At 40.8% G+C, this 72089-nt stretch overlaps 2 protein-coding genes and 1 long non-coding RNA gene across 3 annotated transcripts; all 3 read left to right on the forward strand.

Moving 5' to 3' along the window:
- The first annotated feature begins 4097 nt into the window (after positions 1-4097).
- LOC115181936 (uncharacterized) lies at positions 4098-17571 on the forward strand. Its single transcript, XR_003873562.1, has 2 exons — positions 4098-4135; positions 16464-17571. It is a non-coding gene; the product is annotated as an uncharacterized LOC115181936 (long non-coding RNA).
- Positions 17572-28376: 10805 nt separating this feature from the next.
- On the forward strand, positions 28377-45894 carry LOC115181911 (zinc finger protein OZF-like). The gene is made up of 3 exons (XM_029743600.1): positions 28377-28711; positions 38803-38941; positions 41678-45894. Exons 1-3 carry the CDS (start codon positions 28703-28705, stop codon positions 43249-43251), a joined length of 1722 nt encoding a protein of 573 aa, XP_029599460.1. The 5' UTR covers positions 28377-28702; the 3' UTR covers positions 43252-45894.
- An 8661-nt stretch (positions 45895-54555) lies between these two features.
- Positions 54556-70844, forward strand: LOC115181912 (zinc finger protein 883-like). Its single transcript, XM_029743601.1, has 3 exons — positions 54556-54709; positions 66815-66953; positions 67207-70844. Exons 1-3 carry the CDS (start codon positions 54701-54703, stop codon positions 69255-69257), a joined length of 2199 nt encoding a protein of 732 aa, XP_029599461.1. The 5' UTR covers positions 54556-54700; the 3' UTR covers positions 69258-70844.
- Positions 70845-72089: the final 1245 nt, after the last annotated feature.

Raw genomic sequence — 72089 nt, forward strand, 5'->3', positions numbered from 1 at the left:
CAGTGTTACATATTAATTTCTGGGGAACAATGTGTGCTTCAGAAGTAGCTGTATTATAATTCATATAGGCCCTATAAGCTATATCTCAATGGATTTAAAACTAGGCCCTATAGGCTATATCTCAATGGATTTAAAACTAATATTTGTTCCTGGTGCTCTTATATTTTATGTTGTCTTCACTTTTTTAAGTTGGGAGCACAAGTGTTAACAATGATACATTTTAATTTAGAGCTCTATTATTATAGAGCTTTGTTCAGCCTATAAACATGACATTATCTATTATTAGAGAGCTCTGCTCAGCCTATAAACATGACATTATCTATTATTATAGAGCTTTGTTCAGCCTATAAACATGACATTATCTATTATTAGAGAGCTCTGCTCAGCCTATAAACATGACATTATGATAGAGCTCTGCTCAGCCTATAAACATGACATTCCATAAGTGCAAGATTCGATTTGAAGCTCTATATTATTTGCTTTTAAAATCTCACCAAGTTTATTTTTAACAGCAATGTTACTGAGGGAACTAGTCTTGATTAAACCAAATAGGAAGACAGTGTTATCATGTGGAGCTTTCATTCAGGTCTCTGTTTATCTAAATACTCTGTTTGTTTTGGCAGGAGAGAGACCAGACTCTCACTCTGACAGCGGGAAGAGTCCTTCAGGGGAACCAGACCCAGAGATGCCTAAACCAGCTAGAAAACACCACTGTTCCCTCTGTGGAAAGAGTTTTACAAAGTTAGGCAACCTGAAAGCGCATGAGATAATACACACAGGAGAGAAACCTTACCACTGCTCCCAATGTGGAAAGCGTTTTACCTGGATAGGGAACTGGAAAACACATGAGAAAATACACACAGAAGGGAGGAAGACTTTCCACTGCTCCCAATGTGGAAAGAGTTTTACCAAGTCAGGGTCCCTGAAAATGCATGAGAGAATACACACAGGAGAGAAGCCTTACCACTGTTCCTATTGTGAAAAGAGTTTTAGGTGGTTAGTGACCCTGAAAACGCATGAGAATACCCACACAGGAGCGAAGCCCTACCAATGCTCCCTGTGTGGAAAGAGTTTTACCCAGTTAGGAGGCCTGAATAGACATGACAGGACACACTCAAGAGGAGATAAGACCTACCACTGCTCCCACTGTGGAAAGAGATTTAACCGGTTAAGACATCTGAATAAGCATGAAAGAATACATACACAGGAGGAGAAGACATACCACTGCTCTCATTGTGGAAAGACATTTTCCCAGTCAGAGGACCTGAAATCACATGAGAGAATAGAGAAGCTGTGTTCTGACTTGTGTTTTTGACTGAGAATTTGTGTTTTTGTTTATGGGCCATTCTACGGTATCAGAGTGATGCTGAGACTCACCTTCTCACTTTAAAATGTATGCCAAGCAAAAATCATTGATTGCAAAGTTTAACAAACAATACACCTACAGTACCAGTCAAAAGTTTGGACACACCTACTCATTCAAGGGTTTTTCTTTATTTTTTACTATTTTCTACATTGTAGAATAATAGTGAAGACATCAAAACTATGAAATAACACACATGGAATCATGTAATAACCAAAAAAAGTGTTAAACAAATGAAAATATATTTTAGATTCTTCAAAGTAACCCTTTGTGTTGATGACAGCTTTGCATTCTCTCAACCATCTTCACCTGGAATGATTTTCCAACAGTCTTGAAGGAGTTCCCACATATGCTGAGCACTTGTTGGCTGCTTTTCCTTCACTCTGCCGTCCAATTCATCCCAAACCATCTCAATTGGGTTGAGGTCGGGTGATTGTGGAGGCCAGGTCATCTGATGCAGCGCTCCATCACTCTCCTTCTTGGTCAAATAGCCCTTACACAGCCTGAAGGTGTGTTTTGGGCAATGTCCTGTTGAAAAACGAATGATAGTCCCACTAAATAAATCACTGACAGTGTCACCAGCAAAGCACTATCACACCTCCTCCATGCTTCATGGTGGGAACCACACATGCGGAGATCATCCATTCACCTACTCTGCGTCTCACAAAGACAACGGTTGGAACCAAAAATCTCAAACTTGGACTCATCAGACCAATATACAGATTTCCACCGGTCTAATGTCCATTGCTTGTGTTTCTTGGTCCAAGCAAGTCTCTTCTTCTTATTGGTGTCCTTTAGTTGTGGTTTCTTTGCAGCAATTCGACCATGAAGCCTGATTCGCATAGTCTCCTCTGAAGAATTGATGTTGAGATGTGTCTGTTCCTTGAACTCTGAAGCATTTATTTAGGCTGCAATTTCTGAGGCTGGTAACTCTAATGAATTTCTCCTCTGCAGCAGAGGTAACTCTGGGTCTTCCTTTTCTGTGGCGGTCCTCATGAGAGCCAGTTTCATCATAGCGCTTGATGGTTTTTGCGACTGCACTTGAAGAAACTTTCAAAGTTCTTTGGTCTTTTACCAAATATGACTTGGTCTTTTACCAAATATCTTCTGTATACCAACCCTGCCTTGTCACAACACAACCTAATTGACTCAAACAGATTAAGAAGGAAATAAATTCCACAAATTAACTTAACAAGGAACACCTGTTAATTGTAATGCATTCCAGGCGACTACCTCATGAAGCTGGTTGAGAGAATGCCAAGAGTGTGCAAAGCTGTCATCAAGGCAAAGGGTGGCTACTTTGAAGAATCTAAAATCTAAATATATTTTGATGTGTTTTAAACTTTTTGGGTTACTACATGATTCCATGTGTGTTATTTCATAGTTTGTTTTCACTATTATTCTACAATGTAGAAAATAGTAAAAAATAAAGAAAAACCCTTGAATTAGTAGGTGTGTCCAAACTTTTGATTGGTGCTGTACATTTATTTATTTTATAGACCTAGATGCTTATTTTGATATCATCTGTCTGTTTGACTGAATGAATCAGAAATTGCTTTAAATGTAGATGTTTAGTTTGTGTGAAGTTTGTTTTAAATTCTCACTCATTAAAATTCCAAACTAATAAATCAACACATGCTTCTTTTTATACATCTCAATATAACATTATTTAATTAAATACATTTAAAAAAATAAACGTACATAAAAAAATTAAAATATATATTTTCCTTAACTGCGTTGTCTACTCCAGTCAGCAGATGGCGATCTTTCAGGCGATGCTGCTGCGTGACGTATAATCTAGTGGACGGGACGCTTTCTCAACAACAGCAGCTAGTCAGCCACGTCGGTAGCTTGCTAGCCAACATTGCCGAAACATTTAAACTCTGTATACGCTTTCGATGTAAAATAGCCACTTTGTTGTAATTACACATTTGTTGTATAGGTAGTTACCCCCTTTACTTTCATATTTACGTTGCTGGTAACTATCTGAATAGCTAAAACAGCATTAGCCTAGTGCTAGGCTAACTAGCTAGCTAACATCCCCAACCATGAGCTCACTAAGCTACTTTCCCCCTGGTAAAGAAGAGGAGAAAGAAGAAGAGACTGTTAAAAGAGAAGTAGAGGGTGAGGCTGTAACTGTGAAAGAAGAAGAGACTGTTATAAGAGAAGTAGAGGGTGAGGCTGTAACTGTGAAAGAAGAAGAGACTGTTAAAAGAGAAGTAGAGGGTGAGGCTGTAACTGTGAAAGAAGAAGAGACTGTTAAAAGAGAAGTAGAGGGTGAGGCTGTAACTGTGAAAGAAGAAGAGACTGTTAAAAGAGAAGTAGAGGGTGAGGCTGTAACTGTGAAAGAAGAAGAGACTGTTAAAAGAGAAGTAGAGGGTGAGGCTGTTACTGTGAAAGAAGAAGAGACTGTTAAAAGAGAAGTAGAGGGTGAGGCTGTAACTGTGAAAGAAGAGACTGTTAAAAGAGAAGTAGAGGGTGAGGCTGTAACTGTGAAAGAAGAAGAGACTGTTAAAAGAGAAGTAGAGGGTGAGGCTGTAACTGTGAAAGAAGAAGAGACTGTTAAAAGAGAAGTAGAGGGTGAGGCTGTAACTGTGAAAGAAGAAGAGACTGTTAAAAGAGAAGTAGAGGGTGAGGCTGTTACTGTGAAAGAAGAAGAGACTGTTAAAAGAGAAGTAGAGGGTGAGGCTGTTACTGTGAAAGAAGAAGAGGATGCAGGTGAAAGAGTGAAAGAGGAGGAGGAGGAGACAGGAGATCGGATTAACACAATGAGTGAGTAATGTCTTAACAAAAGGACACAAACTATGCAATTGTTAAACCCATGTGTGGTTTTAAAGGGCCATTCTACAGAAGTTTTACACTGGAATATGTTGTTTAGTACTGTAGGAATTGTTAAAACTATGCTGTGAAACAGGGCTCTCCAACCCTGTTCCTGGAGAGTCACCCTCCTGTAGGTTGTTGGCTCCAACTCCGTCTCTAGTTTAGATCACTGTAATACCAGACCATAGAAATACAATGAATAGAACGGGCTTGGAAGGTCCAACCCTGGCAATTGACTGGTAAACGCATAGGTGCACTCACAATGTCTGCCTTGTATTGTGATGCAATCATTTCCATGGTGTTTTGGAATGTTCTATCAACTGATGCTGGATTGCCATGGTAATGTAGTATGTTCATTTAACTGATGTGGCTCATGCAATGGAATGTCATTTTTTGTAATGTCAGTTGAATTTACTCAACAAATCACAGCACAGATTGAAGGGTACACTTCCTAGTTTTACTTCCTGGCATGGGTACACTCAAAATGGCTGCCACTCCACCCATTCTGCCAGAGTTCCCCAAACTTGGGCCTTGGTACACGGGGTACACGTTTTGTTTTTTTTGCCCCTAACACTACACAGCTGATTCAATGTTTGCTGATTAGTTGATTTGAATTAGCTGTGTAGTGCTAGGGGGGAGAAAACAAAACGTGCACCACTTGGGGTTCTGAGGACAGTGTGGGAAACCCTGCATTATGCCATCATTGACTTGAATACAGACGTCTATTCATTCCTATTTCTGTCTTCCATACAGGGTTCTAGCTTAATGAGTCCAGAATAAGGTTCCACCACAACATCGAGTCACTATAAGTCCAGACTTGTAAAAATGTCAGTTCTTTAATTCCTTGTATCTATGTTTGTCCTTTGTAAATTGCGTGCCTTTCTTTGTTTTCTGAAATCCGTAGCTTTTAATAAAAGTACTATTTAAATGCGACCTCTGCCAAGGGGTCGTTGTTTCTTAACGGAGAAGGAGCAGCCCGTCATTGCACTGCAGATTTGTTTTGGCAAGGGATGCATAGAATAAAAAATCATGGATTCCAACTGCCAACTGTGTAACAATCAGGACAAGCACAGGTACACAGTAGAATCCAACTGCCAACTGTGTAACAATCAGGACAAGCACAGGTACACAGTAGGTGTTAAAGAATGGATATTTATAAAATATCGAGTGGTAGAGCACGCTTGAAGTCCTTACTTCCTACTTCATTGGACAACAATGGAAAGACGTCACATAAAATGTGTTTGATTAAAAACTATGGATTTTTAGCAAACAAAACACGCAATTAGACAGGAGAAACATTAGGTACGAGGAATGGAACAAATGCATTAAAGAAGTGACATTTTTACAAGTCTGGACTTATAGTGACTCAGTGTAGTGGAAGCACCCTCTCCTGAACGTATTGTGCTACAACCCTGTATGAAAGATATCCATATTACATAGATCTAACCTAGAGGTCGACCAAAAAAAGCCAATACCGATTTTTTATATATATATATATATATATATATATGTATATGTGTAATAATGACAATTACAACAATACTGAATGAACACTTAACTTAATATAATAAATAAATACAAATCTATATAGTCTCAAATAAATAATGAAACATGTTCAATTTGGTTTAAATAATGCAAAAACACAGTTTTGGAGAAGAAAGTAAAAGTGCAATATGTGCCATGTAAAAAAGCTAACGTTTAAGTTCCTTGCTCAGAACATGAGAACATATGAAAGCTGGTGGTTCCTTTTAACATGAGTCTTCAATATTCCCAGGTAAGAAGTTTTAGGTTGTAGTTATTATAGGAATTATAGGACTATTTCTCTCTATACCATTTGTATTTCATATACCTTTGACTATTGGATGTTCTTATAGGCACTATAGTATTGCCAGCCTAATCTCGGTAGTTGATAGGCTTGAAGTCACAAACAGCGCTGTGCTTCAAGCATTGCGAAGAGCTGCTGGCAAACGCAGGAAAGTGCTGGTTTGAATGAATGTTTACTAGCCTGCTGCTGCCTACCACCGCTCAGTCAGACTGCTCTATCAAATATCAAATCATAGACTTAATTATAATATAATAAACACAGAAATACGAGCCTTAGGTCATTAATATGGTCAAATCCGGAAACTATCATTTCAAAAACAAAACGTTTATTCTTTCAGTGAAATAAGGAACCGTTCCGTATTTTATCTAACGGGTGGCATCCATAAGTCTAAATATTGCTGTTACATTACACAACCTTCAATGTTATGTCATAATTATGTAAAGTTCTGGCAAATTAATTACGGTCTTTGTTAGGAAGAAATAATCTTCACAGTTCGCAACGAGCCAGGCGGTAAAAACTGCTGCATATACCCTGACTCTGCTTGCACTGAACGCAAGAGAAGTGACACAATTTCCCTAGTTAATATTGACTGCTAACATGAATTTCATTTCTTTTAACTTAATATGCAGGTTTTAAAAAATATACTTGTGTATTGATTTTAAGGCATTGATGTTTATGGTTAGGTACATTGGTGCAACGACAGTGCTTTTTTGTGAATGCGCTTGTTAAATCATCACCCGTTTGGCGAAGTAGGCTGTGATTTGATGATAAATTATCAGGCACCGCATTGATTATTTGCAACGCAGGACAAGCTAGTTAAACTAGTAATATCATCAACCATGTGTAGTTAACTAGTGATTATGTTACTGTCCCAGTTGTAACTAACCTGATCAACCAGCTAATTACAGTTACTACTGTCCCAGTTGTAACTAACCTGATCAACCAGCTAATTACAGTTACTACTGTCCCAGTTGTAACTAACCTGATCAACCAGCTAATTAGTTACTACTGTCCTAGTTGTAACTAACCTGATCAACCAGCTAATTACAGTTACTACTGTCCGAGTTGTAACTAACCTGATCAACCAGCTAATTACAGCTACTACTGTCCCAGTTGTAACTAACCTGATCAACCAGGTAATTGTTACAATCAGGTGAGCTAGATTAAGGTTGGAGTGAAAACCTACAGGACTGTAGTTCTCCAGTAACAGGGTTGGAGAGTCCTGCTATAAAATGTCTGTACCATGGGTAGGTAACCCGTTGTCATGGAGAGCCCTGCTGTAAAATGTCTAGACCAGGGGTAGGTAACCCGTTGTCATGGAGAGCCCTGCTGTAAAATGTCTAGACCAGGGGTAGGTAACCCGTTGTCATGGAGAGCCCTGCTGTAAAATGTCTAGACCATGTTTTTGATTTAACCGACCTGGAAGACCAGGTGTGTTGAATATAGGCATTCATTGAACTGATCAATTAGCTCATTTGGTCAGGTGTGGAAACAGGGTTGCATACCCCTGGTCTATTCCATCAAAGAGTGGACCACCAACAAATCACATTTTATTTGTCACATGCTTTGTAAACACAAAGCGTTAGGGGATAGGCGTCCCGTCAACGGGACAGTTGTAAATCATGCAGTGCCTTGTCACAATCGCAGATTTTAGAGAAACAACAAATGTTGGTACATATAAGTGTCTTATATTGGCTGAAAGCTTAAATTCTTGTTAATATAACTGCACCGCCCAATTTACAGTAGCTATTACTGCGAAAAATGCCATGCTATTATTTGAGAGCTCCTAACAACAAAACACTTTTTTCACCGCGATAGGTTTGATAAATTCACCTCTGAAGGTGAAATGTGTTCTTACATTCTGAAATCTTGCTCTGATTTATCATCCAAAGGGTCCCAGAGATAACATTAAGTGTCGTTTTGTTAGATAAAATCATTTTTCATATCCTAAAATGGTCCATATAGCATGCACGATTGATTTTGTATTTCCACTTGTTCAATTTGCAAAGAAAGGAATCTTGTGAAAATCTAACTCTAAACGTTGTTTCAACCAGTCAAATCACGTTCGTATGTATTCCTCAGAGATCCTAGAACGTAACCAGACTTCACTATTTCATTAGGGGTGTAGTATATCCCATAGAACACCAAATTTGGTCAGAGAGCAACACCTTCATGGCAAGCCGATGACACGGGCGGTCTTCACTTGATCGACTCTAACTTTGTCAAATAAGCACCAATCGGGGTCAAACAAGGTTAGCTAGATAGCCAATGAGATGGGCTTTACGGGAGTGTCCGGAAACCCTGTATCTGTCGCAAAATGTAGCTGCTAACCTTGTGCGACAGCATGCCTTTTCCTTTTGGGCAGGAATTCTAAGAATATTCAGAGTTTTTAAGTTATGAAAACTGGTTGTTTTGCAAATGTTGAACTTATAATATGGCTACTAATACTGAAAAAGCTAAATCAAAGTCCAAGTATACAGATTTGACGATATTCAGAAAAATGTAATATGAATGCAAATGTCTCCTTCACGATTTGCCCAAATGTACCTGGGTGACTTCACACTAAATGTCATTTAGTTTGCTCATACTTCAAGTTATCCGTTTGAAACTTTGCACATGCACTGCTGCCATCTCGCGGACACCATCTGAATTACAACCAGAGTGATGGCTTGATGTGGGACCTTTCTGTTGCATTTCAAAGATGGTGGTAGAAAAAAAGGTTGTTGTTTTCTTTGCATTTTCTTCTACCAGATCTATTGTGTTATATTCTCCTACATTCACATTTCCACAAACTTCAAAGTGTTTCCTTTCAAATGGTACCAAGAATATGCATATCCTTGTTTCAGGGCCTGAGCTACAGGCAGTTAGATTTGGGTATGTCATTCTAGGCGAAAATTGAAAAAAGGGGGCTATGCCTAAGAAGTTTTTAACTATGGATCCAATGAAACCTATGATGTTGACCGATAGTTATTCCTAACTATTAATATAGAGCTCTGCTCAGATTAAATACATGACATTATCTATTATTATAGAGCTCTGCTCAGCCTGTAACCATGACATTATCTATTATTATAGAGCTCTGATCAGCCTATAAACATGACATTATCTATTATTATAGAGCTCTGCTCAGCCTATAAACATGACATTATCTATTATTATAGAGCTCTGCTCAGCCTGTAACCATGACATTATCTATTATTATAGAGCTCTGCTCAGCCTATAAACATGACATTATCTATTATTATAGAGCTCTGCTCAGCCTATAAACATGACATTATCTATTATTATAGAGCTCTGCTCAGCCTATAAACATGACATTATCTATTATTATAGAGCTCTGATCAGCCTATAAACATGACATTATCTATTATTATAGAGCTCTGCTCAGCCTATAAACATGACATTATCTATTATTATAGAGCTCTGCTCAGCCTATAAACATGACATTATCTATTATTATAGAGCTCTGATCAGCCTATAAACATGACATTATCTATTATTATAGAGCTCTGCTCAGCCTATAAACATGACATTATCTATTATTATAGAGCTCTGCTCAGCCTATAAACATGACATTATCTATTATTATAGAGCTCTGATCAGCCTATAAACATGACATTATCTATTATTATAGAGCTCTGTTCAGCCTATAAACATGACATTATCTATTATTATAGAGCTCTGCTCAGCCTATAAACATGACATTATCTATTATTATAGAGCTCTGCTCAGCCTATAAACATGACATTATCTATTATTATAGAGCTCTGCTCAGCCTATAAACATGACATTATCTATTATTATAGAGCTCTGCTCAGCCTATAAACATGACATTATCTATTATTATAGAGCTCTGATCAGCCTATAAACATGACATTATCTATTATTATAGAGCTCTGCTCAGCCTATAAACATGACATTATCTATTATTATAGAGCTCTGCTCAGCCTATAAACATGACATTATCTATTATTATAGAGCTCTGCTCAGCCTATAAACATGACATTATCTATTATTATAGAGCTCTGCTCAGCCTATAAACATGACATTATCTATTATTATAGACCTCTGCTCAGCCTATAAACATGACATTATCTATTATTATAGAGCTCTGCTCAGCCTATAAACATGACATTATCTATTATTATAGAGCTCTGCTCAGCCTATAAACATGACATTATCTATTATTATAGAGCTCTGCTCAGCCTATAAACATGACATTATCTATTATTATAGAGCTCTGATCAGCCTATAAACATGACATTATCTATTATTATAGAGCTCTGCTCAGCCTATAAACATGACATTATCTATTAATATAGAGCTCTGATCAGCCTATAAACATGACATTATCTATTATTATAGAGCTCTGCTCAGCCTATAAACGTGACATTATCTATTATTATAGAGCTCTGCTCAGCCTATAAACGTGACATTATCTATTATTATAGAGCTCTGCTCAGCCTATAAACATGACATTATCTATTATTATAGAGCTCTGCTCAGCCTATAAACATGACATTATCTATTATTATAGAGCTCTGCTCAGCCTATAAACATGACATTATCTATTATTATAGAGCTCTGCTCAGCCTATAAACATGACATTATCTATTATTATAGAGCTCTGCTCAGCCTATAAACATGACATTATCTATTATTATAGAGCTCTGCTCAGCCTATAAACATGACATTATCTATTATTATAGAGCTCTGCTCAGCCTATAAACATGACATTATCTATTATTATAGAGCTCTGATCAGCCTATAAACATGACATTATCTATTATTATAGAGCTCTGATCAGCCTATAAACATGACATTATCTATTATTATAGAGCTCTGCTCAGCCTATAAACATGACATTATCTATTATTATAGAGCTCTGATCAGCCTATAAACATGACATTATCTATTATTATAGAGCTCTGCTCAGCCTATAAACATGACATTATCTATTATTATAGAGCTCTGATCAGCCTATAAACATGACATTATCTATTATTATAGAGCTCTGCTCAGCCTATAAACATGACATTATCTATTATTATAGAGCTCTGCTCAGCCTATAAACATGACATTATCTATTATTATAGAGCTCTGCTCAGCCTATAAACATGACATTATCTATTATTATAGAGCTCTGCTCAGCCTATAAACATGACATTATCTATTATTATAGAGCTCTGATCAGCCTATAAACATGACATTATCTATTATTATAGAGCTCTGATCAGCCTATAAACATGACATTATCTATTATTATAGAGCTCTGCTCAGCCTATAAACATGACATTATCTATTATTATAGAGCTCTGATCAGCCTATAAACATGACATTATCTATTATTATAGAGCTCTGCTCAGCCTATAAACATGACATTATCTATTATTATAGAGCTCTGCTCAGCCTATAAACATGACATTATCTATTATTATAGAGCTCTGCTCAGCCTATAAACATGACATTATCTATTATTATAGAGCTCTGCTCAGCCTATAAACATGACATTATCTATTATTATAGACCTCTGCTCAGCCTATAAACATGACATTATCTATTATTATAGAGCTCTGCTCAGCCTATAAACATGACATTATCTATTATTATAGAGCTCTGCTCAGCCTATAAACATGACATTATCTATTATTATAGAGCTCTGCTCAGCCTATAAACATGACATTATCTATTATTATAGAGCTCTGATCAGCCTATAAACATGACATTATCTATTATTATAGAGCTCTGCTCAGCCTATAAACATGACATTATCTATTAATATAGAGCTCTGATCAGCCTATAAACATGACATTATCTATTATTATAGAGCTCTGCTCAGCCTATAAACGTGACATTATCTATTATTATAGAGCTCTGCTCAGCCTATAAACGTGACATTATCTATTATTATAGAGCTCTGCTCAGCCTATAAACGCCTATAAACATGACATTATCTATTATTATAGAGCTCTGCTCAGCCTATAAACATGACATTATCTATTATTATAGAGCTCTGCTCAGCCTATAAACATGACATTATCTATTATTATAGAGCTCTGCTCAGCCTATAAACATGACATTATCTATTATTATAGAGCTCTGCTCAGCCTATAAACATGACATTATCTATTATTATAGAGCTCTGCTCAGCCTATAAACATGACATTATCTATTATTATAGAGCTCTGCTCAGCCTATAAACATGACATTATCTATTATTATAGAGCTCTGATCAGCCTATAAACATGACATTATCTATTATTATAGAGCTCTGATCAGCCTATAAACATGACATTATCTATTATTATAGAGCTCTGCTCAGCCTATAAACATGACATTATCTATTATTATAGAGCTCTGATCAGCCTATAAACATGACATTATCTATTATTATAGAGCTCTGCTCAGCCTATAAACATGACATTATCTATTATTATAGAGCTCTGATCAGCCTATAAACATGACATTATCTATTATTATAGAGCTCTGCTCAGCCTATAAACATGACATTATCTATTATTATAGAGCTCTGCTCAGCCTATAAACATGACATTATCTATTATTATAGAGCTCTGCTCAGCCTATAAACATGACATTATCTATTATTATAGAGCTCTGCTCAGCCTATAAACATGACATTATCTATTATTATAGAGCTCTGATCAGCCTATAAACATGACATTATCTATTATTATAGAGCTCTGATCAGCCTATAAACATGACATTATCTATTATTATAGAGCTCTGCTCAGCCTATAAACATGACATTATCTATTATTATAGAGCTCTGCTCAGCCTATAAACATGACATTATCTATTATTATAGAGCTCTGCTCAGCCTATAAACATGACATTATCTATTATTATAGAGCTCTGCTCAGCCTATAACCATGACATTATCTATTATTATAGAGCTCTGCTCAGCCTATAAACATGACATTATCTATTATTATAGAGCTCTGCTCAGCCTATAAACATGACATTATCTATTATTATAGAGCTCTGATCAGCCTATAAACATGACATTATCTATTATTATAGAGCTCTGCTCAGCCTATAAACATGACATTATCTATTATTATAGAGCTCTGATCAGCCTGTAACCATGACATTATCTATTATTATAGAGCTCTGCTCAGCCTATAAACATGACATTATCTATTATTATAGAGCTCTGCTCAGCCTATAAACATGACATTATCTATTATTATAGAGCTCTGCTCAGCCTATAAACATGACATTATCTATTATTATAGAGCTCTGATCAGCCTATAAACATGACATTATCTATTATTATAGAGCTCTGCTCAGCCTATAAACATGACATTATCTATTATTATAGAGCTCTGCTGAGCCTATAAACATGACATTATCTATTATTATAGAGCTCTGATCAGCCTATAAACATGACATTATCTATTATTATAGAGCTCTGCTCAGCCTATAAACATGACATTATCTATTATTATAGAGCTCTGCTCAGCCTATAAACATGACATTATCTATTATTATAGAGCTCTGCTCAGCCTATAAACATGACATTATCTATTATTATAGAGCTCTGCTCAGCCTATAAACATGACATTATCTATTATTATAGACCTCTGCTCAGCCTATAAACATGACATTATCTATTATTATAGAGCTCTGCTCAGCCTATAAACATGACATTATCTATTATTATAGAGCTCTGCTCAGCCTATAAACATGACATTATCTATTATTATAGAGCTCTGCTCAGCCTATAAACATGACATTATCTATTATTATAGAGCTCTGCTCAGCCTATAAACATGACATTATCTATTATTATAGAGCTCTGCTCAGCCTATAAACATGACATTATCTATTAATATAGAGCTCTGATCAGCTTATAAACATGACATTATCTATTATTATAGAGCTCTGCTCAGCCTATAAACATGACATTATCTATTATTATAGAGCTCTGCTCAGCCTATAAACATGACATTATCTATTATTATAGAGCTCTGCTCAGCCTATAAACATGACATTATCTATTATTATAGAGCTCTGCTCAGCCTATAAACATGACATTATCTATTATTATAGAGCTCTGCTCAGCCTATAAACATGACATTATCTATTATTATAGAGCTCTGCTCAGCCTATAAACATGACATTATCTATTATTATAGAGCTCTGCTCAGCCTATAAACATGACATTATCTATTATTATAGAGCTCTGCTCAGCCTATAAACATGACATTATCTATTATTATAGAGCTCTGCTCAGCCTATAAACATGACATTATCTATTATTATAGAGCTCTGATCAGCCTATAAACATGACATTATCTATTATTATAGAGCTCTGCTCAGCCTATAAACATGACATTATCTATTATTATAGAGCTCTGCTCAGCCTATAAACATGACATTATCTATTATTATAGAGCTCTGCTCAGCCTATAAACATGACATTATCTATTATTATAGAGCTCTGCTCAGCCTATAAACATGACATTATCTATTATTATAGAGCTCTGATCAGCCTATAAACATGACATTATCTATTATTATAGAGCTCTGATCAGCCTATAAACATGACATTATCTATTATTATAGAGCTCTGCTCAGCCTATAAACATGACATTATCTATTATTATAGAGCTCTGCTCAGCCTATAAACATGACATTATCTATTATTATAGAGCTCTGCTCAGCCTATAAACATGACATTATCTATTATTATAGAGCTCTGCTCAGCCTATAAACATGACATTATCTATTATTATAGAGCTCTGCTCAGCCTATAAACATGACATTATCTATTATTATAGAGCTCTGATCAGCCTATAAACATGACATTATCTATTATTATAGAGCTCTGCTCAGCCTATAAACATGACATTATCTATTATTATAGAGCTCTGCTCAGCCTATAAACATGACATTATCTATTATTATAGAGCTCTGCTCAGCCTGTAACCATGACATTATCTATTATTATAGAGCTCTGCTCAGCCTATAAACATGACATTATCTATTATTATAGAGCTCTGCTCAGCCTATAAACATGACATTATCTATTATTATAGAGCTCTGATCAGCCTATAAACATGACATTATCTATTATTATAGAGCTCTGCTCAGCCTATAAACATGACATTATCTATTATTATAGAGCTCTGATCAGCCTGTAACCATGACATTATCTATTATTATAGAGCTCTGCTCAGCCTATAAACATGACATTATCTATTATTATAGAGCTCTGCTCAGCCTATAAACATGACATTATCTATTATTATAGAGCTCTGCTCAGCCTATAAACATGACATTATCTATTATTATAGAGCTCTGATCAGCCTATAAACATGACATTATCTATTATTATAGAGCTCTGCTCAGCCTATAAACATGACATTATCTATTATTATAGAGCTCTGCTCAGCCTATAAACATGACATTATCTATTATTATAGAGCTCTGCTCAGCCTATAAACATGACATTATCTATTATTATAGAGCTCTGCTCAGCCTATAAACATGACATTATCTATTATTATAGAGCTCTGCTCAGCCTGTAACCATGACATTATCTATTATTATAGAGCTCTGCTCAGCCTATAAACATGACATTATCTATTATTATAGAGCTCTGCTCAGCCTGTAACCATGACATTATCTATTATTATAGAGCTCTGATCAGCCTATAAACATGACATTATCTATTATTATAGAGCTCTGCTCAGCCTATAAACATGACATTATCTATTATTATAGAGCTCTGCTCAGCCTGTAACCATGACATTATCTATTATTATAGAGCTCTGCTCAGCCTATAAACATGACATTATCTATTATTATAGAGCTCTGCTCAGCCTATAAACATGACATTATCTATTATTATAGAGCTCTGCTCAGCCTATAAACATGACATTATCTATTATTATAGAGCTCTGCTCAGCCTGTAACCATGACATTATCTATTATTATAGAGCTCTGCTCAGCCTATAAACATGACATTATCTATTATTATAGAGCTCTGCTCAGCCTATAAACATGACATTATCTATTATTATAGAGCTCTGCTCAGCCTATAAACATGACATTATCTATTATTATAGAGCTCTGCTCAGCCTGTAACCATGACATTATCTATTATTATAGAGCTCTGCTCAGCCTATAAACATGACATTATCTATTATTATAGAGCTCTGCTCAGCCTATAAACATGACATTATCTATTATTATAGAGCTCTGCTCAGCCTATAAACATGACTTTACAATATTAGATTTGAAGCCTTACAACATCTTTCCTTTTTTAAAATCTCACCAAGATATTTTTTAATGATGGAATGTTCTGTAAAACTGACCTCAGGTTAATGAGTAATTTAGTCTGCATTAAACCTCATAGGAAGACAGTTTGATAATGTGGAGGTTTCATTCAGGTCTTTCTGTTTCAATAAAAACTGTTTGTTTTGGCAGGACCAGACTCAGAGGAACCAGAGCCAGAGACGTCCAATCCAACAAGACTGCATCACTGTTCCCAGTGTGGAAAGAGTTTTAGATGGCTATGGTGCCTGAAAAGACATGAGAGAATACACACAGGAGAAAAGCCTTACCAATGCTCCCTGTGTGGAAAGAGTTTTACCCGGTCAGGTCAACTAAAATTACACCAGAGAACAAACACTGGAGAAAAGCTTTACCACTGCTCCCACTGCGGAAATAATTTTACCTGCTTAGCGAACCTGAAAGAACATGAGAGAATACATACAGGAAAAAACCTATACCGCTGCCTCCACTGTGGACAGAGTTTTACCCAATCAGGGGACCTAAAGGAACATGACAGAACACATATAGGAGAAAAGCCTCACCAATGCTCCCAATGTGGAAAGTTTTTTACGTTTTTACAGAGCCTGAAACATCATCAAAGAATACACACAGGAGAAAAACCTTCAAATACAGGAGAGGAGCCGTCACACACAGGAGAAAAATCTTCACATACAGGAGAGAAGCCTTACCACTGCTCTCAATGCGGAAAGACTTTTAACTGGGAAGGACACCTGAAATCACATGAGAGAACTCACACTGGACAGAAGATTTTCCATTGCTCTCATTGTTCAATGACATTTCCCCGGTTAGCGGCCTTGAAATCACATGAGAGAGTTGAGAGGCTAGTTTCTAAGTTAAAGCACTAAGCTAAATGCTAAGATAAATGCTAAGCTAAGAATGTGAGATTTTGTGTTTTTGTTTATGCCATGAAATGAACTTGGTTAAAGCTTATTATGGCTGAGGTTCTAATAGAAGCGAAGCGCGCTTGACAGCTGGCAATTAGACTTTTAAAAGTAATTTTCCCAGTACTTTGTTGTCACACTCTCCAGAATAATTTAGAGTGAAGAATATGTTATAAAAAAAATTATTTCTTCACCTTTAAACTCTGAATCATTGACAGTTTACAGCCAGACTACAGAAAGGAATAAGTCTAATAAGGCCTAGTTATGGGAGTGTTGGGAATTTAGGTTGTTCGACCTCACAGAAAGAACTGGCTTCCAGCAAACAGTTATGGCAAAGCTTTGTCCAATTTCAAATCAAATCAAAATGTGCCGAATACAACAGGTGAAATGCTTATTTACGAGCCCCTAACCAACAATGCACTTAAAAAAAATATGAATAAGAAATAAAAGTGACAAGTAATTAAAGAGCAGCAGTAAAATAATAATAGCGAGACTCTACACAGGGGGGTACCGGTACAGAGTCAATGTGGAGACTATATACAGGGTATTACGGTACAGAGTCAATGTGGAGGCTATATACAGGGTATTACGGTACAGAGTCAATGTGGAGACTATATACAGGGTGTTACGGTACAGAGTCAATGTGGAGGCTATATACAGGGGGAACCGGTACAGAGTCAATGTGCGGGGGGAACCGGTTAGTTGAGGTAGTTGAGGTAATATGTACATGTAGGTAGGGTTATTAAAATGACTATGCATAGATGATAACAACAGAGAATAGCAGCGGTGTAAAGGAGGATGGGGGGCAATGCAAATAGTCTGGGTAGCATTTTGATTAGATGTTCAGGAGTCATATGGCTTGGGGGTAGAAGCTGTTTAGAAGCCTCTTGGACCTAGACTTTGCACTCCAGTACCGCTTGCCGTGCGGTAGCAGAGAGAACAGTCTATGATTAGGGTGGCTGGAGTCTTTGACAATTTTTAGGGCCTTGTTCTGACACCGCCTGGTATAGAGGTCCTGGATGGCAGGAAGCTTGGCCCGGTGATGTACTGGGCCGTACGCACTACCCTCTGTAGTGCCTTGCGGTCAGATGCTGAGCAGTTGCCATACCAGGCGGTGATGCAACCAGTCAGGATGTTCTCGATGGTGCAGCTGTAGAACCTTTTTAGGATCTGAGAACCCATGCCAAATCTTTTCAGTCTCCTGAGGGGGAATAGGTTTTGTCGTGCCCTCTTCACGACTGTCTTTTTTGATATGCATACATTCATCCTAAAGGTAAAATAAAAAATCCTGTTCTCTGTTGTAGTCCATTTGATATGTATACATTCATCCTGTTCTATTTATTCCCTGTTGTAGTCCATTTGATATGTCTACAAATTAAATTAGATTTAAGTTAAATTTCCACCACAATACAAATCCAAGCTAAACAACAACAACTACTTACACTACATGACCAAAAGTATATGGACACCTGCTTGTTGAACCATCTCACTCCAAAATCATGGGTATTAATATGGAATTGGTACCCCCTTTGCTGCTATAACAGCCTCCACTCTTCTGGGAAGGCTTTCCACTAGATGTTGGAACATTGCTGCGGGGACTTGCTTCCATTCAGCCACAAGAGCATTAGTGAAGTCAGGCACTGATGTTGGGCGATTAGGCCTGGCATGCAGTCGGCGTTCCAATTCATCCCAAAGGTGTTCAATGGGGTTGAGGTCAGGGGTCTGTGCAGGCCAGTCAAGTTCTTCCACACCGATCTCGACAAACCATTCCTGGATGGACCTCGCTTTGTGCACAGGCATTGTCATGCTGAAACAGGAAAGGGCTTTCCCCAAACTGTTGCCACAAAGTTGGAAGCACAGAATCGTCTAGAATGTCATTGTATGCTGTAGCATTAACATTTCCCTTAACTGGAACTAAGGGACCTGAACCATGGAAAAACAGCCCCAGACCATTATTCCTCCTCCAAACTTTACAGATGGCATTATGCATTGGGGCAGGTAGTGTTCTCCTGGCATCTGCCAAAACCAGATTCTCCTGTCAGACTGCCAGATGGTGAAGCGTGATTCATCTCTCCAGAGAACTAATTTCCCCTGCTCCAGAGTCCAATGGTGGCGAGCTTTACACCACTCCAGCCGACGCTTGGCATTGCGCATGGTGATCTTAGGCTTGTGAGCAGCTGCTCAGCCATGGAAACCCATTTCATGAAGCTCCCTATGACCAGTTCTTGTGCTGACGTTGCTTCCAGAGGCAGTTTGGAACTCGGTAGTGAGTGTTGCAACCGAGGACAGACGATTTTTGCGCGCTATGCGGTTCAGCACTCAGTGGTCCTGTTCTGTGAGCTTGTGTGGCCTACCATTTCGCGGCTGAGCCGTTGTTGCTCCTAGAGGTTTCCACTTCACAATAACAGCACGTATAGTTGACCGGGGAAGCTCTAGAAGGGCAGAAATTTGACAAACTAACTTGTTGGCATCCTATGATGGTGCCACGTTGAAAGTCACTGACCTCTTCAATAAGGCCATTCTATTGCCAATGTTTGTCTATGGAAATATCATGGCTGTGTGCTCAATTTTATAAACCTGTCAGCAACGGGTATGGCTGAAATAGCTGAATCAACTAATTTGAAGGGGTTTACAAGTACTGTTGTATATATAGTGTACTTTGTATTCACGCATCCCATCCATATAACTCCACCCACGCGTCAGGTATTGCAGACATTGTAAGTTAATCAAATTAGTTTAAACTGTTTCTAGCGAATGTTGATTTTAGCAATCCGTCACCGACTGGCAGGTTCAAGTTGGCTAGCTATAGGTTATCTAGCTAGCTAACGTGACTTGTCAGTCAATTAGCCACCAACAGGATACATTGATCAGCTAATGCAGTGGTTACCAACCTTTTGGATCACGAGTAACGAGTTGGACGCTTTCACGTGCTTTGAACTCGTTGAGAAACGTTGATTGGCTAATGGCAAACAAGCCGCGTCAAACCATAATCTAAAAGTACAGCTATGATGCAAGCAAATTTATAGTGTTCAAAAACCACACTAATAGATTGCTTTTTGTAAAAAAATAAAAAAAAAAGAAGATATATATTGTTGTTGCATTAAACTTCCTGAAAATGCTGTTATCAAGGTCATTTCCTTAGCACAGTGGTCACCAACCTCACTTTCCTGAGTCAAAATGCAAGCCGAGACCTACCACTCAGATTTTGTTTTTAAACATGACTTTAAAAAAAACGTAAGCCTATGCAACATTAACCAATTAAAAACAGTTCTGTAACACTGAGGTTTGTGTAGTGGGATATATACCCAATACATTGACCCTGCGTATTGGCTCTGCTTGAATTGTCCTGCCAATGTTGTTCTTCTCAGACCATTTTGAAGTTATATTTTGAAATTTGAGGTATATGATCACACTGATCATTTGTTGTATTACTTGACAGCTTTTATCATTTTCTTTTTTTAAATTATTACTGGACTGATGGCATCTAAAGGTCAGTCTGAGGGGAGGAAGGGAGCAGCGGTGAGGCTGCATCTCACCCGACTCACCATCCCTCTGCCCTCCTTCCCTCTCCTGAGAAAAAGGGGACACAGTCTTCCAGCTGATGGAGAAACTCAAGTCACACTGCATTATTTCTGCCTCATGCACCAATTCATGTTGTTACTCCTATGACCAGAAAAAGTGAAATATTCCTTGATATTAAAAAAGACACAAGCCGATAATAACAACAATGCTTGTCGTTACACTTTGCTATACTCATTCATTGCAGCTGCAGTGCTGGTTTTAGCGTGAGTGGAAGTAGGGAGAACACACATTTTATGGCTTATATAAGTGAAAAATAAAGTGTTGACGTGCTGAATTAATCAATCAAATGTATGTATAAAGCCCTTTTTACATCAACCGATGTCACAAAGTGCTATACAGAAACCCAGCCTAAAACCCCAAACGGCAAGCAATGCAGGTGTAGAAGCACGGGGGCTAGGAAAAACTCCCTAGAAAGGCCAGAACCTAGGAAGAAACCTAGAGAGGAACCAGGCTCTGAGGGGTGGCCAGTCCTCTTCTGGCTGTGCCGGGTTGAGATTATAACAGAACATGGCCAAGATGTTCAAACATTCATAGATGATGAGCAGGGTCAAATAATAATAATAATCACAGTGGTTGTAGAGGGTGCAACAGGTCAGCACCTCAGGAGTAAATGTCAGTTGGCCAAACATTCAGAGTTAGAGACAGTAGGTGCGGTAGAGAGAGAAAGTTGAAAACAGCAGGTCCGGGACAAGGTAGCACGTACGGTGAACAGGTCAGGGTTCCATAGCCGCAGGCAGAACAGTTGAAACTGGAGCAGCAGCACGACCAGGTGGACTGGGGACAGCAAGGTGTCATCAGGCCAGGTAGTCCTGAAGCCTGGTCCCAGGGCTCAGGTCCTCCGGGAGGGGAGGGAGAGAAAGAGAATTAGAGGGAGCATTCTTAAATTCACACAGGACACTGGATAAGACAGGAGAAATACTCCAGACATAACAGACTGACCCTTGTCCCCTGACACAAAAACTATTGCAGCGTAAATACTGGAGGTTGAGACAGGAGGGGTCGGGAGACACTGTGGCCCCGTCTGACAATACCCCCAGACAGGGCCAACCAGGCAGGATATAACCCCACCCACTTTGCCAAAGCACAGCCCCCACACTACTGGAGGGATATCTTCAAACCACCAACTTACTACCCTGAAACAAGGCTGAGTATAGCCCACGAAGATCTCCCCCACGGCACGAACTCGAGGGGGTCGCTAAACCCGGACAGGAAGATCATGACTCAACCCACTCAAGTGACGCACCCCTCCTAGGGACGGGATGGAAGAACACCAGTAAGCCAGTGACTCAGCCCCTGTAATAGGGTTAGAGGCAGAGAATCCCGGTGGAGAGAGGAGAACCAGCCAGGCAGAGACAGCAAGGGAGGTTTGTTGCTCTAGTGCCTTTTCGTTCACCTTCACATCCCTGGGCCAGACTACACTCAATCATAGGACCTACTGAAGAGACGAATCTTCAACAAAGACTTACTGAAGGTAGAGAATGAGTCTGCGTCTCTCACATGGATAGGCAGACCGTTCCATAAAAATGTAGCTCTATAGTATAGGAGAAAACCCTGCCTCTGTGGGAGAAGGAAAGACGTGCTGAAGGAAGGAAAGACATAGATACATTAACTAGGAGAAAAGGAGATTAGTATCGAACCTTAAGTAAAGATAACAAGGTTAAGTAAAGATAACAAGGACGTTGGGGATCATGTAAGGGCCAGGCGGCCTAATTACAGAGCCATGACAAAGTGCAGTCAGGTAAATGAAATTATGTTAAACATACACTGCCTAGGGTACATCTGGAAAAGTACATGAAATTAGGTAACTGATTAAGTACATATGAACCTGGTGCACTTAGAAAGAAACACATGTGAAAGGAAGATGGGACAGGCAACCGAGAGCATGCATGTGATGCATGCAGTAATTTTATGTTCACGTGAGGAAGGTTTGGCCACCATTATGTTAGAAATAAGAGCAGATATGGGCGTTATCCTCAGATGTGGGCGTTATCCATAGGATTGAAAGATAATGGTGGCAGAAAGGAAAAAGGGTTTTTCTTCATTTACATAAAGGATGGACCTATGTATTGTATGTGGATAAAAAGCAGAGCTGGGGCTGGGGAAAGGCAGTTGCTCCGCGGACCAGCTCGGCTTTGTTACTTTGTATTAAAGTCTATATTGAATTTACAAGTTCTTGTAAAGAGTGTTACTTTTAAGACCATTTTCCACGACACCTCCAGCTGTTTAATTAGAAATTCTAGGGACAATAAGGAGGCCTGCGTCTTGTGACCGTAGCGTACATGTAGGTATGTACGGCAGGACCAAATCGGAGAGATAGGTAGGATAGGTAGGAGCATGCCCATGTAATGATTTGTAGGTTAGCAGTAAAACCTTGAAATCAGCCCTAGCCTTTACAGTAAGTAGAGAGGCTAGAGCACTGGAGTAATATAATCAAATTATTTGGTTCTAGTCAAGATTCTAGCAGCCTTGTTTAGCACTAACTGAAGTTTATTTAGTGCTTTATCCGGGTAGCCAGAGAGTAGAGCATTGCAGCAGTCTAACCTAGGAATGACAAGAGCTCTTTGTTTCTTGGGACCTAGAACTAGCATCTCTGTTTTGTTTGAGTTTTTTTTAAATTCTGTCATCCACTTCCTCATGTCTGAAACACAGGCTTCCAGGGAGGGCAATTTTGGGGCTTCACCATGTTTCATTGAAATGTACAGTCGTGGCCAAAAGTTTTCAGAATGACACAAATATTAATTTTCACAAAGCCTGCTGCCTCAGTTTGTATGATGGCAATTTGCATATACTCCAGAATGTGATGAAGAGTGATCAGCAGAATTGCAAATAATTGCAAAGACCCTCTTTGCCATGCAAATTAACTGAATCCCCCAAAAACATTTCCACTGCATTTCAGCCCTGCCACAAAAGGACCAGCTGACATCATGTCAGTGATCAGCTGACATCATGTCTCATTAACACAGTTGTGAGTGTTGACGAGGACAAGGCTGGAGATCACTCTGTCATGCTGATTGAGTTCAAATAACAGACTGGAAGCTTCAAAAGGAGGGTGGTGCTTGGAATCATTGTTCTTCCTCTGTCAACCATGGTTACCTGCAAGGAAACACGTGCCGTCATCATTGCTTTGCACAAACAGGGCTTCACAGGCAATGATATTGCTGCCAGTAAGATTGCACCTAAATCAACCATATAACGGATCATCAAGAACTTCAAGGAGAGCGGTTCAATTGTTGTGAAGAAGGCTTCAGGGTGCCCAAGAAAGTCCAGCAAGCGCCAGGACTGTCTCCTAAAGTTTATTCAGCTGCGAGATCGGGGCACCACCAGTACAGAGCTTGCTCAGGAATGGCAGCAGGCAGGTGTGAGTGCATCTGCACGCACAGTGAGGCGAAGACTTTTGGAGGATGGCCTGGTGTCAAGAAGGGCAGCAAAGAAGCCACTTCTCTCCAGGAAAAACATCAGGGACAGACTGATATTCTGCAAAAGGTCCAGGGATTGGACTGCTGAGGACTGGGGTAAAGTCATTTTCTCTGATGAATCCCCTTTCTACCATCAGTCCTGTGTCATGCCAACAGTAAAGCCTCCTGCGACCGTTCATATGTGGGGTTGCTTCTCAGCCAAGGGAGTGGGCTCACTCACAATTTTGCCTAAGAACACAGCCATGAATAAAGAATGGTACCTACACATCCTCCGAGAGCAACTTCTCCCAACCATCCAGGAACAGTTTGGTGACGAACAATGCCTTTTCCAGCATGATTGAGCACCTTGCCATAAGGCAAAAGTGATCATTAAGTGGCTCGGGGAACAAAGCATCAATATTTTGGGTCCATGGCCAGGAAACTCCCCAGACCTTAATCCCATTGAGAACTTGTGGTCAATCCTGAAGAGGCGGGTGGACAAACAAAAACTCACAAGTTATGACAAACTCCAAGCATTGATTATGCCAGAATGGGCTGCCATCAGTCAGGATGTGGCCCAGAAGTTAATTGACAGCATGCCAGGGCGGATTGCAGTGGTCTTGAAAAAGAAGGGTCAACACTGCAAATATTGACTCTTTGCATCAACTTCATGTAATTGTCAATAAAAGCCTTTGACACTTATGAAATGCTTGTAATTATACTTCAGTATTCCATAGTAACATCTGACAAAAATATCTAAAGACACTGAAGCAGCAAACTTTGTGGAAATTAATATTGGTGTCATTCTCAAAACTTTTGGCCACGACTGTACAGCTGTGTATCGTCCTCATAGCAGTGAAAGTTAACATTGTGTTTCCGAATGACATCACCAAGAGGTAAAATATATAGTGAAAACAATAGTGGTCCTACAACCGAACCTTGAGGAACACCTAAACTTACAGTTGATTTGTCAGAGGACAAACCATCCACAGAGACAAATTTTGCAATAATCTGAGTACAGCGCTCAGACAACAACAACAAGCAATACAGACACCCGCCATTTTGGAGTCAACTAAAATCAGAAATAGCATTATAAATATTCACTTACCTTTGATGATCTTCATCAGAATGCACTCCCAGGGATCCCAGTTCCACAATAAATGTTTGTTTTGTTCAATAAAGTCCATCATTTTTGTCCAAATACCTCCTTTTTGTTCACGTGTTTAGTCCACTACTCCAAATGCAGGAAGCGCGCGCAAAATGTCATGACGAAAAGTAAAAAAAAGTTCTATTTACGTTCGTAGAAACATGTCAAACGATGTATAGCATCAATCTTTAGGATGTTTTTATCATAAATGTTCAGTAATATTCCAACCGGACAATTCCATGGTCTTCAAAAAAGAAAAGGAACAGAGCTAACTCTCACGTGAGTGCGCCACTGAACTCATGTCATTTTCTCAGTCGTCTACTTCCAGGACCTCTTATTTTCTCCCCAGTCACAGTAGAAGCATGACATAACATTCTAAAGACTGTTGACATCTAGTGGAAGCCTTAGGAAGTGCAAAATGAACCCTAAGTCACTGTATACTGGATAGGGAATCACTTGAAAAACTACAATCCTCAGATTTCCACACTTCCTGGTTGGATTTTTCTCAGGTTTTTGCCTGCCATATGAGTTCTGTTATACTCACAGACATCATTCAAACAGTTTTAGAAACTTCAGAAACTTGTGTTTTCTATCCAAATCCACTAATAATATGCATGTCCGACCTTCTGAGCCTGAGCAGCAGGCAGTTTACTACGGGCACGCCTTTCATTCGGACATCAAAATACTGCCCCCTACCCTAGAGAAGTTAAAAACAAAAATATTGAGGATACGGTACAGACATCTGAGTGATCTGAGCTTTCTGCGCTATCTGATTGTCTGGTCTGTGGGTGCACTTGATTTGCTCTCTGGGCCTGTTCCACTGTTCATACCAGACCCTTATTTCTTTGTTCCATGGGCTACCAAAATTCCGCAGCTGTAAACACGGTAGACGAGGTGGAGTCGTAGTGAAATTGAGGTGAAGAGAAAACCGAACGACCCTCCCCTAATTTCTATTGTCTAAATGTCCAGTCACTGGAGAATAAGATGGATGAGCTTCATTCGAGAGTCTCCCATCACAGAGACCTGAAAAGCTGAACTATTGTATGTGGGGCTCCTGAGTGGCGCAGCGGTCTAAGGCACTACAGTCCCTGGTACGATTCCAGGCTGTATCACAGCGGTCTAAGGTACTGCATCTCAGTGCAAGAGTTGTCACTGCAGTCCCTGGTTCCATTCCAGGCTGTATGACAGCGGTGTAAGGCACTGCTACTCAGTGCTAAGGAGTCACTGCAGTCCCTGGTTTGGATCCAGGCTGAATCACATCCGGCCGTGATTGGGAGTCCAATAGGGCAGCGTGCAATTGGCCAAGCGTCATCCGGGTTTGGCTGGGGTAGGCCGTCACTGTAAATAAGAATTTGTTCTTAACTGACTTGCCTAGTTAAATAAAGGTTAAATAAAAAATAAAAATAAATACTGAAATATGGCTGGATGATAACGCTTACATGTGGTACTCGGTGGATTCTCCATGCAGCAGCAGGATGGTTACACGTGGTACTCGGTGGATTCTCCATGCAGCAGCAGGATGGTTACACGTGGTACTCAGTGGATTCTCCATGCAGCAGCAGGATGGTTACATATGGTCTGCGGTTGTGAGGCCGGTTGGACGTACTGCCAAATAATCTAAAATGATGTTGGAGGCTTGTGGTAGAGAAATGAACATTAAATTATCAGGCAACAGCTCTGGTGGACATTCCTGCAGAGAGCATGCCAATTGCACGCTCCCTCAAAACTTGACACATCTGTGGCATCATGTTGTGTGACAAAACTGCACATTTTAGAGCAGCCTTTTATTGTCCCCAACACAAGGTGCACCTGTGGAATGATCATGTTGTTTAATCAGCTTTTTTTATAAACCACAGCTGGATGGATTATTTTGGCAGAAGAGAAATGCTCACTAACAGGGAAGTAAACAAATAAGCATTTTGTGCCTATGAAACATGGGACCAACACTTTACATGTTGCATTAATATTTGTGTTCAGTGTAATGAAATACAATTTAAAAATGCATCAAAAGATCTGTGTTTTTTCTCCCTATGCGGTTGCAATGCTGTGCACAGTTGTACTGCACTATAGTGCTTAAAAAAATCGATAAACTTCTCTTGTTGTTGCAGGACGACTATTATTTTGAAAAAAATAGATCCGCCTTTCTGCGGCCATTTCATGATCTGCTACCAGCAGAATGGTAACGTGAAGGAAATGTTTTCAATGCAACGGATGTGAAGGCGGAGTCTGTCTTTTCTTTCGGGACTTTAGGCAGAGAGTCATGTGGTGGAATATTGACTCAGAAATATACCGCTCTTACTAGAACTTGTGAATTCAATATAGACTTTATTACAAACGTAACATAGCCGAGCCCTTCCATGGAAGGACCCTATTACACACGTAACAGAGCCGAACCCTTCCATGAAAACGACTAAATTATCATATTACAGAGTCCTGCCTTTATAGGATTGTGTCTTTGCATAACGTATAGAGTCCCCTCCCTCTATATGAAAATAGCTTCCCTTGACCTTTCTCCATTATTATCTATCCATATTGTGGGAGAAAGGAAGACGTGCTGAAGGAAGGAAAAACATAGATACATTAACTAGGGGAAGAGGAGATTAATATCTAACCTTAAGTAAAGATAACAAGGACGTTGGGGACCACGTGAGGGCCAGGCAGCCTAACTACAGAGCCATTGGCAAAGTGCAGTCAGGTGAATGAACCTATGTTAAGTACACACGGCCTGGGTACACTTAGAAAAATGCATGAGAGAAGATAACGAGTTAAGTACATATGGCCCGGGTGCACTTAGAGAGAAACACACGAGAAAGGAAAACAGGACAAACAACCAAGAGTAAGCATGCAATGCATGCATTATTTTATATCCACGTGAGGAGAGTTTGGCCACCATTATGTTAGAAATAAGAGCATATGTGGGCGTTATCCTCAGATATGGGCGTTATCCATAGGGTTGAAAGATAATGGTGGCAGAAAGCACAAGGGGCTTTACTTCATTTACATAAAGGATGGACCTATGTATTGTATGTGCATAAAAGCAGAGCCGGGGGCTGGGAAAGGCAGTTGTTCCGCGGACCGGCTCGGCTTTGCTACTTTGTATTAAAGTCTATATTGAATTTACAAGTTCTTGTAAGAGTGTTACTTTTAAGACAATTTTCCACGACAGTCTCAGCTCTTCAAAGTGGACAGTCTAAATACTGCTAATAATGGAAATGGAATCATAGTCATGACTTTTGCTCCCGCAGTCACAGAGTAGAATATAACGCTACCTCCCTAATCTACAATTCAACACAGTAGGGAGAAACATCTCATCTGGTTCACTTCGCCTGAACTCTGCAAACGACCGGCCGTAAACGAGTGTCTGCAATGAATCAGGTGAGTTAGATACATGTAAAATATATATAAAAAACACGTCTGCGGGCACGAACGACGTAACACGTTTCACAGAGCTCCGACAGGTTGTGAAACAATTTAATTTAGAGCACAGTTATATTTATTGTTTGATATCGCGTTACTAAGTATTGTTTACATAGTTTAATATCTCGTTGCTCTCCCGATTGGTAATAATGGCCGTGAATTGCTGAATGGAAGACTGCTAAAGTAGGCCTCAGCAAAGCCTTGGATTTTCCTGAACGAGCTACCGACTGGAGAACCGTGCATGTATCAGGAGCAGACATATGCCAGGCTCTCCAGTCGGTAGCTCGTTTAGGAAAATCCAAGGTTTTGCTGCGGCCTACAGTTCATTTGGTCGGCAGAATATCAGAATCAATGTTTTTCGTCTCTCTTCTCTTCATAAAATTTAAATAAAATTATATAATTGTTGTAAACGCGACTTGACATAGGAATTGCTTCTTCTTATATTTGTTGGACAGTCTGGTTAGTTAGGCCTACTGTAGCATACTATAATTAGTGTGAATGGATAGACCTACTGTAGTATACTATAATGAGTCTGGTTAGTTCTACTGTATCATACTATAATTAGTCTGAATGGGTAGGCCTACTGTAGTATACTATAATTAGTCTGGTTAGTTAGTTCTACTGTAGTATACTATAATTAGTCTGAATGGATAAACCTACTGTAGTATACTATAATTAGTCTGAATGGGTAGGCCTACTGTAGTATACTATAATTAGTCTGAATGGATAGACCTATTGTAGTAAACTATAATTAGTCTGGTTAGTTAGGCCTACTGTAGCATACTATAATTAGTCAATGGATAGACCACTGTAGTATATTATAATTAGTCTGGTTAGTTCTACTGTATCATACTATAATTAGTCTGAATGGGTAGGCCTACTGTAGTATACTATAATTAGTCTGAATGGATAGACCTATTGTAGTAAACTATAATTAGTCTGGTTAGTTAGGCCTACTGTAGCATACTATAATTAGTCAATGGATAGACCACTGTAGTAAACTATAATTAGTCTGGTTAGTTAGGCCTACTGTAGTATACTAAAATTCGTCTGGTTAGTTCTACTGTATCATACTATAATTAGTCTGAATGGATAGGCCTACTGTAGTATATTATAATTAGTCTGAATGGGTAGACCTACTGTAGTATACTATAATTAGTCTGGTTAGTTAGGCCTACTATAGTATACTATAATTCGTCTGGTTAGTTCTACTGTATCATACTATAATTAGTCTGAATGGGTAGGCCTACTGTAGTATATTAAAATTAGTCTGAATGGGTAGGCCTACTGTAGTATACTATAATGAGTCTGAATGGATAGACCTACTGTAGTATACTATAATTAGTCTGAATGGAAAGGTCTACTGTAGTATACTATAATTAGTCTGAATGGATAGACCTACTGTAGTAAACTATAATTAGTCTGGTTAGTTAGGCCTACTATAGTATACTATAATTCGTCTGGTTAGTTCTACTGTATCATACTATAATTAGTCTGAATGGGTAGGCCTACTGTAGTATATTATAATTAGTCTGAATTGGTAGGCCTACTGTAGTATACTATAATGAGTCTGAATGGATAGACCTACTGTAGCATACTATAATTAGTCAATGGATAGACCTACTGTAGTATATTATAATTAGTCTGAATGGATAGACCTACTGTAGTATACTATAATTAGTCTGGTTAGTTCTACTGTATCATACTATAATTAGTCTGAATAGATAGGCCTACTGTAGTATACTATAATTCGTCTGGTTAGTTCTACTGTATCATACTATAATTAGTCTGAATGGATAGGCCTACTGTAGTATACTATAATTAGTCTGAATGGGTAGACCTACTGTAGTATACTATAATGAGTCTGAATGGATAGGCCTACTGTAGTATACTATAATTAGTCTGAATGGATAGACCTACTGTAGTATACTATAATTAGTCTGAATGGATAGACCTACTGTAGTATACTATAATTAGTCTGAATGGATAGACCTACTGTAGTATACCATAATTAGTCTGAATGAATAGACCTACTGTAGTATATTATAATTAGTCTGAATGGATAGACCTACTGTAGTATACTATAATTAGTCTGGTTTGTATTTATTATGGATCCCCATTAGTTGCTGCCGTTAACAACAATAAAAACATTACAAAACATTTCACAGCAGATTTCACCACACATTAAGTGTGTTCCCTCTGGCCGCTACTCTACTAACACAAATCTACAACCCAAATAAATCCCTGTGTACTTGTGTGTGTATATAGTGCGTATGTTGTCATGTGTGTGTCTCTTCAAGTCCCCGCTGTTCCATAAGTTGTATTTTTAATGTTTTTAAAATCTGGTTTTACTGCTGAGTTAGTTCATGCCTCTATGTAGTACTGTGCTCCTCACATAATCTGTTCTGGACTTGGGGACTGTGAAGAGACCTCTGGTGACATGTCTTGTGGGGTATGCATGAGTGTCTGAGATGTGTGCCAGTAGTTCAAACAGACAGCTCGGTGCATTCGGCTTGCCAACACCTCTCACAAATACAAGCAGTGATGCATCTCTCCTCTACTTTGAGCCAGGAGAGATTGACATGCATATGATTAATGTTAGCTCTCTGTGTACATTTAAGGGCCAGCCGTGCTGCTCTGTTCTGAGTCAATTGTAACTTTCCTAAGTTCCTTTGTGGCACCTGACCACATGACTGGACAGCAGTCCTGATGCAACAAAACTAGGGCCTGTATGACTTACTTTCTTGATAGTGTTTTTAAGAAGACAGAGCAGCGCTTTATTATGGACAGACTTCTCCCCATCTTAGCTACTGTTGTATCAATATGTTTTGACCATAACAGTTTATAATCATGGGTTACTCCTAGCAGTTTAGTCTCCTCAACATGATTAAGTTACACATTATTCATTACAATAATTGGTTGAGGTTAAGTGAATGATTTGTCTGAAATACATTACATTTAGTTTTTAAAATATTTAGTTTTAGTTTATTATTTGCCACCCATTTTAAAACTGACTGCAGATATTTAAGTGTAGCAGTGATTTCTCTTGCTGTGGTAGCGGACGTATGTAGTGTTGAGTCCTCAGCGTACATAGACACACAGGTTTTACTCAGAGCCAGTGGCAGGTCATTAGTAAAGACTGAAAAAACTAAGGGGCCTAGACAACTGCCCTGGGGAATTCTGAATTCTACCTGGATCATGTTGGGGGGGGGAATTCTGAATTCTACCTGGATCATGTTGGGGGGGGGAATTCTGAATTCTACCTGGATCATGTTGGGGGGGGGAATTCTGAATTCTACCTGGATCATGTTGGGGGGGGGAATTCTGAATTCTACCTGGATCATGTTGGGGGGGGGGAATTCTGAATTCTACCTGGATCATGTTGGGGGGGGGAATTCTGAATTCTACCTGGATCATGTTGGGGGGGGAATTCTGAATTCTACCTGGATCATGTTGGGGGGGGAATTCTGAATTCTACCTGGATCATGTTGGGGGGGAATTCTGAATTCTACCTGGATCATGTTGGGGGGGGGGATTCTGAATTCTACCTGGATCATGTTGGGGGGGGGGAATTCTGAATTCTACCTGGATCATGTTGGGGGGAGGGGAATTCTGAATTCTACCTGGATCATGTTGGGGGGGGGGAATTCTGAATTCTACCTGGATCATGTTGGGGGGGGGAATTCTGAATTCTACCTGGATCATGTTGGGGGGGGGGGAATTCTGAATTCTACCTGGATCATGTTGGGGGGGGGGGAATTCTGAATTCTACCTGGATCATGTTGGGGGGGGGGAATTCTGAATTCTACCTGGATCATGTTGGGGGGGGGGGAATTCTGAATTCTACCTGGATCATGTTGGGGGGGGGGGGGGGAATTCTGAATTCTACCTGGATCATGTTGGGGGGGGGGGGGGGAATTCTGAATTCTACCTGGATCATGTTGGGGGGGGGGGGGGAATTCTGAATTCTACCTGGATCATGTTGGGGGGGGGGGGGGGGGAATTCTGAATTCTACCTGGATCATGTTGGGGGGGGGGGGGGAATTCTGAATTCTACCTGGATCATGTTGGGGGGGGGGGGGGAATTCTGAATTCTACCTGGATCATGTTGGGGGGGGGGGGGGGAATTCTGAATTCTACCTGGATCATGTTGGGGGGGGGGAATTCTGAATTCTACCTGGATCATGTTGGGGGGGGGGATTCTGAATTCTACCTGGATCATGTTGGGGGGGGGGGAATTCTGAATTCTACCTGGATCATGTTGGGGGGGGGAATTCTGAATTCTACCTGGATCATGTTGGGGGGGGGAATTCTGAATTCTACCTGGATCATGTTGGGGGGGGAATTCTGAATTCTACCTGGATCATGTTGGGGGGGGGGGGAATTCTGAATTCTACCTGGATCATGTTGGGGGGGGGGGAATTCTGAATTCTACCTGGATTATGTTGGGGAGGCTTCCATTAAAGAACACTCTCTGTGTTCTGTTAGACAGAACTCTCGATCCACAATATAGCAGGGATGCCATAACAGCCTTTTCCCAGTAGCAGATTGATTGATAATGGCAAAAGCTGCACTGAAGCCTAATGTAACAGCTCCCACAAGCTTCTTATCGTCAATTTGTTTCAGCCAATCAGTCACTTGTGTAAGTGCTGTACATGTTGAGTGCCTCTCCCTGTAAGCGTGCTGAAAGTCAGTTGTTAATTTGTTTTCTGTGAAATGGCATTGTATCTGGTCAAAAAAATAATAATTCAGGAGTTTAGTAAGGGTTGGTAGCAGGCTGATTGGTCGGCTGTTTGAGCCAGTCATGGATGCTTTACTATTCTCAGGTATGGGAATGACGTTTACTTCCCTCCAGGCCTGAGGGTGAACACTTTCCTCTATGCTTAGATTGAAGAGAGTGCCACTCCTATTAGCCATATCATCCGCTATGATCCTCATTCATTTTCCATCCAAGTTTTCAGACCCAGGTGGCTTGTCATTGCTTCACCTCTTGCTTCACCTCTTCCACACTCACTTTACTGAATTTAAAATTGCAATGCTTTCATCATTTGGTCAGTTATTCATTTTTGTGTAGTTTCAGAATTTGCTGCTATCATGTCCAAGTTTGCAAATTTTGCCAGCTCCTCCATCACAAAACCCACTGATATGACAAACTACTTGGTAATATCAGTGGGTTTTGTGTTGACTGAGCCATCTGATTTAACTTCTCTAGGGTAAGGGGCAGTATTTTCACGGTTGAATGAAAAACGTACCCAAATTAAACAGCCTACTACTCGGGCCCAGGAACTAGAACATACATATTATTAGTAGATTTTGGATAGAAAACACTCTGACGTTTCTAAAACTCTTTGAATGATGTCTGTGAGTAAAACAGAACTCATATGGCAGGTAAAAACCTGAGAAAAATCTAACCAGGAAGTGAGAATTCTGGTGCTTGTAGTCCTTTCAAGTCATTGCCTATCGAACACACAGTGACTTAGGGTTCATTTTGCACTTCCTAAGGCTTCCACTAGATGTCAAGTCTTTAGAAAGTTGTTTGAGGCATCTATGATGAACAGAGAGCGAACAGAGGAAGTTGGAAGTTGTTGACTCAGGAAGGTACTGGCGTTCATTGGCGCGTGTTCACGTGAGAGGTAGCTGTGTTCCAAAATGTTTTTCAAGACAATGCAGTCGTCCGGTTGGAATGTTATATATTTTCTTATTGAAAAAGGCCCTAAAGATTGATGCTATACAACGTTTGACATGTTTGAACGAACGTAAATATAACTTTTTTTTACTTTTCGTCGTGACATTTTCCGCTAGCTTCCTACACTTGGAGTAGCTTGCTGAACGAAAAGGAGCTATTTGGACATAAATTATGGACTTTATCGAACAAAACAACATTTATTGTGGACCTGGGATTCCTGGATGTGCCTTCTGATGAAGATCATCAAAGGTAAGTGAATATTTCTAATGCTATGTATGATTTTAGATGACTCCAAGATGGCGGCTATCTGTATTGCCTAGTGTATTTTTCTGAGCGCAGTACTCAGATTATTACAAAGAGTGCTTTCCTCGTGAAGCTTTTTTAAAATCGGTCACAGCGTTTGCATAAAGGAGATATTCATCTATAGTTTTTTGAATAACAGTTTAATATTTTATCAACGTTTATGATGATTATTTTTGTAAATTGCTGTGCTGATTCACCGGCAGTATTGGAGGCAAAATATTTTCTGAACATCACGCGCCATTGTAAAATGGGGTTTATGGATATAAATATGAACTTTATCGAACAAAAAATGCATGTATTGTGTAACATGATGTCCTAGGAGTGTCATCTGATGAAGATTGTCAAAGGTTAGTGCATAATTTTAGCTGGTGTTCTGGTTTTTGTGACGCTAGTCCTTGCTAGGAAAATGGCTGTGTGCTTTTTCTTGTGTTGGAACTGTCCTAACATAATCTAACTTTATGCTTTCGCCATAAAGCCATTTTGAAATCGGACAATGTGGTTACATTAACCTCTCTGGGCTAGGTGGGACGCTTGCGTAATAATCTGTTTTGCTTTCGTTGTAAAGCCTTTTTGAAATCGGACAGTGTGGTTAGATTAACGAGAGTCTTGTCTTTAAAATGCTGTAAAATAGTCATGTGTTTGAGAAATTGAAGTCCCACCTACTCAACAGCCAGTTGAATCCCGTGGCGCGTTATTCAAATACCTTAGAAATGCTATTACTTCAATTTCTGAAACATATGACTAATTTACAGCATTTTAAAGACAAGACTCTCGTTAATCTAACCACACTGTCCGATTTCAAAAAGGCTTTACAACGAAAGCAAAACATTAGATTATGTCAGCAGAGTACCCAGCCAGAAATAATCAGACACCCATTTTTCAAGCTAGCATATAATGTCACATAAACCCAAACCACAGCTAAATGCAGCACTAACCTTTGATGATCTTCATCAGATGACAATCTTAGGACATTATGTTATACAATACATGCATGTCTGTTCAATCAAGTTCATATTTATATCAAAAACCAGCTATTCACATTAGCAGGTGACTAGCATGTGACTAGCATTCCCACCGAACACTTCCGGTGAATTTACTAAATTACTCACGATAAACGTTCACAAAAAACATAACAATTATTTTAAGAATTATAGATACAGAACTCCTCTATGCACTCGATATGTCCGATTTTAAAATAGCTTTTCGGTGAAAGCACATTTTGCAATATTCTAAGTAGATAGCCCGGCATCACAGGGCTAGCTATTTAGACACCCAGCAAGTTTAGCATTCACCAAAGTCAGATTTACTATAAGAAAAATGTTATTACCTTTCCTGTTCTTCGTCAGAATGCACTCCCAGGACTTCTACTTCAATAACAAATGTTGGTTTGGTCCCAAATAATCCATAGTTATATCCAAATAGCGGCGTTTTGTTCGTGCGTTCAAGACACTATCCGAAAGGGTAAATAAGGGTTACGAGCACGGCGCATTTCGTGACAAAAAAAATCTAAATATTCCATTACCGTACTTCGAAGCATGTCGACCGCTGTTTAAAATACATTTTTATGCCATTTTTCTCGTAAAAAGCGATAATATTCCGACCGGCAAAGCCTGTTTACATTCAACGAGAGAGAAAGTAAAAGCATGGGATCCCCTCGTGCACGAGCCTTAGTCTGACGGCCCTCTGATCGGCCACTTTCCAAACGCGATAATGTGTTTCAGCCTGGGGCTGCCTCGATATCATTCAGCTTTTTCCCGGGTTCTGAGTGCCTATGGGAGCCGTAGGAAGTGTCACGTTACAGCAAAGATCCTCAGTCTTCAATAAAAAGAGCCAAGATGAACAAAAACTTGTCAGACAGGCCACTTCCTGTAAGGAATCTTCTCAGGTTTTTGCCTGCCATATGGGTTCTGTTATACTCACAGACACCATTCAAACAGTTTTAGAAACTTTAGGGTGTTTTCTATCCAAAGCCAATAATTAGATGCATATTCTAGTTACTGGGCAGGAGTAGTAACCAGATTAAATCGGGTACGTTTTTTATCCGGCCGTGTAAATACTGCCCTCTAGCCCTAACAGGTTAAGGAGACGTGTCTTTAAAATGGTGTAAAATAGTCGTATGTTTGAGAAACGTTGAATTATGACATTTTGTGGTTTTTGAATTTGGCGCTCTGATTTTTCACTGGCTGTTGAATCGTGTGACCCGTGGACGATAGCATCCCACCTGCCCGAGAGAGGTTAATGAATGAAGGAGCCGAGTTTGCCTTTTTGCCTACATTTTAATTATATATATATATATAACGTTGTTAGTCGCAATAATTTTGTTTAAGAATTTAAATAAAGTGGAAGTGTTGAATCAAGTGTTTTTTTTTTTGTACCAGTTCATACACTGCCATGGAATCAGTACATCAAAGTCTCTTCCCAGCTATTTTGCAACCTGTAATGCGCAGCTGTTAACCTCTCTCTCTCAAAAAAACCTGTTAACAATTTGGTCCTGAGCACTCTAGAGTAGGTTTTCATCAAGGATCTCTCTGTCCTTTGCTCCGTTTCATCTTTCTCTTGATCCTGACTAGTCTCCCAGTCCCTGCCGCTGAAAAACATCCCCACAGCATGATGCTGCCACCACCATGCTTCACCATAGGGATTTGTACCAGGTTTCCTTCAGATGTGACGCTTAGCAGCCAAGGTGGTTACAAACTTCTTCCATTTAAGAATGATGGAGGCCACTGTGTTCTTGGGGACCTTCAATGCTGCAGACATGCTTTGGTACCCTTCGCCAGATCTGTGCCTTGACACAATCCTGTCCTGTCTCGGAACTCTATGGACAATTCCTTTGACCTCGTGGCTTGGTTTTTGCTCTGACATGCACTGTCAACTGTGGGACTTTTTTTATATAGACAGGTGTGTGTCTTTCCAAATCATGTCCAGTCAATTGAATTTACCACAAGTGGACTCTAATCAAGTTGTAGAAACATCTCAGGGATGATCGATGGAAACAGGATGCACTTGAGCTCAATTTCGAGTCTCATAAGGGTCTGTATACTTATTTAAATAAGGTATTTGTTTACCTTTTTTTATACTTTTGCAAACATTTCTAAAAACCTGTTTTTGCTTTGTCATTATGGGGTATAGTGTGTAGATGAGGAAAACATTTTAATTTCATGAATTTTAGAATAAGGCTGTAATGTAACAAAATGTGGAAAAGTCAAGGAGTCTGAATACTTTATGAATTCGTTGGTCATTTAGTAGCCAGCTAGTGGTGATACTTGTAAACATTACTGCTAGGTCGTTCCAGCTGTTATTTTAGTTACAAGCTAGCTACATTTGGAGCACTGTAGCTAGCTACTAACTACCTAACCTACAGATAATCAGAAAAACAGGTCACTGGTAGCTAGCCAACATAGTTACAAGTACTATTATGCTTTGGAACCAATTATCCACAGTTGCGAATAGTTAGCTGGCTGGCTGGCTGGCTGGCTGGCTGGCTGGCTGGCTTTATTGGTCCATGGAGTAGGTTAGCTGGTATTACTGCAGTATTACCACTAAACTCTGTACTCATCCTTGATTATTCCATTCCGTTGCAGAAGAGGGAGGAGGAGAGTGAAGGGTCCTCCTCCTGGCTTGTTGGTTTGTTTACAAATTGCGGAGTGTGGACTGTGCCAAAAACTATTGGCTGTGCACACAGAGGAAGGTGGGGGTCCTTTAATATTTCAGCTAACCTCATCAACTTCCTCTGGAGGAGGGGTCCTTTAATATTTTCCTTTATAAACGGGATTGGAATGATTTGAGTATTTTAAATTACTGACATGGGTTAACACCTTATCAAAGCAACTATGATGATGATGATGATGATGATGCAGAGGTTGTTGATTGTGCTCTTCTCAAGTCCTCGGTGTGTAAGAGCTATACATGGAGACACAGTTCCCATAATGCAACACTAGACTATAATAGGACATCAGGAACTGTTTTCTGGACAAAGGTTTAATAGTTGGAAGACTTATTTTAGATCATTATTGTTTTGTACCAATATGACAACACTCATACTCTCTTTTTGGGTTGACAGGAAACACTCTCCCTCCAACCCTCCTCCTCCCTACCCCTCCTGGAGTCCCCGTGTCGTGCCTCTCCCGGTAGCCCCTTACTGCTGGGTATGAAGAGGCTGTCTGTGCGGCTGGTCGACTGCAGGAAAACACCGGCGCTAAGTGGGTTTATGCTCTGACATACATTTATTTTGGGACACTCACTGAATGTCATTAATTACCACAATACAATCTGTTTTAAAGATGTAGAATTTAAAAAATAAATAAATAAATTCACCTTTATTTAATCAGGTAGGCTAGTTGAGAACAAGTTCTCATTTACAACTGCGACCTGGCCAAGATAAAGCAAAGTAGTGCGACACAAACAACAACACAGAGTTACACATGGAGTAAACAAGTGTACAGTCAATAACACAATAGAAACGAAGGTCTATATATAGTGTGCAAATGGCGTGAGGAGGTAAGGCAATAAATAGGCCATAGTAGCGAAGTAATTACAATTTCGCAAATTAACACTGGAGTGATACAGTGGGGGGGAAAGTATTTGATCCCCTGCTGATTTTGTACGTTTGCCCACTTACAAAGAAATGATCAGTTTATAAATTTAATGGTAGGTTTATTTGAACAGTGATAGACAGAATAACAACAAAAAAATCCAGAAAAACGCATGTCAAAAATGTTATAAAATGATTTGCATTTTAATGAGGGAAATAAGTATTTGACCCCTCTGCAAAACATGACTTAGTACTTGGTGGCAAAACCCTTGTTGGCAATCACAGAGGTCAGACGTTTCTTGTAGTTGGCCACCAGGTTTGCACACATCTCAGGAGAGATTTTGCCCCACTCCTCTTTGCAGATCTTCTCCAAGTTGTTAAGGTTTCGAGGCTGACGTTTGGCAACTCGAACCTTCAGCTCCCTCCACAGATTTTCTATGGGATTAAGGTCTGGAGACTGGCTAGGCCACTCCAGGACCTTAATGTGCTTCTTCTTGAGCCACTCCTTTGTTGCCTTGGCTGTGTGTTTTGGGTCATTGTCATTCTGGAATACCCATCTTCAATGCCCTGGCTGAGGGAAGGAGGTTTTCAGCCAAGATTTGACGGTACATGGCCCCGTCCATCATCCCTTTGATGCGGTGAAGTTGTCCTGTCCCCTTAGCAGAAAAACACCCCCAAAGCATAATGTTTCCACCTCCATGTTTGACGGTGGAGATGGTGTTCTTGGGGTCATAGGCAGCATTCCTCCTCCTCCTCCAAACACGGCGAGTTGAATTGATGTCAAAGAGCTCCATTTTGGTCTCATCTGACCACAACACTTTCACCAGTTGTCCTCTGAGTCATTCAGATATTCATTGGCAGACTTCAGACGGGCCTGTATATGTATTCTTGAGCAGGGGACCTTGCGGGCGCTGCAGGATTTCAGTCCTTCACGGCGTAGTGTGTTACCAATTGTTTTCTTGGTGACTATGGTCCCAGCTGCCTTGAGATCAATGACAAGATCCTCCCGTGTAGTTCTGGGCTGATTCCTCACCGTTCTCATGATCATTGCAACTCCACGAGGTGAGATCTTGCATGGAGCCCCAGGCTGAGGGATATTGACAGTTTTTTTGTGTTTCTTCCATTTGCGAATAATTGCACCAAATGTTGTCACCTTCTCACCAAGCTGCTTGGCGATGGTCTTGTAGGCCATTCCAGCCTTGTGTAGGTCTACAATCTTGTCCCTGACATCCTTGGAGAGCTCTTTGGTCTTGTCGATGGTGGAGAGTTTGGAATCTGATTGATTGCTTCTGTGGACAGGTAACAAGCTGCGGTTAGGAGCACTCCCTTTAAGAGTGTGCTCATAATCTCAGCTCATTACCTGTATAAAAGACACCTGGGAGACAGAAATCTTTCTGATTGAGAGGGGGTCAAATACTTATTTCCCTCATTAAAATGCAAATCATTTTATAACATTTTTGACATGCGTTTTTCTGGATATTTTTATTGTTCTGTCTCTCACTGTTCAAATAAACCTACTATTAATATTATAGACTGATCCTTTCTTTGTCAGTGGGCAAACGTACAAAATCAGCAGGGGATCAAATACTTCCCCCCCCCCCCCCCACTGTAGATGAGCAAAGGGTGGTGTGTAAGTAGAAATACTGGTGTGAAAAGAGCAGAAAAGTAAATATAAACAATATGGCGATGAGGTAGGTAGATTGGGTGGGCTATTTACAGATGGACTATGTACAGCTGCAGCGATCGGTTAGCTGCTCAGATAGCTGATGTTTAAAGTTAGTGAGGGAAATATAAGTCTCCGGCTTCAGCGATTTTTGCACTTTGTTCCAGTCATTGGCAGCAGAGAACTGGAAGGAAAGGCAGCCAAAGTAGGTATTGGCTTTAGGGATGACCAGTGCCATATACCTGCTGGAGCGCGTACTATGGGTGCTTGTTGCTATGGTGATCAGTGAGCTAAGGCGGAGCTTTACCTAGCGTAGACTTATCGATGACCTGGAGCCAGTGGGTCTGGCATCGAATATGTAGCGAGGGCCAGCCGACTAGAGCATACAGGTCGCAGTGGTGGGTGGTATAAGGGGCTTTGGTGACAAAACGGATGGTACTGTGATAGACTGCATCTAGTTTGCTGAGTATTGGAAGCTATTTTGTAAATGACATCGCTGAAGTCGAGGATCGGTAGGATAGTCAGTTTTACGAGGGTATGTTTTTTGCGACGTTGGAAGCCGATTCTAGATGTATCATTACAAGCACTCCTACACCCTTGGATACATTGACAATTTGAAGATTTAATACGATTTTACATTGAAGATTTGAATGCTTAAATTCGGTTACAAGAGTGTGAAAAGCTGGGCCTAAATCTGGCTTTGATATGAAGGAACCATAACGCCCTGTCTTTGCTTCACAGGGGACATTCCTAACCGTCACTCTCTCAGATGGGGCTTGTCATCTGGGGAGGCAAAACATCATGATGCTGACGAGGCAGAGAAAAGTCTCTCAAGATCAGAACACCTCAAGAAACAACAGCAGAGACCCACAAGGAAGAAATCTCACTGCTGCACTGACTGTGGGAAGAGTTACACCTCTAAAGTAAACCTTAGAGGACACCAGAGAATTCATACTGGAGAGAAACCTCACTGCTGCTCCCAGTGTGGAGCTAGCCTCTCCACTGCCAGTGCACTGGAAGGACACATGCGGATTCACACTGGAGAAAAACCGTACCAGTGCTCAGAATGTGGGCAGAGATTTACATACTCCAGTGGTTTACGCATACATGAGAGAATAAAACACACCCGCGAAAAACCACACTGTTGCTCTGACTGCGGGAAGAGATTTTTTACATCACAAAGCTTAAAAGCTCACCGGCGGATTCACAGTGGAGAGAGACCGTTCCACTGCTCTGAGTGTGGGAAGAATTTCACAGAAGCCTCGGCACTGTCTGAACACAAACGAATACACACAGGAGAAAAGCCTCACCACTGTGAGCAGTGCGGGGGAAGCTTTTCCTCAGCTAAGTTACTCAGAATACATCAGAGGATTCACACAGGGGAGAAACCTTACCAATGCACTGACTGTGAGAAAAGCTTCAGATTTTTGTCTTCTTTAAGATGTCACCAGCTAAGACATACTGGAGAGAAGCCCCACCAATGTACTGAGTGTGGGAAGAGGTTTGCTGTTAAGAGTGGACTCTTGCAACATAACAAAGTGCACACTGGAGAGAAAGGCTACCAATGCCAACAGTGTGGCAAGAAGCTAGGATCATCTCATTCTCTAGAGCAGCATAAGCGAACACACACTGGACAGAAACCATTCCACTGTTCCCACTGTAAGTTGAGCTTTGCCACTAATTCAGCCCTGTACAAACACCAGAGAATTCACACAGGAGAGAAGCCACACAGCTGCAATGTTTGCCAGAGGAGTTTTGGACGGTCGGATCACCTGAAAAATCATATGCAAATTCACACAGGAGAAAAGCCATACCACTGCTCTAAGTGCGAGCTGAGTTTCAGTAACGATAGATCTCTGAAAGAACATGAGGTCAGACACACAGAAGATAAACCTCATTGCTGCTCCCAATGTGGCGCTAGTCTCTCTTCTGCCAGGGCACTGGAAGGACACATGCGAATTCACACTGGAGAGAAACCGTACGAGTGCTCTGAATGTGGGCAGAAGTTTGCACATAGAGCCAGTCTTGGGACACACCGAAAAATACACACAGGAGAGAAACCTTATCACTGCTCTGACTGCAAGAAGAGCTTTTCAAGACTTGACTCTTTAAAGAAGCACAAGTTTACACATTCAGAGAAGATGTACCACTGCTCTCAGTGTGAGTCGAGCTGCACAACGCCAGGCGCATTAAAGAAACACCAACTTATACACACTGGAGAGAAGCCTTACCACTGCTCCCACTGTGACAAGAGCTTCCTTCGGCAACAATCTCTCAAACAACACGAGCGTCTTCACAAGGGAGAGAACCCGTAATCTTGCTCAGATTGTGATAACTTTGCCACAATGGCAACCTTGCAAATTCACCAGCGAAGACACACAGGAGAGAGGCCAAACCAATGCCCTTTCCCTGACCGTGGGAAGAGTTTTTCCCAGGCCAGCGCCTTGAAAGTTCACAAGAGAAGGCACACAGGAAAGAAGCCGCACCACTGTGATCAGTGTGGGAAGAGTTTTGTCACATCAGGTGACTTGCGAACTCACTCCAAAAAGAAGCATTAGTGCTGCATGAGTGTGGACTCAGTTTTTCTTGATCCGGCTCCTTAAAATATCACAAGAATCCACACAGGACAGAGGCCATACAGCTGCTCAGTGTGACTAGTTACACCGATAATGGTCACCTGTTTAAACACCAGCTGACACATAGGAGAACAACGTCCTCACTCTTCTGACTATAAGATGAGGTTCACCACTAAGGGTCAACTGACTGGACACCAGCAGAGACCCACAGGAGAGAAACCTCTCTACTGCTCCGAGTGCGGCAAGAGCTTCAAGTGTTCAATGGACCTGAGATGCCACGTTCAGCGCAAACACAGTGGGACACCCTACCACTGCACCCTCTGTGAGCACAGCTTCAGCTCCCCACAGCATCTGAAGTACCACCAGATGACACACACGGGAGAGAACTATTTGACTGCACCGACTGTGGGAAGAGATTCACGCAGGCAGGTGGGTTGAGGTACCACAGGAGGATTCACACTGGAGAGAAACCTCACACCTGTGATCAGTGTGACAAGCATTTCAGTAAAAGGATCCGTCTGCAATCACATCAGTTGACACACACAGTGTAACTTTTCAGCTGTGATGAATGTGGGAAGAGATTCACACAAGGGAACCCTGGCTTCACACAAGAGAATACACACCTGTGAGAAACCTTACCACTGCTCTCTAACTGGGAAATGCTTTACCACCTCAAGTGAACTGATTATACACCATAGAACACATACAGGAGCGAGGCCTAATGGCTCTGCACAAGACAACAGACTGATAAATATTTTAATTAGTCATTTGTAATTGATTGAACACCTATAGAGACAATTATTGAATGAGCATTAAGGACACACGCTAACAACTGTGAAATGTGAACGCTTGTAGGTTGTCCCTGACAATGCCCATACCTGAAACAACAATACTTTAAAATACGGAGGTTTTCACTCGGTTTTGTGGATTTAACCAAAACCGGTAGTTTTTAATTTCGGCCAAAACGTTTATCTAAACGTTATAAATAAATGTGATTTGAACTTGCATCATTGTCACAAAGCCACACCCGCATTTGAAGTTCTGAATGAGAAAGTGTAGGCTATATATAAATAATTACGCTCTAATGGAAAATCATTTAACAAAATGAGTATTTCTATCAAGGTGTAGCCAATAACATTGTTTGAAATTTGATACACGGCCTCATGGGATTGACTCTGTGCAGCCAATGGCACTGTCCACTTTAGTTATAATGCCAGGAGCCTCTTGTGGATTTGACAACTCTAATGCAGTTCCACCTCCAACACCGCCAAAGCAATCGCTATGCAGATGTTGTCTAACACGGGTCTGATTGAATCAAGCCCTGAGGAGGGACACAGTTCTCAACATACTCACAACTTGCCATTGGATACAAATTATAAACATTTGGATGCAGAAGTAAATGGTGCAGTAAAGTTCCAGTCAAACACTGTATGGAACATGATATTTACCATCGACTATTCTTCTCAGCACTTCAAAATGAACGCTTTTGAAATGTGTATCTTTTAATTTTTAGCATTTGGATTGTGGGCTCAATTCAATGAGATTTGGCGCTAGCCGACACCTGCATAGCTGGTGTGGTGACGTTGTCTGAGGTGGAACTGTGTCAGAGCGGTACCTATTATGAAAATGGACATTGACTGCATGGAGGAGTAGGAATCCCATCCAGTCATGTTTACAAGCTAAAACTCTGGAGTGTAATTTAGGGCTGTATTCAATCTTTTCTGCCTTAATCCACCATAACCGACAACTGCATAGTCGTTTCATTGTTTTTATTCAGGTGATGCCTGAGGTGTAACTTCATTGGAGCTGTCAAATCAGAAACCTGCTGTAATACCCATCACTGATGTTGCCATTGGATAATCTCATGCAGCCTTTTTAGATTCAAATGTTTGCTCTAGTCTACACCTTGATAAACCTGATATGTTGTATGGTGGAAAATTACAAGATTATGTTCTATACTGCTTATGCATTGAATAGTTTGATCAGTTATTTTCCACTGTGTCTGTTGGCCTGAGTTAGGCCTCTGGGTTTAAAGCCAACAGCCGATTGGGTGTAACCTTGTGATAAGGCTACATCCTGTCTTCCATACACTGAGGGTGCAGCTGTGTGGAGGAGAACTGAAAGATTACTTTTGTATAGCAACAGCAATATGACCTGGAGACAGAAACTACACCTGATCTGAGCTAATCTTGTTGTTCCTGCTTGAGTGGACAATATACCCTTTTATGCTTTCACACTTCTGCTGACTGCTACGTAGACAGAGGTTGTACCTTTTTATAAAACTGACACCCAACTCTGTTCAGGGGCTCTTAACTCTGCACCATTGAGTGATTGTTAACCACTCCAGAATTGCAATTCTTATAATAAAACTTGTTTGAAGAATCTGCAGCCTCTTCCTTTTGATTAGAATTTCCTCAGCAGTAGTAATTTACACCTCGATTAGCCTGATATGTTGTAATCTACGCCTCAAATAGCCTGATATGATGTAATCTACGCCTCAAATAGCCTGATATGATGTAATCTACGCCTCAAATAGCCTGATATGTTGTAATCTACACCATTATTTAGGTTGTTTGATCGGTGCCCTAAATGTCAGAATGACTAACCACTGAGCCTATCATTATTACATTTTAGTCATTTAGCAGACACTCTTATCTAGAGCGACTTACAGTAGTGAATGCGTAAATGTTTTTCTCTGAACTGGTCCCCTGTGGGAATTGAACCCACAACCCTGGCGTTGCAAACACCATGCTCTACCAACTGAGCCAACTACATAGTTATGGATTGGTGACTAAACTGAATGACTAACCAGGGAGTTTATCATTATGGATTGGTGACTAAACTGAATGACTAACCAGGGAGTTTATCATTATGGATTGGTGACTAAACTGAATGACTAACCAGGGAGTTTATCATTATGGATTGGTGACTAAACTGAATGACTAACCAGGGAGTTTATCATTATGGATTGGTGACTAAACTGAATGTACATATGGTGTTTGACAAAACTTTGATTTTGCATTAATGAGAGAAGTGTTCAACTCCAATGAATGCCTGATGAAAAGGTTCTGAACATAAGATAACACCTGTAAAACCAGCTATGAGTTTAGAAAATAAACCATTTAACATCTGAAAAATGTGTCAAAGTCAATAAACACAAGAACTGTGGGATTCTGATAAACAGACCTGTTTTATTCACCAAACTATAAATGAAAAGACAACAGTCAAAGTTTAAAGGGGAAAAAACATTTTAATTTAAAAAAAGTTTACAGTAACTTCCACTAGACACCATTCAGTTAGCCTGACTTCAGATCAGTTCATATGAACATGATGAGAACCTACTATACATCAGGGAAGTGTCACAAATTAACCCCTATTCCCTTTATAGTGAACTACGTATGCCCAGAGTCCTGTAAACTAGGCCCATAAGACTAGGGCCCATTAGACGGGCTCATAAGACTAGGGCCCATTAGACTAGGGCTCTAATGACTAGCGCCCATTAGACTGGGGCTCATATGACTAGGGCTCATAAGACTAGCGCCCATTAGACGTACAGTCAATAACACAAACGTACAGTCAATAACACAAAATAAAAATCTATCTACAGTGCGTGCAAATGTAGAAAAGTAGGGGGGTAAGGCAATAAATAGGACAGAGGTGAAATAATTACAATTTAGCATTAACACTGGAGTGATAGATGTGCAGATGATGATGTGCAAGTGGAGATACTGGGGTGCAAAAGAGCAAGATGAGCTTGGGAGATGACCAGTGAAATATACCTGCTGGAGCGCGTGTTAGGGGTGGGTGTTGCTATAGTGACCAGTGAGCTGAGATAAGGCGGGGCTTTACCTAGTAAAGACTTATAGATGACCTGGAGCCAGTGGGTTTGGCGACTAATATGTAGTGGGCCAGCCAACGAGAGCATACAGGTCGCAGTGGTTGGTAGTATATGGGGCTTTGGTGACAAAACGGACGGCACTGTGGTAGACTACATCCAGTTTGCTGAGTAGAGTGTTGGAGGCTATTTTGTAAATGACGTCGCCGAAGTCAAGGATTGGTAGGATAGTCAGTTTTATGAGGGTATGTTTGGCAGCATGAGTGAAGGAGGCTTTGTTGTGAAATAGGAAGCCGATCTTGATCATGTGGTGTTCCTTCTCTCTTTCTAGAAGCCATCAGTCACATGGTGTTTCTTCTCTCTTTCTAGAAGCAATAGGTTAACAGGAAATAATACAGATTGTTGCTTTCAATCAAACTGAGGACAGAAAAATGTGCGCGAGGTCAAGACTTCTTGCTTGGCCTTGAGATATGTAAGTTAACAATAATTAATTTTGGAACAATAATATGAATTGCCATAATTCCATTTTCATGTTGCTTTCCTTCCACCCAAGCCTTGTATACCTGAGTCAGGAAGAGACAACTAGCAGACAACTGGCTCAGTCAGGAAGAAGAGACAACTAGCAGACACCTGGCTCAGTCAGGAAGAAGAGACAACTAGTAGACAACTAATATGATAGCTAACGTTAACTAGTGCTAACCACTAGCTAGCTAGCTAGCCAGTCAGTGGCACTGATAGGTTGAAACTAGTGTCATGGAAAATCAACACAGGGACACTCGAAGTCAAAATGAAATGAATCACTCTTTATTGTCAGCAAGCTGGAGAGGTCACAGTCAATCTGAAATGAATCGTTGTTTATTAACAGCAAGCTGGAAAGGTCACAGTCAAACTGAGATGCATAAAGTACGGGTCTGAAGGGAGCTCTAAAAGGGTGTTCCTTATATACGGCAACATTAAAACCTACATAAACATGATTCATTGGATTGGTTCCTACATGTGACTGGCTCGTATTCTATCTCAACTTAAAGAACATATTCTGGGATGTTCTGACGGCCTCCCTTCATATCTTTACCAAGTACAGGCAGGAACCAAGGATTGTTTATGACACCAAAGACAAGATGAACGTTTTCAAAGCTGTCTCTTCATATAAGAATATTTCCTTCACATTCCATCCTCTTATCACTTGTGTGATAATAATTAATCTAATTTCATTTAGAATCATCATAATGAAGGTTCAGCTTCCATTAATAGGAATGAATCTAATTTCATTCAGAATCATCATAATGAAGCTAAAATCTACAATCAAAGGTTATAATCAACAGGAGTGAGTCCTTCAAAAATACACACGCATGCACAAGGGATCTGTAGATTCAGGGGTAAATAAATCTCTCAATTGTTTCCATAGTTCTTACCACAATCGGGTTGGATTGACCTTTGTTCTGCACTAACTGTCCATGGGACATCAACTTAGTCAAAATGTAAAACCTTGTTGTTTAACAAATCTGCTAAGACCTTCAAAAAGTTGGTGCTGGTTTAGCAGCTCAGTGGTCCACTTTATGGAAAGAGATTATTGGTTTAGATGACATTACCTTCAACTTGTTAAAATGAAAACAACCTTCAATTGTTACTCTTCATCCATGTCTACAGGGGGAAATGGGAGCTCGTCCATATCTACAGAGGGAAATGGGAGCTCGTCCATATCTACAGAGGGAAATGGGAGCTCGTCCATATCTACAGGGGGAAATGGGAGCTCATCCATATCTACAGGGGGAAATGGGAGCTCATCCGTATCTACAGGAGGAAATGGGAGCTCATCCATATCTATAGGGGGAAATGGGAGCTCGTCCATATCAACGGGGGAAATGGGAGCTCGTCCATATCTACAGGGGGAAATGGGAGCTCATCCGTATGCAGGGGAAAATGGGAGCTCATCAGTCTCACCATTGTCTGGAGGAGCAGAAAACATGATAGCTGCTGAAACCTTATCATCCAGAGAGGCCTTATAGCATGTTAATAACACATTTAGGCAAACTAAGCAGAAAACATGATAGCTGCTGAAACATTATTAGCCAGAGAGGCACAGATCGCCTTACAGCATGTTAATAACCCAATTACATTCAAGGCTCCTCTTAAAAGGACAATAACACTGATGACTGAAATACCATAAGTAACATTACCAGGTTCCTCAGTGTCGGCCTTGTTAACAGTTAACTTACAAGTATTGGATCAATTGTAATACATTGTACAATTACATTCTAGTTCACCCAAATGATTTCCTCTGTTCTCCTCTAATACACCAAGGGGCTGTCATCACTGCTGCTACTGAAATGTGTGGGAGTAAAGTATTATCTGGCCTCGCAAACAACGGTGGGCCTGTGTGGTTGTGTCATGCAGAGAATGTCATGGGGTCAGGATTACGTGGCATCTCTACTAAGAATGGTAAATCCATATGCATAGTCAGATTTACCCCCTGTGGGAACTCCCACAAGCGGTAAACCTGTTCCTAACTTAACTGGCCCCAACCCACACACCGAACACTCTTTTTGTCCAGATGTTAGATTAGCAACCATTTCTGCTCTAGATAAGAACAAATTGTCCTCATTGCTGTGAGGACCCAGTAGGGCTCTCTTTCCACGATGACCATCTATTTCTGGGCGTCTACTCCAGACGTGCGTTGGCCCCTTTGGCTCAGGACTCCTTCTACGATGACCATCTATTTCTGGGCGTCTACTCCAGACGTGCGTTGGCCCCTTTGGCTCAGGACTCCTTCTACGATGACCATCTACTTCTGGGCGTCTACTCCAGACGTGCGTTGGCCCCTTTGGCTCAGGACTCCTTCTACGATGACCATCTACTTCTGGGCGTCTACTCCAGACGTGCGTTGGCCCCTTTGGCTCAGGACTCCTTCTACGATGACCATCTACTTCTGGGCGTCTACTCCAGACGTGCGGTGGCCCCTTTGGCTCAGGACTCCTTCTACGATGACCATCTACTTCTGGGCGTCTACTCCAGACGTGCGTTGGCCCCTTTGGCTCAGGACTCCTTCTACGATGACCATCTACTTCTGGGCGTCTACTCCAGACGTGCGTTGCCCCTTTGGCTCAGGACTCCTTCTACGATGACCATCTACTTCTGGGAGTCTACTCCAGACGTGCGTTGGCCCCTTTGGCTCAGGACTCCTTCTACGATGACCATCTACTTCTGGGAGTCTACTCCAGACGTGCGTTGGCCCCTTTGGCTCAGGACTCCTTCTACGATGACCATCTATTTCTGGGCGTCTACTCCAGAGGTGCGTTGGCCCCTTTGGCTCAGGACTCCTTCTACGATGACCATCTACTTCTGGGCGTCTACTCCAGACGTGCGGTGGCCCCTTTGGCTCAGGACTCCTTCTACGATGACCATCTACTTCTGGGCGTCTACTCCAGACGTGCGGTGGCCCCTTTGGCTCAGGACTCCTTCTACGATGACCATCTATTTCTGGGCGTCTACTCCAGACGTGCGTTGGCCCCTTTGGCTCAGGACTCCTTCTACGATGACCATCTACTTCTGGGCATCTATTCCAGACGTGTGTTGGCCCCTTTGGCTCAGGACTCCTTCTATGATGACCATCTACTGTTAAAGTGAGAAGTTCACATACACTTCGGTTGGAGTCATTAAAACTCGTTTTTCAACCACTCCACAAATTTCTTGTTAACAAACTATAGTTTTGGCAAGTCAGTTACAACATCTACTTTGTGCACGAAACAAGTAATTTTTCCAACAATTGTTTACAGACAGATTATTTCACTAATAATTCACCGTATCACAATTCCAGTGGGTCAGAAGTTTACATACACTGAGTTGACTGCGCCTTTAAACAGCTTGGGAAATTCCAGAAAATGATGTCATGGCTTTAGAAGCTTCTGATAGGCGAAATGACATCATTTGAGTCAATTGGCGGTGTACCTGTAGATGTATTTCAAGGCCTACCTTCAATCTCAGTGCCTCTTCGCTTGACATCATGGGAAAATCAAAAGAAGTCAGCAAAGACCTCAGAAAATAAATTGTAGACATCCACAAGTCTGGTTCATCCTTGGGAGCAATTTTCCAAACGCCTGAAGGTACCACGTTCATCTGTACAAACAATAGTACGCAAGTATAAACACCATGGGACCACACAGCTGTCATACCGCTCTAGAAGGAGACGCGTTCTGTCTCCCAGAGATGAACATACATTGGTGCGAAAAGTGCAAATCAATCCCAGAACAACAGCAAAGGACCTTGTGAAGATGCTGGAGGCAACAGGTACAAAAGTATCTATATCAACAGTAAAACGAGTCCTATAGCGACACAACCTGAAAGGCCGCTCAGCAAGGAAGAAGCCACTGCTCCAAAACAGCCATAAAAAAGCCAGACTACGGTTTGCAACTGCACATGGGGACAAAGATCGTACTTTTTGGAGAAATATCCTCTGGTCTGATGAAACAGAAATAGAACTGGTTGGCCATAATGACCATCATTATGTTTGGAGGAGAAAGAGGGAGGCTTGCAAGCCAAAGAACACCATCCCGACCTTGAAGCACGGGGGTGGCAGCATCATGTTGTGAGGGTGCTTTGCTGCAGGAGGGACTGGTACAAACATTATTGGACACAGACAACAGCACAAAGGGCAAGAAGGTAGAGACAACAACAATACATCACGCAAAGCAGCCACAACTGTCAGTAAGAGTGTCCATGTTTGAGTCTTATGTGACCAAAATGGCTGTGACTAAGGGAGTGGAAGCTATTCTGTGACCAAAATGGCTGTGACTTAAACTAGTTGACTGATAATAACTAAAACTAAGAAGTATGAAATTACTAAAATGGGACCAAGACTAAAAGGTATTTCAGTGATAAATCTAAAATAGGTGATGAAAGGAACACTGTCCTTGTCCGATATATAACTGGTCTTGGCAGTGTTAGTTCTGTCCTTGTCTGATATATAACTGGTCTTGGCAGTGTTAGTTCTGTCCTGGTCTGATATATAACTGGTCTTGGCAGTGGCCTAGTTCTGTCCTTGTCCGATATATAACTGGTCTTGGCAGTGTTAGTTCTGTCCTTGTCCGATATATAACTGGTCTTGGCAGTGTTAGTTCTGTCCTTGTCCGATATATAACTGGTCTTGGCATTGGCCTAGTTCTGTCCTTGTCTGATATATAACTGGTCTTGGCAATGGCCTAGTTCTGTCCTTGTCTGATATATAACTGGTCTTGGCAATGGCCTAGTTCTGTCCTTGTCTGATATATAACTGGTCTTGGCAGTTAGTTCTGTCCTTGTCTGATATATAACTGGTCTTGGCAGTGGCCTAGTGCTGCCCTTGTCCTGTCTCTGTAGGCCAACATTGTGTACAGAGACACACTTTGAGACCCAAATATATAAACGCAACATACAACAATTTCTAAGATTTTAAGATTTTTACTAATTTTACTGAGTTAGGTAATTAGTGAATTTAAATCAATTCATTTGGCCCTAATCTATGGATTTCACATGACTGGGACTACAGATATGCATATGTTGGTCACAGATACCTAAAAAAAGGTAGGGGTGTGGATCAGAAAACCAGTCAGTGTGACCACCATTTGCCTCATGCAGCGTGACACATCTCCTTCGCATAGAGTTTATCAGGCTGTTGATTGTGGCCTGTGGAATGTTGTCCCACTCCCCTTCAATGGTTGTGCGAAGTTGCTGGATATTGGCGGGAGCTGGAACACGCTGTCGATCCAGAGCATCCTAAACATGCTCAATGGGTGACATGTCTGGTGAGTATGCAGGCCATGGAAGAACTGGGACATTTTCGGCTTCCAGGAATTGAGACATCTGTGGCATTGTGTTGTGTGACAAAACTTGCAACATAGGCAGTGCATTATCATGCTGAAACATCAGGTGATGGAGGCAGATGAATGGCACGACAATGAGCCTCATAATCTCATCACGTTCTCTCGGTGCGCTAAAATTGCCATTTATAAAATGCAATTGTGTTCATAGCTTTTGCCTGCCCATGACATCAGCAAACCGCTCACCCACACAAAGCCATACTTGCTGTCTGTCATCTGCCCGGTACAGTTGACACCGGGATTCATCTGTGGCCAATGGGAAAGGGGAAGTGGGGATACCTAGTCAGTTGTACAACTGAATGCCTTCCGCATTTAACCCAACCCCTCTAAATCAGAAAGGTGCGGGGGGCTGCCATAATCGACATCCACAGCGCCTGGGGAACAGTGGGTTAACTGCCTTGCTCAGGGGTAGAACAACAGATTTTGTACCTTGTCAGCTCGGGATTCGATCCAGCAACCTTTCGGTTACTGGCCCAACACTCTAACCACTAGACTACCTGCCACCGAAGGTGAGCATTTACCCACTGAAGTCGGGTCAAGACCCTGGTGAAGAAGACAAGCTCGCAAATGAGCTTCCCTGAGACGGCTTCTGACAGTTTGTACAGAAATTCTTTGGTTGTGCAAACCCACAGTTTCATCCGTTGTCCAGGTGGCTGGTCTCAGACGATCCCACAGGTGAAGAAGCTGGATGTGGAGGTCCTGGGCTGGCGTGGTTACACGTGGTCTGTGGTTGTGATGCCGGTTGGACATACTGCCAAATTCTCTAGCAACAGCTCTGGTGGACATTCCTGTAGGCAGCATGCCAATTGCAGGCTCCCTCAAAACTTGAGACATCTGTGGCATTGTGTTGTGTGACAAAACTGCACATTTTAGAGAAGCCTTTTATTGTCCCCAGCACAAGGTGCACCTGTGTAATGATCATGATGTTTAATTAGCTTTTTGATATGCCACACCTGGATGGATTATCTTGGCAAAGGAGAAATGCTCACTAACAGGGATGGAAACAAATTTCTGCACAAAATCTGAGAGAAATAAGCTTTTCGTTCATATCGAACATGGGACCAACACTTTACATGTTGCATTCATATTTGTGTTCAGTGTAATAAAATACTTTTTTAAATGCATCAAATTATTTGTGTTGTTTTTTATATGCGGTTGCAATGCTGTGCACAGTTGTACTGCAATAGAGTGCTTCAAAAATCGATCAACTTCGCTTGTCATTGCAGGACGACTCTTATTTTGAAAACAAATATCTGCCTTTTTTTCTGCGGCCATTTTATGATCTGCTACCAGCAGAATGGTAACGTGAAGGAAATGTTTTCAGTCTAACGGATGTGAAGGCGGAGTCTGTCTCTCCTTTCATGTCTATAGGCAGAGCATCACATGTTGAAATATAACCGTCCGTTACCTCCCTAATCTACAATTCAACAGACTAGGGATAAACATCTCATCTGGTTCACTTCGCCTGAACTCTACAAACGACAATAAACTACTGTTTACAATGAATCAGGTGAGTTAGATACATGTAAAATATATAACTGGTCTTGGCAGTGGCCTAGTTCCGGCATCCGTTTGACTTTCAGAAAGTAAAGTGTGTTTAGTTTAGCCTGTTATGCGAAGCCTACCTTCCCGCCCATATATATATCAAAGTCAAACGGATTTAAAATATTTTGTGGTTTGTTTAAAACGTTTTGGTTATTACATGATTCCATATGTGTTATTTCATAGTTTTGATGTCTTCACTATTATTCTACAATGTAACAATGAAAAACCCTTGAATGAGTAGGTGTTCTAAAACTTCTGACCGGTAGTGTGTGTGTATATAAATATACATAGGCGGGAAGGTAGGCTTCGCATAACAGGCTAAACTAAACACACTTTACTTTCTGAAAGTCAAACGGATGCCGGAACTAGGCCACTGCCAAGACCAGTTATATACAGTTGAAGTCGGAAGTTTACATACACCTTAGCCAAATACATTTAAACTCAGTTTTTCACAATTCCTGACATTTAATCCTCGTAAAAATGCCCTGTTTTAGGTCAGTTAGGATTACCACTTTATTTTAAGAATGTGAAATGTCAGAATAATAGTAGAGTGATTTATTTCAGATTTTCTTTCTTTCATCACATTCCCAGTGGGTCAGAAGTTTACAAACACTTAATTAGTATTTGGTAACATTGCCTTTAAATTATTTAACTTGGGTCAAACATTTCGGGTAGCCTTCCACCATCTTCCCACAATAAATTGGGTGAATTTTGGCCCATTCCTCCTGACAGAGCTGGTGTAACTGAGTCAGGTTTGTAAGCCTCCTTGCTCGCACACGCTTTTTCAGTTCTGCCCACAAATGTTCTATAGGATTGAGGTCAGGGCTTTGTGATGCCCACTCCAATACCTTGACTTTGTTGTCCTTAAAACCTGTTGAGGCCAGGGGGCAGGATCTTATCCCGGTATTGGGATTCATTGTCATGTGACCATGGCGGGGAATTCAAAACTGCAAGAGTAATCATTTCAAATAATCAAATAATCAACTATTTTCCTCCATTTGAAAGATATATCTCCTAAATCTAACCACGCTGTCCGATTTTCAGAGGCTTTACGGAGAATGCATAAAGTTAGGTTATGTGAGGAGAGTACATTGACAATAGCTGCGTGTAATGTTTAGCCAATTCAAAGAAGGGCATCAACAGACAGAAAACTAGCTAGAATTATGCACTTACCTTTGACAATCTGCATCAGATGACACTCATAGGACATTATGTTAGACAATACATGCATTTTTAGTTCCATCAAGTTCATATTTATATCCAAAAACAGCATTTACAGTCACGGTGAAATTCAGAATTTTTTTCGGCTCGAATGCTCCCAGTGAATCCAGCATTACAAATCACGGAATTACTATTCGAAAACATTGGTAAATTATAATATTGTCATTCAAAGAATAATATATTATCATCTCGTAATTGCTACCGAATGGCCAGATCTCAAAATAACTTTACTGGGAAATCACATTTTGCTATAAACTGGGTACTATGCTAACAACATAAGCTAAGCTATAAGCTAAGCTAAGCTATACCGTTAGCATTAGCATCATCTAATATCGATAATAACATTCTAAATATCCCCTTACCTTTGATTATCTCCATCAGAAGGCGCTGCCAGAGATCCCAGGTCCAGAACAAATGTGGTTTCTTTTGATAAAGTTCATAATTTATGTCCAAATAGTTAGCGTTCAGTAGGCTCCCACAAAATGAGGTGGGCAGTGTAAAGTCACGCCGAAAAGCTAAAAAAAACCTAGTAAATAATCTATTTATGTTTGTTCAAACATGTCAAACGTTGTTTAGCATTAATCTTTTGGTCCATTTTTAACGTGAAACATCAGTAAACATCAGTAATATTTTCACACAACCTATCAAGTGTCTAGAATAAACGATTATGACAAAGACACTCTTCTCAGATTCATGCGCAGGCGCAAAAAATGAAGTGATGACGTGTCAACTTGTAAGCTTTCTAATTCGGTCTGTATTCATCACAGATGCTTCAAACAACTTTCTAAAGATCGTTGACATCTAGTGGAAGCCGTAGGAGTTGCGAACTGAATCCTTTCTCACTGTGGTATCTTTAAAACAATGACACTAAATAGTACAGTCACAAAATTCTCATTTTTTTAAATCTATTTTTCACAGGTTTTTGCCTGCAATATGAGTTTTGTTATACTTACAGACACCATTCAAACTGTTTTAGAAAATTCAGAGTGTTTTCTATCCGAATGTGTTAATAATATGCATATCCTAGCTTCTGAGTTGGTGTAGGAGGCAGTTAAAAATGGGCACATATTTTTTTCAAAATTCTCAATACTGCCCCCGTGGCCCGTAGAGGTTAAGCCATTTTGCCACAACTTTGGAAGTATGCTTGGGGTGACCAAGCTTTAACTTCCTGACTGATGTCTTGAGATGTCTTGATGCTGCCACCCCCGTGCTTCACGGTTGGGATGGTGTTCTTTGGCTTGCAAGCCTCCCCCTTTTTCCTCCAAACATAACGATAGTCATTATGGCCAAACAGTTCTATTTTTGTTCCATCAGACCAGAGGACATTTCTCCAAAAAGTACAATCTTTGTCCCCATGTGCAGTTGCAAACCGTAGTCTGGCTTTTTTATGGCTGTTTTGGAGCAGTGGCTTCTTCCTTGCTGAGCGGCCTTTCAGGTTATGTTGATATAGGACTTGTTTTACTGTGGATATAGATACTTTTGTTCCTGTTTCCTCCAGCATCTTCACAAGGTCCTTTGCTGCTGTTCTGGGATTGATTTGCACTTTTTGCACCAAAGTACGTTCATCTCTGGGAGACAGAACGCGTCTCCTTCTAGAGCGGTATGTTGGCTGTGTGGTCCCATGGTGTTTATACTTGCATACTATTGTTTGTACAGATGAACATGGTACCTTCAGGCGTTTGAAAATTACTCCCAAGGATGAACCAGACTTGTGGAGGTCTACAATTTTTCTGAGGTCTTGGCTGATTTCTTTGGATTTTCCCATGATGTCAAGCAAAGAGGCACTGAGTTTGAAGGTAGGCCTTGAAATACATCCACAGGTACACCTCCAATTGACTCAAATTATGTCAATTAGCCTATCAGAAGCTTCTAAAGCCATGACATCATTTTCTGGAATTTTTCCAAGCCGTTTAAAGGCACAGTGAACTTAGTGTATGTAAACTTCTGACCCACTGGAATTGTGATACAGTGAATTATAAGTGAAATAATCTGTCTGTAAACAATTATTGAAAAAAATACTTGTGTCATGCACAAAGTAGATGTCCTAACCGACTTGCCAAAACTATAGTTTGTTAACAAGAAATTTGTGGAGTGGCTCCAACCTAAGTGTATGTAAACTTCCGACTTCAACTATATGTATGTATATGTGTATATATATATATAGATATATATATATATATATATATATAGATATATATATATCTATCTATCTCTGGTCTTGACAGCGGCCTCGTTCCGGCATCCATTTAACTATCGCAAAATAAGTTGTGTTTAGTTTAGCCTGTTATGCGTAGCCTACCTTCCCAACCACAATGTAAAGGCTGCCACCTGTCAATTCTTTCAGAAAGAACAGACTTTTCTGGCCACTGAACAAAGTTTAACCTCTTGACTTCAACAACAATTTGTTCCCTGTGTCTGAGGCAGGGTCAGAGTTATGGGTGGGGCTTAGGGCGCCTGGCCCGCCCTACTGTACCTCTTTGCTCATTCAAATAAAATACTGAATTATTTATAATTCATTTGACCAAGATGAGCGGCGACAGAAAGACGCATCAATCTCCGTTAAAGCATTTAAGCGAGCGACACAGCGCCCCTCTGTCTCAGTATGTGTAGACCATGTACCTGATGCTGTCTGGAGAGTATGTCATATTATATCTGGCCAGACAGCATCAGATACATGGTCTACACATACTGAGACAGAGGGGCGCTGTTTCGCTCGCTCAAATGCTTTCTGAGGTGATATAGTTTCAGCAGAGAGGAAGAGGGGAAGTCAGAGGGCTCACTCTCACCAAAATCTGTCCAGTATAAACTCAATGCGTTTCAATGGGAATAATACGTAGACCTTAGCTTGTCGCCTGCATTCACGCTTTTGGGGACAAAGACTCCCATTGTTAGGGTGGAGACACGAGCATCTCGTCATTATATACATATATCTGGTTTCAGTCTCTTGCGAATTGGAAAGGAAAGTTGGCAGGTGAACAGTGCGCTGTTTGGATGCTGGATTGCCTTAAAGTGAATTGATCTTTCGCCAAAATTCTATAATTACTCCTGTCTAAATAAAATAATCAAAAATGCATCACCATGGAACCATGACTTAGCCAGAGAGGATCATTAGCTTGTATTTCAAAAATAGCTGTGGATTGTTTTAAAATCACAAGTTTGTAGACTTATACCAATTTTGGAAAACTGCGATTTTGGCAGTAGGTCTTGCTTATTGAGTTGCGGGCGTCTGAAAATATGTGTGAAGAAGAGAATGTGTCTGGAGTATAATTTAAAATAAGGCATCAAGACGAAGATATGGTTCGTCCCTCTCCATAATACATATGCAGATCTAGATACCTAGGGGAAGCTGAACCCAGATCTGTACCTAGGGGAAGCTGAACCCAGATCTGTACCTAGGGGAAGCTGAACCCAGATCTGTACCTAGGGGAAGCTGAACCCAGATCTGTACCTAGGGGAAGCTGAACCCAGATCTGTACCTAGGGGAAGCTGAACCCAGATCTGTACCTAGGGGAAGCTGAACCCAGATCTGTACCTAGGGGAAGCTGAACCCAGATCTGTACCTAGGGGAAGCTGAACCCAGATCTGTACCTAGGGGAAGCTGAACCCAGATCTGTACCTAGGGGAAGCTGAACCCAGATCTGTACCTAGGGGAAGCTGAACCCAGATCTGTACCTAGGGGAAGCTGAACCCAGATCTGTACCTAGGGGAAGCTGAACCCAGATCTGTACCTAGGGGAAGCTGAACCCAGATCTGTACCTAGGGGGAGCTGAACCCAGATCTGTACCTAGGGGGAGCTGAACCCAGATCTGTACCTAGGGGGAGCTGAACCCAGATCTGTACCTAGGGGAAGCTGAACCCAGATCTGTACCTAGGGGAAGCTGAACCCAGATCTGTACCTAGGGGAAGCTGAACCCAGATCTGTACCTAGGGGAAGCTGAACCCAGATCTGTACCTAGGGGAAGCTGAACCCAGATCTGTACCTAGGGGAAGCTGAACCCAGATCTGTACCTAGGGGAAGCTGAACCCAGATCTGTACCTAGGGGAAGCTGAACCCAGATCTGTACCTAGGGGGAGCTGAACCCAGATCTGTACCTAGGGGGAGCTGAACCCAGATCTGTACCTAGGGGGAGCTGAACCCAGATCTGTACCTAGGGGAAGCTGAACCCAGATCTGTACCTAGGGGAAGCTGAACCCAGATCTGTACCTAGTATACTATAATTAGTCTGAATGGATAGACCTACTGTAGTATACTATAATTAGTTTGAATGGATAGACCTACTGTAGTATACTATAATTAGTCTGAATGGATAGACCTACTGTAGTATACTATAATTAGTTTGAATGGATAGACCTACTGTAGTATATTATAATTAGTCTGAATGGATAGACCTACTGTAGTATATTATAATTAGTCTGAATGGATAGACCTACTGTAGTATACTATAATTAGTCTGAATGGATAGACCTACTGTAGTATACTATAATTAGTCTGAATGGATAGACCTACTGTAGTATACTATAATTAGTCTGAATGGATAGACCTACTGTAGTATACTATAATTAGTCTGGTTTGTATTTTTTATGGATCCCCATTAGTTGCTGCCAAAGCTGTTGTTAACAAAAATAAATCACAACAGATTTCACCACACATTAAGTGTGTTCCCTCCGACCACTATTCTACTACCACAAATCTACAACCCAAATAAATCCCTGTGTACTTGTGTATATAGTGCTTATGTTGTAATGTGTTCATGGCTATATGTAGTCTGTTCTGGACTTGGGGACTGTGAAGAGACCTCTGGTGGCATGTCTTGTGATGTATGCATGGGTGTCGGAGCTGTGTGCCAGTAGTTCAAGCAGACAGCTCGGTGCATTCAACATGCCAACACCTCTCACAAATACAAGCAGTGATGCATCTCTCCTCTACTTTGAGCCAGGTGAGATTGACATACATATCATTAATGTTAGCTCTCTGTGTACATTTAAGGGCCAGCTGTGCTGCTCTGTTCTGAGTCAATTGTAACTTTCTTGCCGCACGGATCCCGTAACCGGGATCAACAGCCAGCGAAAAAATCAGAGCGCCATATTCAAAACCAAATCTAATAATTTCTGTTTCTCAAACATAGGACTATTTTACACCATTTTATAGATACACTTCTCCTGAATCGAACCACGTTGTCAGATTTCAAAGGCTTTACAGCGAAAGCAAAACATTAGATTATGTTAGGAGAGTACGTCGACAAAAACAACCACACAGCCATTTTCCTAGCAACTAGCATGCATCACAAAAACCAAAACCACAGCTAAATGCAGCACTAACCTTTGACGATCTTCATCAGATGACACTCCTAGGACATCATGTTACACAATACATGCATTTTTTTGTTCGATAAAGTTCATATTTATATATAAAAACAGTATTTTACATCGGCGCGTGACGTTCAGAAAATATTTTCCCTCAAATACTGCCGGTGAATCACCGCCACAATTTACAAAAATACTTGTCATAAACATTGATACAAAATTAAACTGTCATTCAAAGAATTATAGATGAATATCTCCTTTATGCAAACGCTGTGACAGATTTCAAAAAAGCTTCACGAGGAAAGCACACTTTGCAATAATCTGAGTACTGCGCTCAGAAAAATACACTACGCAATACAGATAGCCGCCATCTTGGAGTCATCTAAAATCATACATAGCATTAGAAATATTCCCTTACCTTTGATCATCTTCATCAGAAGGCACTTCCAGGAATCCCAGGTCCACAACAAATGTTGTTTTGTTCGATAAAGTCCATAATTTATGTCCAAATAACTCCTTGTTGTTTGTGCGTCCAGTAAGCTACTCCAAGTGTAGAAAGCGCGTGTACGATGTCGCGACGAAAAGTTTAAAAAAAGTTGTATTTACGTTCGTTCAAACATGTCAAACGTTGTAAAACATCAATCTTTAGGGCCTTCAGAATGTGAAGATTCAATAATATTTCAACCGGACGGTTCCTGTGTCTTGAAAAAGGTTTTGGAACGGGAGGATCCATCCTCATGAACGCGCTCCAAGAAGTGATGTCACCCCCTGCCTCAACAACTTCCCCTCCTTGTCATTCGGGCTCTGTTCATCGTAGAAGCTTCAAACAACTTTGACTGTCGACATCTAGTGGAAGCCGTAGGAAGTGCACAATTATTACTACTTCACTGTGTATTCAATAGGAAACGACTTGAAGAGAGCCCATGCATCCAGATTTCAACTTCCTGGTAAGATTTCTCTCAGGTTTTTGCTTGCCATATGAGTTCTGTTATACTCACAGACACCATTCAAACGGTTTTAGAAACTTCAGTGTTTTCTATCAAAATCTACTAATAATATGCATATCCTAGCTTCTGAGTTTGAGTAGGAGGCAGTTTAATATGGGCACATATTTTTTCCGAAATTGTCAATACTGCCCCCTATCCTTAACTTGTTATGGATAGGGGGCAGTATTTTCACGGCCGGATAAAAACGTACCCGATTTAATCTGATTATTACTCCTGCCCAGAAACTAGAATATGCATATAATTAGTAGCTTTGGATAGAAACCACTCCAAAGTTTCTAAAACTGTTTGAATGGTGTCTGTGAGTATAACAGAACTCATTTGGCAGGCCAAAACCTGAGAAGATTCCAAACAGGAAGCGCCCTCTCTGACTATTTCTTGGCCTTCTTGATCATCTCTATCCAAAACAGGGGATCTCTGCTGTAACGTGACATTTTCTAACGCTCCCATAGGCTCTCAGAAGGCGCCAGAGCATTGAATGATGACTTTGCAGGCCATGGCTGAAAAACAGTAGCGCATTTGGATAGTGGTCGATCTGAGAACAATGAGACTGAGGGCACGTGCACGAGAAGACTCCATGTTTTTATTTTTTCGTCTTTGAACGAAATCAGGGTTTCCCGGTCGGAATATGATCGCTTTTTTACGAGAAAAATCGCATAAAAATTGATTTTAAACAGCGTTTGACATGCTTCGAAGTACGGTAATGGAATATTTTGATATTTTTTGTCACGAAACGCGCCGGGCGCGTCACCCTTCTTTACCCTTCGGATAGTGTCTTGAACGCACGAACAAAACGCCGCTATTTGGATATAACTATGGATTATTTGGAACCAAACCAACATTTGTTATTGAAGTAGAAGTCCTGGGAGTGCATTCTGACGAAGAACAGCAAAGGTAATCCAATTTTTCTTATAGTAAATCGGAGTTTGGTGAGTACCAAACTTGGTGGGTGTCAAAATAGCTAGCCATGATGGCCAGGCTATCTACTCAGAATATTGCAAAATGTGCTTTCACCGAAAAGCTATTTTAAAATCGGACATAGCGATTGCATAAAGGAGTTCTGTATCTATAATTCTTAAAATAATTGTTATGTTTTTTGTGAACGTTTATCGTGAGTAATTTAGTAAATTCACCGGAAGTGTTCGGTGGGAATGCTAGTTCTGAACGTCACATGCTAATGTAAAAAGCTGGTTTTTGATATAAGTATGAACTTGATTGAACAAAACATGCACGTATTATATAACAATGTCCTAGGAGTGTCATCTGATGAAGATCATCAAAGGTTAGTGCTGCATTTAGCTGTGGTTTTGTTTTCTGTGACATTATATGCTAGCTTGAAAAATGGGTGTCTGATTATTTCTGGCTGGGTACTCTGCTGACATAATCTAATGTTTTGCTTTCGCTGTAAAGCCTTTTTGAAATTGGACAGTGTTGTTAGATAAAGGAGAGTCTTGTCTTTAAAATGGTGTAAAATAGTCATATGTTTGAAAAATTGAAGTTTTGGGATTTTGAGGAATTTGTAATTCGCGCCACGCCTATCATTGGATATTGGAGCAGGTGTTCCGCTAGCGGAACATCTAGATGTAAGAGGTTTTAAGGAGCTGTAAGAGGTTTTAATTAAGTTCCTCTTTGTGGCACCTGACCACATGACTGGACAGCAGTCCAGGTGCAACAAAACTAGGGCCTGTATGACCTACTTTCTTGATAGTGTTTTTAAGAAGACAGAGCTGCGCTTTATTATGGACAGACCTCTCCCCGTCTTAGCTACAGTTGTATCAATGTTTTGACCAAGACCGTTTATAATCATGGCTTACTCCAAGCAGTTTAGTCTCGTCAACATTATCAATTTACACATTATTCATTACAAGAATTGGTTTAGGTTAAGTGAATGATTTGTCTGAAATACATTGCTTTTAGTTTAAAAAATATTTAGTACTAGTTTATTACTTGCCACCCATTTTAAAACTGACTGCTGCTCTTTAAGTGTAGCAGCTATTTCAATTCCCGATGGTAGCTGACGTGTGTAGTGTTGAGTCCTCAGCGTACATAGACACACAGGCTTTACTCCGTGCCAGTGGCAGGTCATTAGTAAAGACTGAAAAAGTAAGGGGCCTAGACAACTGCCCTGGGGTATTCTGAATTCTACCTGGATTATGTTGGGAGGGAATTCCATTAAAGAACACCCTCTGTGTTCTGTTAGACAGAACTCTCGATCCACAATATAGCAGGGAAGCCATAACAGCCTTTTCCAAGCAGCAGATTATGATTGATAATGTCAAAAGCTGCACTAAAGTCTAACAAAACAGCTTCCCACAAGCTTCTTATCGTCAATTTGTTTCAGCCAATCATCAGTCATTTGTGTCAGGGCTGTACATGTTGAGTGCCACTCCCTATAATCATGCTGAATGTCAGCTGTTAATTTGTTTACTGTGAAATAGCATTGTACCTGCCCCCCCCCACACAAAAAAATGAATTAAAAGTTTACTAAGGGTTGGTAGCAGGCTAATTGGTTGGCTGTTTGAGCCAGTAAAGGGTGTTTTTACTAGTCTTGGTTTACGGAATGATGTTTGCTTTCCGCCAGGCCTGAATGCAAACAGCCAGTTTGTGTTTTTTAATAAAAGCAGACCACAAGATCCCTACCTTCTTCCACTTGACAGTGCGCACAGATGAAGGTGAAGTGCACGCCCGATTTAATCCATATTTAGTTGGTTTTCAGAGGTTGGAACTAAACTAGCATTTCTGCACTAGGACAGGAATTAGGTCGAAATAGTGGCGTCAACTTCCTCTGGAGGAGGGGTTCATTAATATTTCAGCTAACCTCATCAACTTCCTCTGGAAGACCCTTTAAAATCGACACTGGCCACATAACATTTTCAAATGTTTCGACGTAAATTATTGCAACTTTTTGGGGGGGTTTGTTTCAGAAAGTATTGTTTTGTTGTTTTTTTTGGTCATATGTCAACTACCCCATTTGCCTTTTGCCTTTTAAAGGAGATTGGAATCGTTTAAGTAGCCTATATTAAATAATTGGTGGCCTCCATACTCTGACAGTACGTGGTCTGGGAAAAGTGGGGAGTTAACTTCTTACAGATCATTGGGACGCTAGTGTCCCACCTCGACAACATCTGGTGAAATTGCAGAGCGCGGAATTCAAAATACCAAAGTAGTAATATAAAACATTCATGAAAATACAAGTGTTATACACCATTCATTAGTAATCAAACAGCTTTGTCTGATTTACAGTAGGCATTACGGCGAAAGCATAGCATTTGATCGTCTGAGGACAGCGCCTCACCCACTTCCTGCATTAACATGAATTCATAATCTGCACAGGTGTCGCAACTCAAAAATAGCGATAAAATACATCACTTACCTTTGAAGATCTTCATCTTTTTGTAATCCAAAGGGTCCCAGTTACACAATGAATGGTCGTTTTGTTCGATAAAGTCCTTTATATCCCCAAAAATGTTATTTGGCGCGTTTGTTTCAGAAATCCACCTGTTCCAACTCACCCAACATGCCTACAAAGGAATCTAAAAAGTTACCTGTAAACTTCATCCAAACAATTCAAACAACGTTTCTAATCCAACCTCAGGTACCCTAATATGTAAATAATCGATAACATTTAAGACTGAATATACTGTGTTCAATACCGGAGAAAAAGAATGAGGAGTGCGCACTCATTCACGCGTGCAAGAAGAGTAGAGATACTTCGAAAGAATACGAATACTTCTTCGTTTTTATTTTTCAAAAAACAAGCATGAAACAATTTCTTAAGACTGTTGACATCTAGTGGAAGCCATAGGAACTGCAATCTGGGTCCTAATTATTAGACTTTCCAATAGAAAAGCATTGAAAAGTCCAATGACCTCAATTTTTTTCCACTGGGTGGATTGTCCTCGGGTTTCGCCTGCCAAATCAGTTCTGTTATTCCCACAGACAATATTTTAACAGTTTTAGAAACTTCAGAGTGATGTCTATCCAATGCTACCAATTATATGCATATCCTAGGCAGTTTAATTTGGGCACGTTTGTCATCCAACTTCAAAATACTGCACCCTTGCCCAAAGAAGTTAAACAGGCCCTGAATTTCATGCCCATCCATTTCTGAGTATAGGCTCCCAAGTTCCCATAATGCAACACTAACAATGATAACACAACATAGGCTAACAAGTGAATGTTGCAAATTTTCACAAAGGATTTCCCCTAGTGTTTTACCAAAAACACCTCCATTGGCCGGCACCAGTTTCTCACTGGTACATGGCTGCGGTGGACCTGCTCTGTCTTGGGGCCATGATACTTTTTTTTGCTTTTGTATGGGTCAACACAAAGCAACACTAACAATGATAACAGCAGACTATACTATAATGGGACATCAGGAACAACTCAGAGGAAATCGAGTTTTCTGGACAAAGGTTTAATAGTTGAGGACTTATTTTCGGCCATTTATTTATTTAGTTGTTTGACCCTCTTTAGACCATTGTGTTTTACCCTCAGTGTACCAATATGACAACACACCTACTCTCTTTTTGGGTTGACAGGAAACACTCTCCCTCCAACCCTCCTCCCCCCTACCCCTCCTGGAGTCCCCGTGTCGTGCCTCTCCCGGTAGCCCCTTACTGCTGGGTCTGAAGAGGCTGTCTGTGCTGCTGGTCGACTGCAGGAAAACACCGACGCTAAGTGGGTTTATGATCTTATATAAATGTATTTTGGGACACTCCCTGAATGTCATTAATTACCACTAAATACAATATGTTTAAAGATGTAGAATCATTACAAGCCCCCCTACACCCTTGGATACATTGACAATTGGAAGATTTAATAAAATTTTACATTTAAATGCTTAAATTCGGTTACAAGAGTGTGAAGAGCTGGGCCTAAATCTGTCTTTGATATGAAGAAGGAACCATAACTGTCTGTCTTTGCTTCACAGGGGACAGTCCTAACTGTCACTCTCTTGGTAGGAGGGGCTTGTCATCTTGGGAGGCTAAACATGATGCTGAGGAGGCAGAGAAAAGTCTCTCCAGATCAGAACACCTCAAGAAACAACAGCAGAGACCCACAAGGAAGAAATCTCACTGCTGCTCTGACTGTGGGAAGAGTTACACCTCTTCAGTAGGTCTTAGAAGACACCAGACAATTCATACTGGAGAGAAACCTCACTGCTGCTTCCAGTGTGGAGCTAGCCTCTCCTCTGCCAGTGCACTGGAAGGACACATGCGGATTCACACTGGAGAAAAACCGTACCAGTGCTCAGAATGTGGGCAGAGATTTAAAGACTCCAGTGGTTTACGGATACATGAGAGAATAAAACACACTGGCGAAAAACCCCACTGCTGCTCTGACTGCGGGAATAGATTTGTTACATCGCAACACTTAAAAGCTCACCGGCGGACTCACACTGGAGAGAGACCGTTCCACTGCTCTGAGTGTGGGAAGAGTTTCAAACAAGCCTCAACACTCTTTGAACACAAACGAATACACACAGGAGAGAAGCCTCACCACTGTGAGCAGTGCGGGGGAAGCTATTCCTCTGCTAAATTACTCAGGGTACATCAGAGGATTCACACAGGGGAGAAACCTTACCAATGCACTGACTGTGGGAAAAGCTTCAGACTGTTGTCTATTTTAAGATGTCACCAGCTAAGACATACTGGAGAGAAGCCCCACCAATGTACTGAGTGTGGGAAGAGGTTTGCTGTTAAGAGTGGACTCTGGTTACATAACATAGTGCACACTGGAGAGAAAGGCTACCAATGCCCACAGTGTGGCAAGAAGCTAGGATCATCTCATTCTCTAGAGCAGCATAAGCGAACACACACTGGACAGAAACCATTCCACTGTTCCCACTGTAAGTTGAGCTTTGCCACTAATTCAGCCCTGTACAAACACCAGAGAATTCACACAGGAGAGAAACCACACAGCTGCAATGTTTGCCAGAGGAGTTTTGGACGGTCAGATCACCTGAAAAATCACATGCAAATTCACACAGGAGAAAAGCCATACCACTGCTCTAAGTGCGAGCTGAGTTTCACCAACAACAGATCTCTGAAAGAACATGAGGTCAGACACACAGAAGCTAAACCTCACTGCTGCTCCCAATGCGGTGCTTGTCTCTCCTCTGCCAGGGCACTGGAAGGACACATGCGGATTCACACTGGAGAGAAACCGTTCGAGTGCTCTGAATGTGGGCAGAAGTTTGCACATAGAGCCAGTCTTAGGACACATCGAAGAATACACACAGGAGAGAAACCCTATCACTGCTGTGACTGCAAGAAGAGCTTTTCAAGACTTGGCTCTTTAAAGAAACACAAGTTCACACATTCAGAGAAGAAGATGTACCACTGCTCTCAGTGTGAGTCAAGCTGCACAACGCCAGGCGCATTAAAGAAGCACCAGCTTATACACACTGGAGAGAAGCCTTACCACTGCTCCCACTGTGACAAGAGCTTCCTTTGGCAACAGTCTCTCAAAGAACACGAGCGTAGTCACAAGGGAGAGAAACCGTACTCTTGCTCAGACTGCGAGAACAACTTTGCCACGATGGCAACCTTGCGAATTCACCAGCGAATACACACAGGAGAGAGGCCATACCAATGCCCTTTCCCTGACTGTGGGAAGAGTTTTTCCCAGGCCAGCGCCTTGAAAGTTCACAAGAGAAGGCACACAGGAGAGAAGCGGCACCACTGTGATCAGTGTGGGAAGAGTTTTGTCACGTCAGGTGACTTGCAATCTCACCAGCAAACTCACTCCAAAAAGAAGCCTTACTGCTGCACAGAGTGTGGACTTAGTTTTTCTAGATCTGATTCCTTAAAGATTCACCAGAGAATCCACACAGGAGAAAGGCCATACAACTGCTCAGAGTGTGACAAGAGTTTCACGTTGAAGGGTCACCTTACTAGACACCAGTTGACACACACACAGGAGAGAAACCTCTCCACTGCTTTGACTGCGGGAAGAGTTTTGCTCTCTCAAGCGACCTAAAAACACATCAGTTAACACACACAGGAGAGAAGCCTTACCACTGCCTTGATTGTAAGAAGAGGTTCACCACTAAGAGTGAACTGACTGGACACCAGCAGAGAGACACAGGAGAGAAACCTCACTAAATCTTTGAGTGCAACAAGAGCTTCAAGTGTTCAATTGACTTGAGATACCACGTTCAGCGCAAACACAACGGGACACCCTACCACTGCACCCTCTGAGTGCAGCTTCAGCTCCCCACAGCATCTGAAGTACCACCAGATGACACACACTGGAGAGAAACCATTCGTATGCATTGACTGCGGGAAAAGATTCATTCAGGCTGGGGGGTTTACTTACCACAGGAGGATTCACACCGGAGAGAAACCTCACAGCTGTGATCAGTGTGAGAAGAGTTTCAGTAAATGGAGCAGTCTGCAATCACACCAGTGGACACACACAGGAGAGAAGCCTGACAGCTGTGATGAATGTGGGAAGAGATTCACACAAGGGAATCCTGGCTTCACACAAGAGAATACACACCTCAGAGAAACCTTACCACTGCTCTCTAACTGGGAAATGCTTTACCACCTCAAGTGATCTGATTATACACCAGAGAACACACACAGGAGCGAGGCCTAATGGCTGTGGACATGAGAAGACTGATAAATATTTTAATTAGTCATTTGTAATTGATTGAACACCTATAGAGACAATTATAGAATGAGCATCAAGGACACACGCTAACAACTGTGAAATGTGAACGCTTGTAGGTTGTCCTTGACAATGCCTGAATACCTGAAACAACAATACTTTAAAATACGGAGGTTTTCACTCGGTTTTGTGGATTTCACCAAAACCCATAGTTTTTCATTTCGGCCTAAACGTTTATCTAAACAATTGGCTTTATAAATAAATGTGATTTGAACTTGCATCATTGTCACAAAGCCACACCCGCATTTGAAGTTCTGAATGAGAAAGTGTAGGCTATATATAAATAATTACTCTCTAATGGAAAATCATTTAACAAAATGAGTATTTCTATCAAGGTGTAGTCAATAACATTGTTTGAACTTTGAAACATGGCCTCATGGGATTGACTCTGTGCAGCCAATGGCACTGTCCACTTTAGTTATAATGCCAGGAGCCTCTTGTGGATTTGACAACTCTAATGCAGTTCCACCTCCAATACCGCCAAAGCAATCGCTATGCAGATGTTGTCTAACACGGGTCTGATTGAATCAAGCCCTGAGGAGGTACACAGTTCTCAACATACTCACAACTTGCCATTGGATACAAATTATAAACATTTGCATACAGAAAATAATTGCTGCAAATGAAGTTCTAGTGAAACACTGTATGGAATATGATATTTACTCATCTATTCTTCTCAGCACTTCAAAAAGAACACTTTTGAAATGTGTATCTTGTATTGTTTTGCATTTGGATTGTGGGCTCAATTCAATGAGATTTGTAGCTAGCCGACACCGCATAGCTGGTGTTGTGACGGTGTCTGAGGTGGAACTGTGTCAGATATGCTAAAAACACAAGCTGTTCCTGTTGTCGTGTCTTTGGCATCATTAAAGTGAAGACTGTTATTTTATCAAATCAATTCTCTGTAATTATTATTACGTGAAACTAATCATGTAAATGTAATTAACTAGGAAGTCTGGGCACCAAGGAAAATCTTCAGATTACGAAGTTATAATTTTCCTAATATAACTCTTCAGATATTTTTATATCTGATCAATTAGTCTTCTAAGTAATGAATTATTATTTACCTCACGTCAGTCTCAACCAACAATTTACAACGTTTGGAATATCTGCACGAACCCAGCCTTTACTATAAATCATCCATACACCAATTGGCTTAATCATTTATTTACTTACTATCTAAATAATCACAGAAATGCATAAAGACACAAACAGTAGATCTGTTACTAACAAATGATAGGGAAGATTCCCTAGTGGGCTAAGCCGATATGACGGCTTGGTGGACAAAGGGAAGTGGGTGTGGACTGAGAGAGAGCGGGAAAGAGAAAAGGGAGTCGCTACACACTACTATAATTATATTAATTGAAATGCCAATCCTTTGCACATGAACACTCACTCATTCGGGAATAATTGCAATCGATATATATTTACGCCCATGTGTCGTCGTGATCTCTGTTGGAATCAGAGTCAGAGTCAGTTCATCATCGTCTCTCTGCCTCCCTGAAGATCGAAGTATTTCGTGGTTAGAATGGATTTTTCCGAGTACCATTCAGAAATTTTCTCGTAGAATAGACGTTTCGGCGGCTGTCGGTCGTCGCATCCCAGGTTTATATAATTTCTAGCTGCAGACTAATAATTAGTGTCTAAGATTTGCTCTTATTCTGTAGGGATCGATAGTCTCAGAGTTTAACCATTTCCAGCCGTGTAGCCAATGCTCCACGTGGTATGGTTAGGAATTCAATAACTATTCGCAATCACAGCTCACTCTGTGGGTTTGCTTAGTCTAAACTCAAACCTGTGCTACCTCAGTTTACACCGAGGTACGTGTGGTCTGAAGAGGATTTCCTCAGGAGGGGCTTTTATTCGTAGCAGTAGAAAAGGTGGTTCTATGATGCCTGATCATGTCTGTGCTCACGGGGGCGTGGCCAATGACTTAGTTCAACTTTAAAGGGAATACAGTTCTTTCACATTAAAGGTTTAACGTCATATTACATCAAACAGTTCCATCTTTATACATTCATTTTATACAATAATTAGATGCAAACCTCATAACGGAGGCACCTGTATAAACAGAGTTAGGGTAATGTGGCTGTATTCTCTTTCCATGAGGTCACAAACATGAAACAAAACGGACCGGGT

This window comes from Salmo trutta, unplaced genomic scaffold, assembly GCF_901001165.1.
Source record: "Salmo trutta unplaced genomic scaffold, fSalTru1.1, whole genome shotgun sequence".
In the NCBI taxonomy this organism is placed as follows: domain Eukaryota; kingdom Metazoa; phylum Chordata; class Actinopteri; order Salmoniformes; family Salmonidae; genus Salmo; species Salmo trutta.

Bases quoted from the DNA above. Each gene is read 5' to 3' on its own strand.
- LOC115181912 (XM_029743601.1), top strand. The intron at 66,954-67,206 runs GTGGGTTTATGA...TTTGCTTCACAG, and splicing joins CAGGAAAACACCGACGCTAA to GGGACAGTCCTAACTGTCAC.
- LOC115181911 (XM_029743600.1), top strand. The intron at 38,942-41,677 runs GTGGGTTTATGC...TTTGCTTCACAG, and splicing joins CAGGAAAACACCGGCGCTAA to GGGACATTCCTAACCGTCAC.